This window comes from Sturnus vulgaris, chromosome 3 (assembly GCF_052056855.1).
Source record: "Sturnus vulgaris isolate bStuVul1 chromosome 3, bStuVul1.hap1, whole genome shotgun sequence".
Classification (NCBI taxonomy): domain Eukaryota; kingdom Metazoa; phylum Chordata; class Aves; order Passeriformes; family Sturnidae; genus Sturnus; species Sturnus vulgaris.
The window spans coordinates 82,107,941-82,180,029 of NC_142245.1; the positions used below are offsets into that span (position 1 = coordinate 82,107,941).

The 72,089-nt window shown below is 37.6% G+C and overlaps 1 long non-coding RNA gene across 4 annotated transcripts; it reads left to right on the forward strand.

Annotated features, from left to right (window-relative positions):
- Nucleotides 1-6,349: 6,349 nt before the first annotated feature.
- LOC148224448 (uncharacterized) lies at nucleotides 6,350-25,962 on the forward strand. Of its 4 annotated transcripts, none has more exons than XR_015802640.1 (3): nucleotides 6,350-6,506; nucleotides 16,686-16,756; nucleotides 22,911-25,962. It is a non-coding gene; the product is annotated as an uncharacterized LOC148224448 (long non-coding RNA). The 4 variants fall into 4 exon arrangements; XR_015802641.1 differs by having other exon boundaries at nucleotides 22,915-25,962; XR_015802638.1 differs by lacking the exon at nucleotides 16,686-16,756.
- Nucleotides 25,963-72,089: the final 46,127 nt, after the last annotated feature.

Below are 72,089 nucleotides of genomic sequence, written 5' to 3' on the forward strand. Positions count from 1 at the left end.
CCAAGCCAAAATGTGACTGTCAGTCTTTGCTATTACAGAGCTTCAAACCTTATTAAAATTTTAGGAAAATTCTACTGAGGTTAACTGATAGATGGGGATCTCTGTTATCAGTTTACTTCTTATTAATGAATTGTATTTAAAATTCTAAATATTATATGTTTAAAATATTATATATGTTAACAGAAATCTGTACAAAAGACAGTAGATTTTAGTTATTCTTCCAACAGAAATATCTGGACACATTCCTTAATCAAAAATTAGAGACAAAAAATTGGAGCCATTTTTTTTTCAATTTTCAAAAAAATAATATTCCTGATGATAATAAACATGTACAGGAAATGGATTCTGATTCTATATTTGAAGGCTATTTTTTTCATGACTTGGACTCATCTCTTATTTCATTTTTATTACTAGGCCTAACCATTTCTTGTAATCTGAACATGCAGTTACTTGTTAGTTCCTATTTCCACACCAGTCTACAGAATATTTATTTTGCCAAGAATGTTGCTCTGAGATGAATGACCTTATGTAATTTAAATATCAAATTGATTAACGTATTAGAATTGTCATTGGTGATACTAAACCCAAACAGATCTTTTCCATTTCTTTTTCAATTGTTTTTTTAAATATTTTTTGTTATTATTTCTGTTGTTTTGGCTTTTAGTGAGGAAAAATTAAATGAATCTTTTTTTCTCAAGTAAGAGTTTAGGGAATCCCATAGTATATTTGGCAAGATTTTAGGGGATTTGCTTTTATCCATGGATTTCTTGATCTCTTCACTTATAAACTCACCAGATTTGAAGTCTTAAAACCTTGGAAAGCAGTTTTGCCAGAAAATATCAATATTAATAAGGAGCAAAACAGGCCGTGGAGCAAATTTATGAATTCTGCTGGTACCAGCAACTAGCAACTATTATCTGTGCTGTTGGAAATGAGAACATTAGGAGCATATCCTTCCCAGAGAATTACCCTGGAAACAATGATATACTTGTCCTCTGCCAGATTGCAGTAATGCCAAATATCTGATTAGGTGAAGCCAGTTTCAGATTTTGATACCTTCCGTGGGGTTTGTTTTATCAGAGGTTAAATGCCTTGTGGTTTCTGGTGGCTTTGCACTGCAAACAAGGAGTTGTGTCCTTGTGTTTGTATAATAGCCCATTAAGGCTGGGTGTAATAGTGAATGCTAACATGGAGGTCTTTGGAGAAGGTTCAGGCTCCCTATTTAAGGTGTTGGAGGCAGATGGATGGGGAATGTGGCAGTTGAGTCTGGAGATTCACTCAGAACTGCAGTGCTCCTTGATCCTCACTAATTCTATTGACTGGAGTTCACAGGCAGGTGTCTTGCGCATTTTGCTTCTCTAGAAGTCCTCTGAGCTCCCTTGGTTAGGCAGCTCAGCCAGGACATACAACTTTTGAAAAGTTTGGTTTCCAGGATTACATATGCATTTTCCATAAGACAAGTAAAACTGAAGCCAAAAACCTTGAAAGTTTAAGGAAGCAGAGTTTGGATTTATCCTTTTCCACTGGGCATTGTAACCTCTATGAAGCAGAGCCTACCACTTGTGTTGCATTGCAGCCTTCTGGTGGAAGTCCAGGGCTGAACTCTGGCTGATTGCTTAAAAAAAGGATCAGAAAATGCATCAGCCATTAAAAGCATAGGGCCTAGGAAGGTCTGTTTAGAAATAGGTGTTATGGGCTTGAATCTCTTCAGGCTAGCAGAACTTGAAGCCAGTGTTTCCGTTCCATGCCTGGATGGAGGCTCTTACCACTTGTTTGTCATCTCTACTTCCCCTGATCATGATTTTGTATCTACTGGGATTACCCAAGTTGCAGGTGAATGAAAATTTGTGTGGACTTAATTTTGGCTCCAGAGAGTTCAGCTGCTATTGAAATATCTGCAGTTTTTCCTCCTGGATGTATAGCTAGTACTCTCCATGTCAAAGCATTTGTGAATATCCTTGAGACAGCAGAGAGATCCTGTGTGCTTTTGCACAGACTAGGGAGCATGCATTCACTGCAAAGAGCCATTTTATTTAGCTTGTCTGAATATTGCCCCTTGGGACATGTTCAGCTTTCCAAAAGTGGTCAGAGAAGATCCCTTCTGTACAAGATGACAACTTTAGTGTGACGCCTCTGGTATTCATTTCTTCCAGTAACATGGAGGTGCTGTTCCAGGCACTTCTAATTCTGTCAGTATTTGTCAGTAGTGAAAGTTGGCCTTACTAAGGCTGGGGGAAATAAAGGTAAAATATACATGTATATTTAACACCAGGAGCTTTGGTTATGTTGGAGGAGGGGTTCGTGTTTTGTTTTGTTCAAGAAATTTTTTTACCAAGCGAGATGAATTTCCATGCTCTCCAAGACTGATGTTTTGTTCAATGCTCTTCTTTACAAGCTCTTCTGGAACTCTGAGCTGAAAGGTGCTGGTAGAAAAGCTGTTGTTTATTCCTTAGGGAGACTGCAGTTTTATCTTTGTCTTTGTCTGCTGATATAATAAAAATTCTGTAAAAGTGCCCTAGGCCATGCAGGCATAATCCACGAGCCAGGACATACAAGCTGACTTGCATATTCCCTAGAATCCACACTGGTTTGTCAGCAATGTGCACAGATCACTTAATTTCTGACTAAGCTGTACCAGCATTTAAGTATGGAATATGAAAGCAGAAGCCCAGGAATGTGATGCTAGCAGTGAATCTATGGGTAAGAAAAATTAAATTAATTACTGTACTGCTTGAGTGTTCTGCTACCCAGGATACAATAAGCCTTTGTGATATTTGTGCTACCTATATAAATTCTGGCACAGTCAGGGAAAACATACAGGCAGTTTAAAAATAGAATATGTCAATTTATGGTGAGAGCATCTTTTTGTTATTTAAAAGGGTCTCGTTGTGATTAGAAAAAATATACATTCTTCAAACCTTTATGTTACTTCAGTTGTTCTGACTTACTGCTTTCTCCTTGCAATGTTTCCAGGAGTTTCAATCAATGTATTTTCACTTCTAAAGATGAAATGCAACATTGTCATGCATACACAGGTTTTACTGAGGAAAAGAAATAAAATTTTGGAATAAAAAAGTGTAACTGGATGTTGCTCCTTTGTTATAAATAACAGAAAACCAGAAATAATTGTTGCTGTGGCAGGAACATCTCTGTAGCCTCTTGGAAATACAGGGAAGCTATGACATCTTTGTGAACTCCCTTGAGAAAAGTTTTCAGGCAGAGGTTAATTCTGTGCCTTTTCCAATTCACGCCTGAATTACTCCATGCAATGGGATTGTTTTGTACACAGCTTGACAAATATGACTAATTTTTAGCCCTTTCTATGCGATCCTAACAACGTGACTTGACATCTGACAATGTCAGAATGATATGTCAATTCAGAAAAATTTAAATTACCAGCAAGTTACACACGTTGCTCTAGCAAAGAATTAGCTTTCAGAGAAGCAGAGTGACTAAGCGTAGTACTCTTTATTGTCCAGTTTTATAGTTGGGTTGTTGCTTGTTTGGTTTTTTTAAAAATATATTATGTGAATCCAAACTTTCTTATTTGATATAATTTTCCTCATTGCTTTCTCTGTCTGACAATGAACGGAGTAGTCTTGCTTCATAATGAAATTGGAGGATGGTGTCAGTAGATTCATTTACCAAGATAATTTAATAAGGGGACAATTTCCTTTCAAGAAAAGAATTTTCAAAATTACAGATAGTCAGATTAGCATATCTGCCGTCAAGCTGAGGGCATGCTCTCCTGGTAGGCTGTACTACAGGAGCATTAGTTTGCACTCAGATTCTGCTGGGGTGTGAACAGAGTGACTGCACTGATGGTAAAATGGTCTCAGGGTATAGACTGTAATAGAGCCAGAATTTTCCTATAGGATCTTTATTCCTAAGACTGCACAGTCAGAAGTAAAAATGTTCTCTTGCTGTGGTTATAGATGTTGGAAGACAGCTGTATCATTCACTATTATTTTTACTGTCCCTTTGCATAATTTCATCTTTATTTTCTTCTGTAAAGGGTGTTACAGGCTTTAGCAGTACATGCAGTTCCATGCAGTAGTTTATGAGGGCAATGGTGAAAGCAAGAGCTGAGACATATCCTTTGTTCATTAAAGATTTGAGCACAGGATAGGTAGGATAGAGCTCAAAGCAACAGGGAGAACTCAGAAGGAAGAACTGTGAGCTATGGACCACAAAACTGCAAACTACAAGTACTTCTGCAGCTGAACTCATGCTGTTAATAAGGACACCTCAGACTTTGGGTTGTGTTGTAGCTTGCTGCTATAATTTCTTTTTGCCCTTTGAGACTTTAGCATCCATTTTCCTTAGAAACAGAGTTTATGCAGCTGGGCAAGCCTAGGCTATGATGTGGTGACATATGGTTCTGAGGTCATTCCATAAGCAGGTGTGGAAAAAAAAATTAAGTTTAGGTAGTGCAGATATGAAAATCAGAGGAGTGGTTTTTTTGTTTTTTTTAACAGTTTTTGAATGCTTAGGAATGAGCAGGAGAAAGCAGAGGCAGAAAAGTTTTTTGCATCCGTCTCTCTTTCCACTGACATCAGGAAAGATCTGTCCTTGAGACGCCATCCTGTTGGGGAACAAATATCACTACTTCAGGATCAGGTTGGTGCCAACTCACTGTTCAACTTAGCTGAACAGGATACTTTTGTTTTTTAAACGTGTGTCTGCGTAGGGCATTTATCATAAAGCCTTTGTGGCTTCCTTCCTCGATACTTTTTTTAGCCCATGACTCAGGTGCTATAAACACTGGTGCTTGTTGCACAGCTCCTGCATTGTCTGCTGCACCAGCCTATATTTAAATTGTCTTAATGAATAACTTGCTGATGTTGTGGGAAACCAGTTGCCCCATCCAGTTCACAAGTGCAAAAAGCAGGGGAAACAAGCAAAAGGATGACATTTTTGCTATGCTCCTTTGACAGCATGCTGTGATTTGGGAATGGTTCTGCAGCTACCTTCCTTGAAAGAAGAGAAGTTCTTGGTTGGCCTAAAAGATGCTGTGTTTCACCCCTGTGGTAGGAAGGAGGTCTCCTGAGAGGATCCTTGCCCATCAATGGGCAAGAAAATATGTGCAAATACAAAGATCTAGGAGACCTGATGATATGTGTTTCTTCCCATTTATTTATTCTCTAGGTGATTTCTGCTCCTTATGGAGCAAAAATCTCAGAAGCCCAGGGGGACAATTGTACTGACACCACAGCTTTATCATAGACTGATGTAGAATTGGGCCTTTACAGTACCCTGCTGCTCTCTCTTCTCTGGTGCTTTCCAAAACAGTGACCTGAAGGATAAACCTTATCTGGCTGATGAGAGAAGGTGAAGTGCTTTGGTAGCATATGTACCATGCCCCTGGAGGAGAAACCATCAGAGGTCATCCACAGCACTGAGCCCCGTGTGCTGACATGGGGAGTTCCCTCATATTTAAACACTAATGTGTTTTCCCAGGAAAAATTAGGGTGTGAAGAAAGGAATTGTATTACTCTTGAAGAGCTAATGGAGCTAAACTTTATGTCCCAGGCTTTCTTCTCTTGAGACATGACAAGCAACACGTTTTACTTGTGGTTCACCTTGCAGAGATGATCAGGGGACTCAGGGTCATGGCAGCTGCAGGAGGAAGTGGGGACTGTGGTCATGTGTGACCTTTGAGTAAACTAGGTTTAGTAGCCATAGCCCAAGCATAGGAGTCATGTGTATAACAGAGTTTAGAGATGTGCTGAAGGTGGCATTTTGCCCCTGAGTATCTTACATAATGATTGGAGTGACTTCGTGCTGCCTGCTGATGTACTGCTGCTATGATATTAGCTAAGAATTTTACCTCACAGGGCTGTTGCTTGCTACAGGTGACCATTTTTCTTAATGCCTAGACTTTTAAATTATTTCTCTATTTTAAAGCTGGATGACAGCATGCACAAATTTTTTTCCTGTACATGTGTTGGTTTCTTTGCCTTTTAGCTTGGTAGTCATCTTGTTGCCAAGGGGATACCTTCAAATTATGCTGCTCTGCTAGTGCACGATTCTCTGATTGATTCTTTGGGAAACTGTAAACTCAGCTTGCCATATCATTTGCACAGCTAACAATCACAGTCTAAAAATAAGCTGGTTTCCTGATAGATTGAGGTCACCCTTTAGAGTGGTTGCCTCTTTCCACCTGGATCAAAAGTGCTGGCAGAGATGTTCCAAGTAAAAATTAACAGTAATTGAGAAACAAAATTTCCATTTCAGAACAGCAGCTAAAGTTACTAAAACAGACATACAGAACTCATTAGCAAAATAAAAGGCCTTGACATAATTTGTCACAAGACAGTGAAATTGCTCTGCATTGATCTGTGCAACGTGGGCTCTGTGGTGATGGAGTGCTGCCAGTGCATCTGAAGGCGTTTGCTTCTTTCTGATGTGCCCCTGGGAGGGTTCTTGCTCGCAGATGCTCCTGCAGAGATGTGCAGAATTTGTGCCCCCTGCAGTCCCCACCTCTTTGAATTCTCAGGCTGTGGGTAAGATATTGTTTGACCCTGTTCTCTAGCAGAGGTTCTGAAGAGAGTGGCAAAATCCAGCGGAACAATGAATGATTTTATTCGAATTAATTAATTTACAGAAATAAGAGGTTCTCCCTTTTTTTTTTTTTTTTTTTTTTTTTTTAATTCTGCATAGTGCTCTGTTAAGAGCTTTGTTAACTGACTCAGGCTTGAATAACTTTGGATAACCCCTAACTTTTGGCTGCCACTAACAAATCATGAAATATGGTGCAAGCTTATCTTAACCACCAAGAGAAAGCATTTCTCTCTTACACTGTATATTTTCCATTTACTTGGACTCCATAGTAGCAGCAACAAGCTCTTTTGCTACTCTTCTACTGTTTATTTTTCATTTCCTTGATAAGAGCAATATTGTATTATGCAATGAGCTCCTGATGGTAAGCTGAGGTGAATGTTGCCATTTCTCTTTGAATAGTGCCTTCTGTTTCACATCTAACAATTAGAAGCTATGAAAATCAGTATTATTAAATAATCTGAAAGTCAGCATAAAGAATGAAGTGCAGAGGAGACTGGCAATAAAAGCAAGGCAGAATTGCAACAACAGCAATAGCAAGGAACCTTCTATTCTGTATTGCCTGATGCCAAATGTGTCTTCTGTGCAAGCAATGATAATATCTGAGGCTTGTCAGTGTTTGCCACTCATAGTCACATCTTTCCATGAATGAGATTTCCTTGATTTAATGTATAGTACTGGAAAAAATTTTGGTTTTCTGCCTTCTTCAAAAGTTTCTGCTGCTGAGACATTTCTTTGCTGTAAGTTAGGAAGTTTCACTGATTGAATGGGTTTTGGTCATGATTTCAAATACTGAAGTTATGATTATATTGATATCAAAAATTTTAATTTGTATGTAGGGGTGGTTTAGGTCGTTATGCATGTATAAGAAATCCTATGGTTTGGGAACACAAAACTACAGTAACTCAATGCAATAGAAAATGTTTAGAGCATATTTAGAGGATGAATTATGCTTTGCATTTATGACATTCTAATAAGAATGTGCTTCCTCTGAGGTGTGTAGGGCATCAATTATACAAAAATAAATAAATCTAGGTCATCATCGCTTTTGAAAATAATTGTGCAGTAATTGCTGGCATACACAACTTAATTTTCATATCCCAGCAACATTAATTGGAAACTGAAAATTTCTACCCATTGTGGGAACTTTAAAATGTACATAGTACTCGTAAGCTATAAGCAATTTCTTAAAAAGTATAAATTATCATTTTCCAGAACTACTGTAAAATTTCTCTTAAATGCATTATAGAATTACCACACTGAGCAGAAACTGCTTATTTGACCTTGGTCAGATTTTGCTATACTGAATCTGGACTATGGTACTATTGGAATTTGACAGATGCAAAAAAAAGAACTAACAGAATACAAATGTTAATAATTTTTTAGGGTGGGTTCCCCCTTTAATTTCAAAGCAATTTCATATCTATAGTTTCTTATCATTTCATTATTATAATAACTTTGTTAATTTAGCTACTGATGGATATGTGAGATCTTCTGACTTTTGTGTCTTCAGAGGATAGATTACAATTTCTACATTATTAAGTTCTACTAAAACTTAACACTGGTAAAACTGTATTCTACGCAGACTCTTGCAAGTACATTTTTCATTTCCTCCATACTCTTGGAAAGCCACTATTCATGGTAGCTTTCAGTCCCTGTAACAGTAACATGTAATTTGAAGGAAAACTTATCTTTTTCAGACATCTACACAAGCATCTATGCACTCTCCTTGACGAATACATGCTCTTCTGTCATTTGAATTCAGTGGGCAGATGGGTTATGTAGAATTTCTCAGTTTAAAAATGCTGCATTAAATATACTGCCAGATGTTTCATTTCTGTTTCATGCAGCAAGCAGTTAATGTATAACTAACAACATCTAAGGTGGGCTGATAAAAAAGGAAGAAGATAGATTGGAAAACCTATTATCACTCTTTTCAATGATATTATATCGAGTTTTGACCTTGTTAGAGCTTTTATAACCTGTAATGTATGCGCAGGGTAGCAGAAAAAGCCAGGATTGGAACAGGCAGAACCTGTGTAGGCTTGAACTATCAAAATCCAAACTTTGTAATCACTGAGCGTAAAACCAGCTTAAATCTCCTTAGCTGAGCAAAGGTGGCAGAGAAGATCTGTGAGACCTTGAGGGGATAAAGAATAGGATTTAGGGTGTAGGAGGAAACTCAGGAAGGTGGGATTGTGGTGGGATGAAAGAGAGCCCCCTTATTAACATCACAAACTCACCATATCTCACAGCAGAGCATGGCAGTCAGGCTGATCTGGGCTCTGTGAGCCATCCTTCCCTTTAGCTGACAGCAGACCTCCCTGCTGACCATTAACAACAGAGGTTCTGCAGTTAGGATAGATTATGGGATTTAATATGGCTGAGAAAGAGGAGTAACACCCCTTGTAGTTGTCTTCTCCAAAAGCTGAGAATATCCTGAGTTTAGATCAGCACTGGGGAATATTTTCCATTTGGGGTAGAAGTGAAATGTTGGGAATCATAAAATTATTTGAATTTTCAGCTTTGAAACTTTGGATTTTCTTTCTATTAAAAAATAATGCTGAAGGGAATTGAAGGACCTGTTCCAGGAACACTTTTAGGATTTTTTCTCTCTGAGAGATACAGCCAAAGAGGTAAGTTACACTGCTTGTACACCTGAAGGAAATAAAGGCAACTAGTGATGTGGGTGAGGAAGAAGAGTGCCAGATTCTCTGCTGCAGAATGCAAGTAGCAGAAGTGTTCTGAGGAAACAGACTAATTATCATGGCAGTGATTTGTATTTAATATATTTCACTGGCTTTAACTAGGAATAAAGAAGGCTACTAGGGAACACATTCCAGGATGAGTAACTTCTCAAAAGTAGGTCAGCCAAGTTTACATTTCGTGCTTTGACTGGTGCAGAAAACAACTGGTGTGATGCTTTCTTAGTAGAGATACAAATTCCTCATTCTGGGACATAAAGCCGTATGAGTCTTCTTTTTGGGGACTTAGATAGAACTGTGGCCACTTTTTGGAAAATGCATTCTTTTTATTTATATGTAAATAATCTTTTTCACAAAAGACATTCCAGTTGAGAGCTTTTTTTAAAAAAATCAGAGCAACAAAATGTTATGGATTGCATATGGGATGAGTAGCTTATTCAGAGTTCTTCAGGCTTCCAGTCACGCAATGAGGGGGATTCTTACATCTTACATGATTGTTTTTCAGTCTCTGATTCCCACTTTGCTTGTATTCATCTCTTATTTTGATTGAGTTTTTGTTTCCAAACTATAATTTTCTTAGCATCCTGATGACTGTATTTAAATGTCATTGTCATCAAGGAAGCCAAGAAAAACTGATTTCTATTTATTCTTTCTTGAAAAATTCTCAGTGGTGCCTTGTCTCATGTTTGTCATTATATCAATCACCTACTAATTTTACATCTTTGAGATTTTACTTATAAGAAGCCATCAGCAGCAATCAAAGGTGTGAATGAGATTTAGTATCTTTTTATTGACATGGGACTGGAAATACAAAATGAAGACCAAATGAAAATGACTGCAGCATGAGAGCTGCTCATTCAGTCAAATACCCTACATGGACCAGCTGCCAACATCTTGTCACTTTTATTATATTCACACCAATTAAACTGCTCTTTTCTTACAACTCTGACTAAACTGATGAAGTCAAAAGACATTTAATTTTGGCAAAGAAAGGTCTGGGTTCAATTTATTTTGCTGAAAGCTCTCTCTTTCTGTGAGCAGGCTACTAGTAAAAGGCAAAAATGGTATTTGTAAACAGAACATTCAGATACTTGGACCTTTTTAAAGAACTTATAGCAGAAGTCATGAACATACAAAGGAGACTTGGCTAATACATCTTATGTGGTTTTCTTAATGCTGTTGACAAACTACTGAAAATCAAAGAGTCTAAGTTCTTGCAATACAAGAGGTAATGCCCTTTCAAGGATAAAAATAGGTTTGAGTAGCAGCAGACCATCAAAATTTGCTGATGACACCCAAGTATTTAGAGTCTTAAAGGCTGGGTGAAGAGAGTCACAGAAGTACTTGCTGATAGCAAAGAATAAAATAGAAGCTGAAGTTTGATCCAGTCAAATTTAAAACAAAGGGGATGAAAAAACTATCTAAATCCTGAGTGCTCTGTGCTTGCCTCTAGGCCAATCTGTTTTGGTGCCTGGGAATAGGATTTGGGCCAAAAATAGGCTACAAAAGAATTACTTCACTGCTTCTCAGGGAGGCCTGGGGAAAAGCAAACAGATGCTAGTAGACTTAAAGTGAAAGTACAAAATGTTCTATAAATCAGTGTTTCTTCTAATTAGGATGTTGTTTGTTTGTTTGTTTGTTTTTTACCATACACTCCATATTGTTTAGGCCAAAACTATTTTTTATAGCTGGAAAAGGAAAAGGGAAACAAGGGTGGCCCAGGACTGGATCCCAGGACTTCATCCTGGAAAGAAATGACAGAAGGCCATAGAGTGTAAGCACTATGAGGAGGATGGTCTGGGAACAACATTTCAGGAACTTGCTCACTAGAGGAGTTAGGGAGCATTGAATGACTGTCACAGGTGAGGTAACAATTCACCATTCAGCAATAACTCTGCCAAATTCTTTGCCATAGGACATAGTAGGCACCATTTTATGTCACAAATTTGATCAAGGTAATTTATGGAAGAAAATCCATCTTAGCACCTAAATTCAAAGAAAGCAGTACGATTTCAGGAAGCTTTTGTGCCTGAAGGTGCCAAAGACTGGAAGGTAGTTCTGGGAGTGTAATGTACTTCCTTCCCCATGAGGGTCTTCCTCAGCAATCTGCAGTTTGTCCTAGTTAATCACAGGGCCCTTGGTCCTGACCTGGTACATTTGTAAGTAAAGGTGATGAGCAACAGTTTTTTGTATTTTTTTCTTGAAGATTTGCATTTTTGTAGCTTTCATTGTAATTTTTGATATAGCAGGACAATGAGATACTTGCCAATATGTCTTACTCTTACAAACAAAAGCATAAGTATTTCTCTTGTCTGACAACTAGAATATACTTCACCAGATCCAGATGTCTCAGAAAAAGTGAAGCAGCTGAAGGTTTTTTTAGTGGTGTTTATATCTTCATAAAATAAGGTTTTCCTTTAAAAGAAAAAAAAAAAAAAAGAAAATGGAGTAAGGCAATTGTTTTCCTATTATTTTACAGATGATTCCCAGAAGATTCTCTTAAAGTACTCTGATCATTGATTCCTTTTGGGTCCGAGAAATATAATTTTGTTTTATTCTTAAGGATTTTGGGAAATGGGGAGAGAAGTTAATGTTATGAACCTGGTGTTCTGGCTCCTAAATTTCTTTTTCTGCTTCACTAGTCTGAAAAGCTATTGATATCAAAGGGAGGTCAAGGAGACTGTGGAACAGAAGGAAATGCTCTGTGAAGCAACATGAAACCTCTGTATAAAGAACAACCTCTTCGTTCTTCTGGAGATAGCTGGCATGAATAATCTGCATTAGAACTGTGACCTATTGACTGAAAAAAGTAGTGAGATTGTTTGAAAGTGCAAACATCCCAAGTAATTCTCATCAAAACAGCTGGGTTTAGGCTAATTTCACTTCCCCCACTCCTGCTCGTGTGCTGTCATATGGAAGGGGAATAACAGATGACTGTGAATGAAGTGGTGGCTTGGACCTTTCTGTGAACTGGAAAAAATGGGAATACATGTAATTTTGGGTATATAACACCAATTATCCACACATAAAGGAGCAATAAATGAATAGCCTACCCTAATAATAACTCATAGGAGTGAGTAGCTTTTCAGAGGGCATGTGTTTTTATTCCACTGAGGAAAGCCAGAAAGTCTTTATGGCTGTAAAAAAACATAAGGGAAAAATGGCTGCTCTGTTGGGCTTTTTTCTAGAATTATTGGGCTTTTTTGCCATCAGATATATCTAAAAGTGAAATTTTTAGTGTTTAAATTAGTGCAAAGTTAGTATTTCTGCAGAAAATCTATTTTCTATTATCTATTATCTTCTTATTGACACAGGTTATGCAAAAATGAAAACTACTGAAGAGGTGGCAACACCAGCTTATGTTCAAATAAGGGTCTGCCAAATTAGTTGCTCCTCACAGGATCTGCAGTCTGATATGATTTTCTGGAATGTCCTTACTATGAGAGAGAAGATAAAAGGCAAAGGGCCAGAATTTCTGATCAACATCAGCAAGCAGGGAGGTCAATGTAATAACTATTCCATGTGATCTCACAGTAAATACATAGAAAATCAAGTTCAGACTTGGGGTGAGATGATGTTAACTCCCACCAAGGTGTAATCTAGCCAATAAATCATTTGTGTGAAGACTGCTTCTGCTGGGAAACAGTGATTTTGTCTTCCAGAAACTTACATATAATGGCCAGGCTTGTGGTGAGCATTGACAATAAAACCTTCTCAATTTAACGTATACCTCCTGTTGGAATGTGTTGTACTTCTTTTACTACTCTTGAACAACCATAAAGTAGGATGTTTAAATCACTTAAGTCAGTTCAAATGAATTACTAACAAACTACCACATTTCCATGTGACACGAAGAGAAAAATGTAATTTTCATAAAACACATTCTTTAACATAAAAGCCACTATGCTAGCATGCTTGGGATACATTTGTAAGATACCTTACATGAATACAAGTTATATAAGTTTTAGAGTTTGTTAGAATAAGAATCCAGAAATGTGTTTCTGTGTTAAAACTAGATGGTGACAATTAAAAGGTGTATGTTGCCTGCACATCAGTTCACAAGCCCAAAAGTAAATCTCCCATCTAGCTGATTTTAAACCGGTCCTTTTTGCATTCCTTTGGTCTTCTACTTGGTTTTTCCCCCTGCTGCTGGCCTGCTGAAATATCTGGCTTCTGGGTTTCCAGGGATTATTGATTAGATTCATGCTGATGATTTCCAGTCATCAGAAAAAATAATGAATGTGCACCTCAGTGACAGATTTGTTAAAACAGATTTTCAGTTGATTATGAGATGTGTATCCAGATGTTCAGATAATGAGTGACTTGGGAGCACTTATCTGCAGCTTAAAATTTCACCACATTAGTCTTTGTGTGTTACCTCATGAACATTACAAATACACAGCTCATTATGTGCTGATGTGTTTTGCTCTAGAGCTCAATAATTTCAAATCCACTTCAGTTCTGAAAAAACACGGCAAACTCCGTGTTTTGTATTCAAGTAATGAAACTGGTAGACCTTTGGGATTTTTTTTTTCTGTCAAAGGTTCAGTATTGAACTGCTGTCAGGTACAAATTATGTAATAGAGGAAAATACGCCCCACCAAACTCTGGCAAAATTCATATTATATACCCAAATCCTTCTATCTAAGATGAATCCTTTCTTCTTTTCTTTTTCTTCTATTTGATAGATTTGAATGTTATTGTTAGCAGTGATGCACATCCAGTGCAATTGCCTAAGGTGTTTCTAGAAAAAAAAGTCTCCCCACATTACTCCTCAAGATGTGTGATCTAAATGAAAACACACATACAACATATATTTTAATTTCTCTATTTTAATGTAACTTTTTAAATTCTAAAATTAGAAGATGATATTTTTTAATTTGAGAACTGAATTTTAATAGTCTGGAAGGGTCTTAAAAAATTGTTTACTAAGTATTTCAAAAAGTGAAAAATATTCTCATAACTTTCTCACCCTGCCTTTTTGCACAGTAGATTTATTATCCTAATTTTTAGAATTTATATCCTGGTGAAAGTGGAATGTTAAGAGACCTGAAAAAAAACTATCTGTAAAATATTGATTTTATAACTCAGTCTTTTGACAGAAAATTAAACTATTTCTGTACTGATTCCTTGGAGTTATGGAAGTTCACCACCAAATAATCTATGTCAAGTGTCTTTCTGTCTAACAAGTCAGTATCATTACAGATTGTTATTTTGTAAGAAATATTTTTTTGATAGTTTGAAAAAGCAAAAGATATCATAAGTCCAGTTTTAAGGGAGAGGAATTAATGACTTTTGAGATACCTTAAGAAGGTTGAGCAGAGAGAAGTGCAGGCATTAGGAGCGTGCACAGCTGTCAGTAGCAGAGGCAAGAGGGAGCAAGAGCCTTTGCTCAACACAACGAGTATTTAAAATGCTTTTCATGTTATTCTGTAGCCAAAGCAATGCATGGTAGCAGCATACCTGTTGTGCTTCACTAATGCAGCTGCAAAGTGAGCTACATTTAAACTCGAGAGAAGGATGCTTGAGGGGAAGAGTGCTTTCATGTTCATGTAAGACAGGAATTATTTACAGTGAGAAGAGCCTGTGGAACAACCTCCCCAGAGATGTGGTAGAGCCCCCTTAGCCAGAGATTTTCAATATCTATGGAGCAGGTACTAGATAATTTCATCTAGGCACACTTTTACACTGAAAGTTGATGAGGTAATCTTTCAAGGTCCTTTTCAACCTGGGCTATTCTGAGGTTCTGTCATTCTCCAGCACAACTTTTTGTCTGGTAAATACAGAGGTAAGAACAGATGTTAACTTGCTGGTACTGGTGAATGTGTCAAAAGTGTGGGAAGTATTTTTGGAAAAGTCTGAGTGTTATTTGCTGTTGTTGGTTGGAGGTACTTCTGTATCTTTTTCAAAGCCTGGTTAGATCCCCCAGACTTAGTCATCTAAATAGGCAGGAAAAGGAAAGTGTAACGCTAACTAATGTTCTTCTCAAACAACAATATTTAAATTAACTTATGTAAATAACATGTGAAAATAGAGGAAATATAGATTTATCCTGACTTAACTGGTTTCCAACTGAAGAAGAATAATTAATCACATGCATGGTTTTAGCCCCTCGCAAATGGAAGTAAAAAGATTAACTTCACATTTTATTTCACTTACATTTATGATAAGTACTTGACTCATTACCATCTGTCAGTTAATGCACAATAATTTGTTAAGAGATATGTTCACATGATTAAAAATAATCATTATGACTTATTATATTGCTTTTTATCACCTTGGTGTCTCACTGTGAATGCCCTTAGTTTGCTATGGCTGTGTAATATAGCAAAAATCTCATAGTAAAGGGATTGTCTAAAGATGTTATAAACTCTCCATTCTTGGTGGTCTTTTAGAAACAGGATAGATAAACATCTGTCAGGGATGATGTGAGATGAGCTGATCCTGCCTGTGGACAGGGAATGGACTAGACCTCCTGAGACCTCTTCCAGTCCAAGAAATCTATGATTTTAGTTTAACTCAATGAAACGCCACAGAGGGATTTGTGTTAATTTAATTAAGTTGGCTTTTAAACAAGTTAACAGATGTTTACACTTATAGATGTAACCTTTTAAGATCTAGAGAGTGCATTCTATTCCATTACTTCACTGTGCTTTTAGTTAGAAAACTTTTCTCTAAATGTAACTGCAACTTATATAAATCCATGATACAATAGTGTGTTATTCATACAACTTTTATTCTGTCCATGATAAGCATATTTGTAGTAGGGTGTTTTTATTTACATGGAGTCATGTACTGTTTTTCCGCTTCGTTTATGCTCTTTGGTCTTTTCTCTATAGATTTAGCAGCCTGCATTTTGGAATCAGAGGAGTTTTACTCTTCTGAGTGTTTTCTTCTTTTTGCCCTCCAGAAACTTTCCAGTTAACTTTGGGGGTTTTTTGCGTGGATTTATTTGTTTGGTTTTTGTTTTGTTTTGGTTTTGGTTTGGTTTGGTTTTTTTAAACTGTGACTTCCCAAACTGCTTCACTTCTTTGGCTGAATCATAATCAGTACTGATAAAGAAGAAATATATTTTCATGGGCAGCATCCTTCGTGGTACATTTCAGAAATTTTAAACTGTTTTCAGATACATCTGAAGGATCTGGATGCAGGCTCCTTGCAAATAATAAAAAATTTGAAATCATACTCTTCATCTCCTCTGACTTTGTTGTAGATGAGAAGATATGTATCCTGACTTTTATTTTTTTGTTAGACCAAGGACATTGTGAAGCCTAGACTCTTGAACATGTTGGTATGCTCTTCAGGGTTGCAGGATTCTGTTTGAGATTTTTTGTTTGAATTAAAATTAAGCTTCTGCAAATTGTAAGTGGAATTTCTTGAATGTTTTGGTTTTTTGTTTTTTTTTTTCCTAAATTACAGATTAAAGCAGTGTTTCTCACTTCTCAGGAATGATTTAGATTCAGAGGGAGGATCACTGAATCTAGAAAAGGGTAAGATTGATTGAATTTCTCCCCTACCAAACATATGTCCATTTATATGGCCTTAAAATATGAATAGTCATATAGCACCAGTGGCATTAGGTGGTTGCTCTTGACCTGGAGGGAATTCTATGAACATTTAATGCAATTTTCTATAATCAACTCCACAATACATTTAAGACTATGAGTATTTAGATTTATTCATGGCCTCAGGGGAAGCATGGAAGTAGATTTTGTATTAGCTCATGTTATTTGCTGACAAACACTGACACTTGTTATCCAGTAGCCATCTACAAGGGCCATCCTTCCTGCTCTGTTTTGCTTATTCATTATATTGACTTCTGGATATTTTCTTTGTTTGCTTCATTTTCAGTCTCAGATGAGTCAGTGATATGTCTTTCTCATGTACCCAGTATTGAAAACTAACAGCTAAATTTTTTTTTCTATCAAATTGACAAGAGTTGTTGCTTGAGGTTGTTTTGCTTTATTTTGTTTTGTTTTGTTCTGGTTTGGAGCACTTTCTGGTGCTTGCAGTTACTTGGATCTCTGGTTCAGCTGGTGGTCTCCCAGCCAGCCCATCCTCTTTCTCTGGTAGAAGCAGTCTGAAAACATCAGCCTAAGTGCTGCAGCTGTAATGATGCAGCTCTAGGCACCCTCTTGATCTCTAGACATTTTCACCAAAGTAATTGCCTGCTATTGTAGGAATCTTTCCCCTTTCTGTGACATAATTGCTTTTCTTGAGGTTTCTTATTTTTGTATGTGAAAGGCTTTAAGTTTATTATAGTGTGGATGGTGTTTGTTTTTGGTGAAGCTGTGGGATGCTCTAAATTCTGCTGTATGGTTACATTCTGTGCTGGGGAAGTAGATTTGATAGCTCTGATCGGATTAGTGGGAGTCATGATCTCATTATTTTTATTTGTAGTGCTGTAGCACCTTCCCTAATGGCACTGCAAAAGAAACAAATGGTCCCAGTCATGAACTAAAGAATTATAAAACATAGAAATGAAAAGTTCATGTAATCCTGATTAAGTAGAACCAACTGTTCCCTAATTCCTCTGTGTTGTATGGTGCTAGGCAATATAGTGTTTTCCAAACACTAACAATTTAAATAAGCTATAGTGTTAATTCAATTTTAGTACTCTTCTTTTTAATCTGTTCCCTAAATACTTTGGTCTTTGATTCCTTTCTGTTGTCCTCTTTTATGAGTGAATAAAGCAAAGACTTCTGTGATTAGGCTTTTTCTTGTGAAATCTCCTCTTTTGTCAACCTCTTACTCCTGCCCTCACAGGGCAGTGTCTAAGACATCTCTGAACCCAAACAGAGCTCAACTGATTTAATGGCCAGCTGGAAACAGGGACATGCAAGAACTATATTTTGATGAAGGTTTTGATTTGACACTGCTTCTGCATTCCTGTTTATTTATTTATTTATCATAATCCTGCGCTGGCCATTCATTTCTGCCTCAGGCTTGACTGTTCTGTTGTGCTGGAATTGTTATTTAATCTCTTTCATTCCAAAGAGAATTCAGCTCATTAAAGCAGCAAGAAAGATTTTCAGCAGAGGATTACAGGCTCAGGAGCCATCTGCGGGTGTATATATACTGTGCATATGTCTGTGTCTGTTGGTGAGAAAGAAGGAAGAGGAAGTGACCAAAATAAGGAAGCTCCCTTATGTCTTCTCACACAGAAAGTGGTATGGTTTTGTGTTTTGTTTTATTGCTTTAGTTACCACTTCTCAGAGTGTCTGCCTGTCTCTCAGGGAATAGCAAACCCAGTCTTAACATTCTGACGTACAAAGTCAAAATGCTTTAAAGTTTCACTCCAATTTCAGTCACTGGTCGAACCTTTTTAAACTTCTAGTCATGGCATTAACAGTAATAAACAACTGGAAATGCTTTACAATCATAGTGACTAACCAGGTCCATGTTTTCTACTTCTTTCCACAGAATCACTGAAAGAGATCTGGAAATGGGTAGTTTCAGACACCATTGTTTATATCAGTAATTTGTTCTAGTATTTTATTTTTTAAATTCAAAAGGTTTTCCTTTTAATGAACATTGCCTCCTCCCACCACATGCCTGTTTTTATTAGCCAGTTATATTAGTTGAAGGGAAGTAGGACATAGATTAGTGTTTTCAATTATCTATAACTGATTAAGTTTGCTATAGGAGGTTTGTACTGGAGCTAAGGTTGGAATAATTTCTCCTTCTACTTCTTTCATTGCTTCCATGCAAAAATGGTATAGCTATAAATCTGAGGATGTCAAGCATCCATCTTGCCTTGCATTTGCTTGCAACACCTACTGATGGGTCCTTTTGAAAACTCAAGAAGGCAGGGATGACTTTGTATGGAATTTGAATATCCCTGTACAGAGAAGCATGGAAAATTCTGTTAGTTGAAGGAAAAGGCAAAGAATGCTGAGAAGATTTGATACAGGTCACTCTGCCTTACAGTTGTGCCTGTCCTGTAGACAGACTTGTACAACCTGTGATGTAGGCTTTGCAATATCCCTAGGCAATCCTAATCCTGGCAATGGGTTAGATATGCATAACTCATGGCTAGAGCCATTGAGTAAGTAATTTCCCAGGACATGCTGCTGCAAATGCAAAGCAGAGAGCCGAGGTTGTATACAAAACATCTACCACAATGACTGCAAAACTGGATATATGCACACACAGCAAATAAATATTTCTTTTAACTAGCATATGGAAAGAAACCTGACTGGATTTTTTTTTTTTAATTTGGTTGGCTTTTTAATTGTTACTGTCAATTTATGGGATCATCTTAAAGAATATTGTCTGAGAATGGTCCCCTTCTGAAGTAGGGATACACAGAATATAAATGTATTGCATGTGGGACACTCTCTTTGCTACAAGTTTATAGCATAGGATGGAAACATGGAAATAGCTGGTCTGGTGACATCACTTAAAATTATTCTTTTCATGGATTGTTTTACATATGGTCTGTCTTGTTGAGCAGAAAATGGGAGTCCCAAGAGGATGCATTAATAGGCTCATAAGAAGAGGGGAAAAACCTCTCTGAGGGTATAACTAGAGTGATAGACCTAAGAGAGTAAGCAAGAGCAAGGGATTGGGAAGTGGTGCTGCAAAGAGACAGGAAAAAAATACTGCAGAATCTCTGAAAGATCCCAAGGGCTCTGAAGAGAAACATGTGAGAAGGTCATGACAGTGAGGGCACCAGAGAGCAGCCCTAAATGCTCAGTCTGTGCTATCAGAGTCCATCTGGAGGTGTTCCCTCTCTCCAGAGTGTACTGGTGTGTTGGGGAGCCCTGGCTGGGCTGCCAGCCCATGTTCTCACGCTGCTTCTGCATCTGCATCTCCTTGTGGCAGCCCTTCCCCAGCTCCTTCCACAGAGGTGCTCCTTGCCATTTATTTCTGCCTTTCCATGAGAGATATGGACAGCACAGTGCCATCTGCTCTTGGAGCACAAGTCTTGTGGGGAGCAGCTGAGGGAGCTGTGTTGTTTATGCTGGAGAAAAGGAGGCTCAGGGAAGACCTTATCACTACAGCTGCCTGAAAGGAGGTGGTTGCAAGGTGGAGGTGAGTCTCTACTTCCAGGTAACAAGTGACAGAAGGAGATGAAATGACCTCAACTTGCACCAAGGGAGGCTTAGATTAGATTTTAGGAAATCTAAATCAACATCTTCACCAAAAGAATTCTAAAGCATTGGAACAGACTGCCCAGGGTAATGGTGTACTCACCATCCCTAGAAGTGTTCAAAACACATGTGGATATGGCACTTGAGAACATGTTCAGAGGTGAACACGGTGCTGGTGGTGCTGGGTTGAAAATCGGACTTGGTCATCTTAGAGGCCTTTTCCAATCTTTATGGATCTGTGGTCCAGAGCTGGGCAGAGGGCAAAAGGACTACCAGTGAGCTGTAGATTTTGAAACTAACAAATCAGGCTTACAAGGAATGGCTGCATATAGAGGAAAACACATATAGAGTGTGTGTCTCCTGGGTTTGCCTTTGACACTAGGCATTATATCTTATGTAATGAGTGAATGCAAACTTGTTCATGCAGTGATTGAAAAAGTGGCTGCAGTCAAACTAAAACATTTTAAGCAAAAATTAGCAGAAATCCCAATTTCTTTATGAAATGTTTCTGTGAGATCCAGTGAATTACTTTATTTCCTTGCAGCTTCTTTTGTTCTTCTGATGTTGTTTGCAGACACCCTTTTTCACTCAGCTCCAGTAAACGAGCATGGCATTTGTTATCCTTCTTTGGAGCAGTCATTCACACCATTGGAGCAGATGTGAGCTCTTTGCTTTGGATGCCAGTCCAGCTGGGTCCCATCAGCCTTTTCTACTCTGATGGGCATGTATTATGGCTTATGATTTAATAAAATCTTTTCTCAGTAATGCCTTGTAATTTCTAGAGTATCTATCCCAGAAAGACACATATGCTGACCTGAAATAAAATATGACTCATGGCACCATAGTTTTCTCTAAGCTGCTGGGCCAAGACAGGCTTTTGAAATGCTGTAATTAGTTGCTTGCATTGAAGGTGGTCCTACTGAAATAAAACATTTAGCTAGGTATCATCAGGCTACATGGTAGATAGCAATTTTCTCTGGAACTGGTTAGAAGGAAAAGACATGAGAGCATTTCTGAATCTTTTGAGATGTTGAGAGAGATATACGGCTGAGGTATACTCAAACTTAAAAAAAACCTAAAAGAAGATACATCAAAATCCAACAGTTGTGATTGTTCTCCTCATCCTTCAGTTAGAACTTGGATTTATTTGGAATACAAAAAGCTGGAAATTTTTCCATACAATCTTGCCATTAGTTTCATCCCACCCAAAATGGGACAATGGAATTATATATATAGTCACACAAATTTTTATCTGCAATTGACAGAAGATATTTCAGAATGACTCAAAAGGCAGATAGTATCTACTGACTAAAAGTAGAGTACTTAGTGCTTTAGGCAAGTGTCTGAAATTAGAGAAGATGAATCCAGACCCTGAAACATCAAAAGGTATTTCAGAGGAAATCTTTCAATCACTGTTTTCTACCAGAAAAAAAAAAAGTTGGTTAAAAATAATAACAACTATAATTAAAAAGTGATATATAAAGCTTTTAACCTATAACAATTCAATAAAGGCTGCAATTTGGCCTTAAGTTATCTTCAATATGAAGAGAGACTTGGAAACAAAGCCAAACCCACAGTTTCTGACATAGGTCTCTGGCTTCCAGACTCTGCTTCTTTGCTGCCATGTAGAGAAGGAAAAAAATCCTGCTCCTATGCAACTCATGTAAATGAAGGATTTCTGGTTTGTAGCTGGCAAGCAGATGCTGACTTTATTGAAACAAAATAGCATGTCTTTGTTTTTTGATTTCCATTTGCCACTTAAAGAGGGCTCTCAGCTGAAAATAAAAAACTTCTTGCAGCTTGAGGAACCCTCACCCTCAATTCAATGGGTAACATGTCTCTGAAGCATCAATGCCAGGACTTTGATTTCTTACTAGCCATCTGAATATTTGGGGTGTTTGATTTTGTGTTTGTAATAGGGTTTTTGTGCAGTTCAAAATGTGTTAATATATTTTGTATCCACTGTTAGGCTACTGAAAACATTATTCTGGAATTATTGAATAAAAAAATTAGCAATTGCTTGCTCAAAAATTTTAACCAGAAGTCTTCCTGGTATAAAAATGTTGTAATCCTCTCAGTAGGAAGTTCCTTTTTAGTGTATTGATAAAAATATTTGCTTACCCTACCTTCTTTTTAGTAATTATTTCCAAAAATAGTGTTTGATAAATACTGCAATGTTGGAATTAGTTCAGAACTAATTGAACTTGATTTTAAGTTTAATTTTTAGGTTTATTATTATACCATATAAGATATGTAATAATAACAATGTCTCTATCCAAAGTTACAGTAGTTACTCAAATTTTTAGTATGTACGCATATCCCTATAAACTTGTGCATGAATGGGTAGATATATATGCATTTTTAAAATATTAATGTATTAATATAGACGTCTTATATTAAATTTCTCCTTATGTGTTTATATAGATATTTCTGGAATTTTTTTGACTTGGGCAATGTCAAGTATCTGAATGTCTGTGGTTGGGTTCATTCAGCTGCTTTGCACTGATGGCTGTTTTCTCTTCCTGTTTTCCTTCTCTGACCATGCCAGGCAGATATGTTTCAAAGAGGAAGATCATCGTTCTCCTTCTCATCCTCCATGTTTGGAAACAAAATGAGCTTCTGAACACGGAGAGGCTCTCTATAACTTGGAGTACCAGTCCATAAACGAACATTATTTATATAGAAATTACAGGATGTCCTTCAGAGGCAGGCAGTGCTGTAAATGAGAGCAAATAATTTCATCCTGGTTTGAGAAATCCTAATTTGTGGTGAGTTTGTGCATAGCTGTCTGTTGGAGACAGCCTGAGGAGTTACTGCTTCTTTGTTTTTCTGCCCCCCTTGTCTCAGCTCTACCCTGTACAGTTCCCTTCAGTGCATGGATGTGGATGAGATCACAGCTAGTTCTGCTTTTTTGTTTCCCTTTCTCTCTTGTCTGTGTTTACAATAAAGTGTCTGTATTGAAACTGCAATGAATATGCAGAGTGAAGGAGGAACTACTTTTGGTGCAATTCTTTCTCTTGGAGAAGTTTTTCAGATAAAGTTGAGCAAGACCCTGAAGGGATTTTTTTTTTAAATTGCAATTAAGAAAGATAGAAGGAGGTTTCTCAATGTGTGTTGTCCTGGTTTCAGCTGGGTTATAATTTATTATCTTCTTCATTGGTTGAGTGCTGTGTTTTGGATTCAGTAAGATAATAATGTTAACAACATACTGATGTGGAGGACTCCCATAGAAATGAGTAAGGCCTAGGGATCACAGGGAATGACTCTGATGCAGTAAACAACTGGCTGCAAGGCTGGGGAGAGGCAAAAGGATGGGGGAAAGGTTTCCTCTTCTATAAATATTCTACAAATATCAGGGAATTTCATGGTCCAGCAAAGCTCCTCACCACTTCATAGGAGATTGCATCATCTGAGAGGGCTTGTCTTGCAGACATGCTTCTCTTCCACTGCTGAAGACTCCAGCTTTCCCTTCCTCCAAAACTTTATACTAATATGTCTTTCTGTGATGGCTGGTATATGTTGAGACAAATATTAGGAAACCTGATCTGTCTTTAATGCAATTTAGCAGCTGGAAATTAGGAGGATCAACATAACATAACATAACCAAGCAGTTATTTGTGGGTGACAGGCAAGCGCTTCACAGACCACCATGGCTGGAACTTCCTGATTAATTCCTTTACCAAAAGCTGTGCAGTCCATCCTAACTGCTCCAGGGTCTGAATGCCTACTCCAGCACATCACAGTTATTACAGGCAGCTGAAGCAGAAATAGCTCTAGATAAAATTACTTGGCAATTTCCATTATAAAATACTGTTTTCAATGACTAATAGATTCTCCAAAGTTTAATTTGTTTCTAACTTTCTACAGTAAATGCTTTATTCTTGTGGGGGGAGGTGCAGGAAGGGGCAAGAGAGGAAGGAATGATAGTGGGTAAGGAGAATAAATGGAGAGACTTAAAAACCCTGAAGGATCTTGTCTATTTTTCTCTTCTAGAAATATGTGCATTTTTTACCTGCCCATTTGGGAGCAAGGACAGTAGAGAGTGTTTGTGGCACAGAAGGTGGTTCCTATGGCTGTGTTTGCAGATGGTCAGACGTGGGACAGCTGGCTTTAATTTTTCCAATGACTATCATGGATGTGCTCCTACCCCTTGGCAGCACCCATGTCCTGTCAGCAGAGCCAGGCCCTGAACCTGCCCCTTTTTCTGGATGGCATGGGACACATTGGCCATCATCAAATCCTGGGACCTGCAACTCTGGATTCAAAAGCACAAGGAGGAAAGAGAAAATGGAATTCAGATTGGTAGGGTTGGCTCAAGCAGGAGAAAGAGAAAACCTCGGCCTAAGGCCATGGGAAAACCCTTTTAGGCATGTTAAGCAAAAGGCTCACTCCCAAGATCCCCCTGTTCAGTTATGTAAATTATTACTAGAAAGTTCTCAGTTCTCTTTGTTACTATTGGTTACTTTTTGCTGTAAAAATTATAATATTCTGGATCGCTCTTTCACATTGGATCTCTCCCTCAGACCCTGCCTTAACCCCTCCCTGCACCCAAGTGTATAAATATCCCTGCTCTAGCCCGGACCCTGCTTTCTTCCCCGTTTGTTCCTAGTGCAGTGCAGGCCTTCCTGTTTGTTGCTTTCACCTTATTAAAGTTCTATTTCAGAACAATTGGATCAAAGCTGTCTCTCTCCACAAAAGTCTCTGGAGCTGTTTCCCAGGGAAACCACCAGTCGGACTGTCCGGGCCAGGACTGGGGGGCTCATCAGAACTGCTGGCAGGAGGAGCTTTGTGCAGGTGTCAGGATGGTGCTGGCACTGGGAAGGAGGAAGGAGGCACTGGGACAGGAGGAGAAACAGGAGGCTGGAAACAAGATGGATGAAAGCCTCATGCTGAATGGTGCCATTATACAGCTTCTTATTCTGGAGTTACCATGCACTTGTGTGCGCTGTTACACAGTTCTGAACTGCAGGAGTGCTAATAGTTTCTGCCTTTTTTTCCACGGTGTCCATGCTTGGAGGGTGAATTTGGGCTGTGTCATTAAGGCTCACTGCCAAATCCCTTCCTTCTTTGTGGGCAATCCTGTTGAAGGACAGAGGATTGCTAAAGAAGAGAAGAAGGCTTTCATGATTTTGTGTCTTGGTTTTGGGTTATAACCTACACATCTATCTTGCTAATTTTCAATTTCTTCCTTTTTTATTTTTTAAAACTTATTTTACTAATAACTTTTCACCATAAAATGCATACTATGCTGATGAATTAAGACCTTATGAAACTTACTCTGCCTTCAGATCAGATTTTTGGTAACACCATGCAAATAAACCATGAGATTATATTTTTAGATGTTTAAATATTTTGATCTGTTTTCATTAAGTGCTTTTTTTTTCATTGAGAACAGTCCATCCTATGCACTAAATGGTCAGACTCTCTGGGGGGTAATAAATGCATGATATTTGAATGAAACTTTGTCTTGGCATGTAGTAGAGAGAAAAAAAATGTAAGGTTTTCTGTGCAAACTCATGTGGAAACTTCTCAGATTTTGAAAGTTTAACTGTGCTACCCTAGTACTGTATTCAATTAAATTTATTTGTTACTTCAGCTAATATGGAGTTTTTTTCTCTGACTCTTTTCACACATGTGCATGCTCAAACATATATGTGTTTATGTAAAGTGTACTTATTTAGTATGCATAGAGATGTGTGAGAGATGTATGCTGGGCCAGAACTCTCTCATTCCTTAGCTGCCCCATGAGACTTTAAAAATTATGGTTTCCTGTTTACTTGTTAATTCATCATTATAAAATCCAAATGCTATTACTATTCTCAGTGTTCCTGGTGAGTATCTGGAGTTTTAGACAAATCCTTTATTTTCATAAAATGAGGGCAAGACTTTATTTGTATCAATTTGATGTTTTTTAAACACAGAGAATGCATAATGTTTTAAAAAACGATTCTCTCATCATCTGAATGGTAATTACTGAGGACATTTCAACAACACAGCGTTTAAGCTGTTCTTGTATTCCTGCTATTTTGGAATCCTGTTTAAGAGTAGGTTCATGTGTCACTTTGGTGTTACCACTGGTTGACTGTACAAGGTGACAGGTCAGGCAGTGATCTATGCTGACCAAAGGAGAAAAGGGAGCTATGCTGACCAAAGGAGAAAAAGAAAGGGTTGCCTTGGCATAGTAAAACTTAAAAACGGTGTTATCCACTACCCAGTGCACTTTCCCAGCTGATTCTGAGTGCAGCTGTCAGATCTGCCAAGTCAGTTTTCTCCTAAGTTCACTGAGGATTTGAGACAATAATAATGATGAAATTATATGTAGGCATTTCGATTGTGTTCTCCTGAGATTTTTAGAAAAGTGCAGGTTTGGACGGCTTGACCTTGCTGTAATTCACACAGAGCTTGTTCTGGAAATTCCAGTTTTCTGCCATTGGAACACGCACAACTCCTATCCTGGAGGAGCCTTTGGCCATTCCCAGACATTGTTTATGGCCAGAGTTCAGGAGGATGTGAGCCAACTCTCTAAGCCATTTGTACCATTTATCTCCCTGTCCCTCACCCGATCTTGACTTTTTCCATGGTTATGAGGAGAAAAGATTTTATAGACATTTTTACAGCACAGTCTCTCCACTGATGTCACCAGCATAATCTTTTCAATACAATTTGATAACTGAGTCCTAAGAGGGATTTCAAGTACGTGGTGGGTGACCTGCTTGGCATGTTTCTGCTCTGCCTATTTGATTTCCTGTCTGTACTGTACTCAGACTGTAATGGTTATTCAGCTGAAGCATGTATGTTAGAGTGGGTATTGATCCCAGCTCCACTCACAGAGTTTGGCTGGCTATCCCTCCTCTGAAGTTCTCTTACCATTAAAAAGGTTGTCTTTGACTGAGGCTTAGACACTCAATCTATTATTTTGAGTTACAAAGACCTTGTCTTTTTCCAAAGCTTCCCATGTAGAGGATGGTTATTCTGCAAAATGCTTTTTTACTTTTGGGCAGCTGAAGACTTGCCATTTTAACTGCATTTTGCATTTTGGAAAATTTTTAACTGATTGGTCAGTGATATCTGTAAACATTTGACTACAATTTTCCCCCACCTACACACTTGTTAATTGTCATGAATCTTTACCATTCCCTTTACCTTCAGGTTTTATGCCCCCAATTTAGTATTTAGAGATGTTTCTGGGCAGCAAGGTATTGCTGTTCACCAAATGCTCTTCATGTATTTATTGCAAGAGGAAGTTGGATCTCTGCTAATCCCTTTGAATGCTTCTTTTGACATTAACCACACTGTGGAAGAATTTCAGGGATCCAGATGGAAATCCTCTTTTCTCCTTTGGTCAATGCCAAGTTCACAGCTGCACGTCATGTTCCCGTGTATGAGCTGAAAGATAAGAAGTAACTTTGTAAAATTGAATCTCTCCTATTGTGGTACCTGGAGGCCAATTATTGCTTCAGGTGGTAATCCAATCTACCATTTACACAATGTGTATTCCTGTCTTTGGCTGACACTGCTGCTTTTGTGGTGGTTGTCCAAATTGGAACAGGCATGAAGTATCTCGAAGCATTCCTTCTTAGGAATCATGCCACAATTTGTACTAATGCTTTTCCTGTGGGCCAGTTGCCCATAGACAGATAATGGATACATTTGTAAAGTTTTGTTAATATTGTGATAAAATCCTTTTCATTGCGGGAAACATTATTCAAAGAACAACTTCTTGAAAAATTTTTAAAAATTCCTAACTCTATGGAATGTTTTAAATTTATGCATAGATCAAAGACAGAAAATAGCATGAAGAGTTTGAGTAGGCTGATGAGAAATACCAGGCTAATAACAACATAGTAAATAAAATAATTAAAAATAAATCCCTGAAACTGTTTTAAAAATACCCCACAAAACAATAAATCTCTAAATCAAGAAAAGAACATACCCTTTATACTTTTATAAGAAATTGAAATCCAGAGATTATGATGCTTAATCAGTGAGAATCCTTTTATACTGTGTACCAAAGTTTTGTATTGAGAAGACAAATAGAAATAGTTTTTAGGTCAGAGCACATGCAGTAACCAGAAAGGTTTGAGTCTGTTCCTCATCTTGGATCCCAGAACTAATAGTATTTCAGTTTAAATAGCTCTGCATCCTGTTTAACAGGACTATTTTTAAAGCATTAGATGTATTTAAGCATGAAGACTGAACAAAGCTAAGTGATGGTTTATTTTTCTTAAGCCCCAACGCATGTTTTTAAAGTACATTTTGTCCATTTAATCAGCCAACTGTTACCATCGCTTATCTTCAGAGAACTTTTTTTTCATTTCACTTTTCTGAAATGCTGTTTATTTTCTCATGTTTTTAACAAAATTGTGTAGGTTAATGATGTTAAACTCGTCTGGAAACATGGGAAGATTCTGATGCTTCAAAGCCTATCCATGTGAAGTCAGTGGGTATTTTATACAAGAGCATTCACTGACAATAGGAATGTTTATATTGCATTTTGCCAGAAGGCATGTCCTTAGCTATTTAAAACTCCAAAATAAACCTCAAGCCCACAGTTTTAAGAGAGTTTAAGGCCGTTTAATTAGAAATTTGAAGGATGCCAGTGCTCTTTCTTGCTTGAGAATTTGGAGAAAGCAAAGAGTACGAGTAGCTAGACTGAGCAGCATTGGTAAAACAAAGTTTCAAGTTTTAAATATATGGTGAATGTTTATATTTAGAAGACTTTCTCAAGATATTCTTAGACCAACAAAGAACAAAATAATCTCTCAAAAAAGTAACTATGTGTTTTTTTCTTTTCCTTTTGTGCTAAGAAAATGAAGACTGGCTTACGCAAATACAGAAAATATTCTGCACATACTAGTTTACTACGATCCTTATTTTTAAGTAATAACTTCACAAATACATAAATATGGAATATTTTGCCTGAAATAGCAAGTTTTGGGTCCTAATCAAGTCTATTTGTTCAATCTGCATATCCTAACTTCTGGGAGATTTTTTGGGGGTTTTTGTGCTTAAATCAAAGGAACTCTGTTTAGTGCAGAAAACAATGAGGTTTCCTCTGAAATTTTGTAAACTGAATTAATATGTACTCAACAGAGTTTAGAAAATAGTCCCTCACCTTTTTGTGTTTCTAAAGAGAGAACAATTTCCCCTTGCCTCCTTGCTTAATTTGAATCCATGCTTCCTACAAACAGATGACAGAAAACATAAGCTATAGAAAGAATTTGCAGGTAACTAGAAGAAGAAAGAAAGAGCTGAAGCAAGAAAGGGCAAGATAAATTTGGTAAATAGGATTTGTGGTTTTTGTTGTATAAGGTAAAAAACCTTTTCTACACCAGATTCAAAGCCAAGTGTGAATTTAACAAACTGCGCATGTGTTTTGAGTTAATTAACTTATTTTTCTCTGTATATTTTCACAGAGAGCATTTGTCAATAATCTATGCAAATCTACTGTAATGCTTACTCAGATTGCCTGCAAGTATCTGACATTAAAAAAAATCATATATCACCCAGGCTTGTAATGGAGTACTCTATCTGTCTTATTACAAACTTCATAAAAGATTTGTCTATAAATAGACTTTATGAAAACAATTGAAGTATCAACTCAATATAGCGTAGGTGGGACATGCTGCAGTGTTATCAAGCCTGTATGAGGGAAATGACTGAGGCTCTGTGTGCAAAGGGGAATAAATTAGGAAGACAAATATATTTGTGTGGCAAAAGCAAAACAAAGCAAACCCACATAATTGTTATTTCCACAGCAGTATATTTGAAATGATTGATGAATGATGAAGGTGTTATGGCTGCTTGTCAGGAAACAGACGACAATGCCCCAGAAGAATGCGTGGGAGCAAATCCCTTACTGAGCTCTGGTCTCAGATCCTGAGAATAGAAAACTTTGGCTGTGGTGGTGTTAGCAATGCTACCTGAAATTTGAAATCATGGATGTCTAACAGTGCAAATGTTTATTTAGAAACATATTTAAAATTACCTTAAAAATAATTCAAAAGTGCAACCAAAGCAAATGCCAAAGCCAGTTTCATCAGGTTAGAGTGCTCTTGGGCATAGGGAGGAGAAGGCATGAAAGGAAATTTCATACATAGGATGTGGTCACTGTCCAGTCCCTGAATGCAATTACTGGGGTTTGAGCTAAAATGTACCAGTTTAAGCAGGCTCTGGGGCTACTTTATATCTTACTGCAAGAACTTCAGGTGGAAGAGAGAAGAGATTGTAGGAAATCACAGGCTTCTTTAAAATGAAGCTTCTTTTAAATGTGAGCTGTGAAATAGTGAGAGAAGGGTAATGGCTTCACAGTGGTTGCTTCCTGTAATGAGGAGCAATTTCAGCCCATTATTGTATGTATTTCATTATTATTATGAAAGTATATATTAAGGAGTATTCAGAAACCAGATATTGCATGGCAGAAGATGACATATGGAAACACAAGCACATTTAAATATAGAAAAAATTTTCATGGATAGAAAATGTAGAGATTCTTGGACAGTGGAGAGTGACATTTAGTAGAAGACAAGGACAGGAAATCCAGATCTTTATTTTACCCTAAATTGAAAAATTTAGATAATTTCTGCAGTCATGTGAATTTTAATGAAGGAAGAATGTTTTTCTGTCTTCTGCGGAATGTTCATTGTCCCATTGGGTTCTTGGTGCTCTGGTCCTCATGTCAAGTCTGACTACCCTTATTCTACTTTCAAGATATTTACAGACACCATTTCTCTAAGTTATTAAAGATTTATACATATTTGCTGTTTTTCTTCCCATCTTTTTTGGTTCCCCCCCCTCCCCTTTGATTATGTTCACTATTCTTTGGTCTAGAGATGTTAGAAGAAAATTTTTGACACCTTTTTAAATTTTTCTGTAAACAATTTTTTGGTTTTGGATTTTCCATATAACTTGGCAATATGTTTGATAAGGCACTGAAATAATATATTAAGAAAACTACTGTGAAGTATTTTGCTGATAAAATACTTTTCCTTACTTAATTAAGAAAATCACATGATTCTCTGTTTTGTGTCATAGTCAGAATCCAGAACTTCCTTTACCAATATGGTTATTTAGGGAGGATCCCTACACACTGGGTATTTCATTGTGCACTGGGTGCCACAGGTACCTGAGATATCTGCATAGGGATAGCAAGGAAGAGAGAGGAACTTGCAGGAGACTGGGTAACTTCTTGATTGTCAGCTGCCATCTGGGAGTCAGGGGATCCTTTAGGCACTGGACATCTGTGTTTTGCTGACAGAATCCAGTGACACATTTCACTTACCCAAACTTTGCTCTAATGTATTCATGGCTGTGTTAAATCTGCTAGAAGGCTTGTCATCCACAGCAGTGTTATCCATGCACCACTCATGGTATTGAAAGTTTTGGTTTGTTTCTAATTTACTGCATATTTAAGTCACAAGAAGCAAATAAATATTTTGTAGTGGAGCGATGCTGATTTTCCCCACATAGATTTGTGGTTGCTATATTAGCTAAAGCCAGGTAAAAAATACACCAGGAAAATGAATCCTGAGAGTTGCACTTACTGACTCTTTATACAGAAGTCCATTCCTATCAATTCTTGTTCCATTAGGGAATTGATTCTCAATTGTGTCATCTTTCTAGTTAAGTATTCTAGTCAAACTGTCATTGTATTTTCTTGTTCCTTCGACTGAGCTCTCTGGGGTAAAAACAAGGGTTTAATTTGAGGGCAATCAGATGCTAATTTTTAAGACACTTCTTGTTTATCTATGGTAATTTACTGCAAGGGAAATTTCAGTGGTACAAGGCAAGCAGGAAAACAAAGCAGTTTGGCTCGAGTTTCACTCACACTCTCTGAATGGGGACTGCTGCATATGTAAATCAGATCTGTGGTCTAAAAGAAGCTTCAGGGCTTTAAAAGGCTCTAAATGTATGGGTGTCTTACTGACCCTGCATCATTCCCACAGCCCCTGACTAACAGGACGCAACCTGGCCCTTACCACTGTTCTCTATCGGCAGTCTTGCTCTATTTCTTTGTGTATGTGAGGGGACAGAGACATGCCTGTCCTTCTGTTCAAGGCTTCCCCCTTTATCCCTGTCTGGCAGCTGTGCCAAGCAAGAACAGGGCCATTTGAGACTTACGATTCAAAACCTAACCTGGCATTGGGGTGACAGTGGGCATAGCTACTCTTCAGAAAAACAAGGAGTTCTTTGAAAAGCAAAGTAACAGAAACTGTGTTTCTTCAGCTTTGCATGTTTTGATTTAACCTGTGACTTCAACTCCTACTTCGCCTGCCCTTTCTATATCACTCTTTCTACCCCTCTCTCCAGGGATCACATTAAAACAATGCTCCCCACTTTTTGTCCCCTGTTTGGCATGCTATCCAGAAACCACATAAGCACTGTCTAGCCAGCTGAGCACAGTCTGGTATAAGGAAAAAGTATTTTTGGCTATCTACCACTCTGTCAGTGTTTCTTTTACAGATGGTTTCTGGGGAGCTTGCATCAGTCTCCTTTGAGATCTCATTAGCACCTTAAAAATCCAAGGTCACTTGAAAAGAGCAGGAAAAACCTGAAACGTTAAACTTCTCTACATATTTTTATTCTGACTTGGATTGATATTTTCCAAGATTGTTTTACTGGTAATTAGTTACTAGTAATTGTTGTCCTGGGAAAAATCTCAAGTGCTATCAAAGAGTTAAGGCAGCAGAGGGTTATTACTCCACAGAAACCTGCTTAGTTATCTATTGCTAACAAAGCAACTAATTATGGGGTTTTTTGAAAACTCAGAGTGGGATTTGTTGTTATAATTAATTAATTAATTAATGTTTTAAGAGCTTTCTGTATGTGTGGGTGGGTATCTCAGTATCTCCTTGACCACTGGGATATATTGATACCCAGTCCTAACCCTTATTACATAAACAAGTAAGTGATTTTCTAAATTATTTTTACTTCCCTAATGCAACAAAGCACCTTTTCTACAGCTGCACATTGACATGAAAGCATAAGTTCTTTTTTTAAAAAACCGTGTATTACATTAAACTCTTCAGTGTTTTGGTCAGAGTGCTAGTGCCTTACCATGTGAAAATTGAGCTTTCATTTTATTATGGGGAAGAGATCCTCTCTTTTACATTTCATTTGGCTTTCTGTTCTGTAGATCAGATATTCTGAAAGAAGTATCAGAAGATATACACTTGATATTTTGGTATAGATTTACTGGCTGTGTTATGTTTAACATTCTCAGAATAATTTTAGTACCACCATAAAATTCAAGATTCATAGAGAAAAAGAGCAAAAGGAGCCATTCTGTCATCTTCCCTGATCTGTGGATGCCTTATATTTAACCCAGTTACTAATATCTTGAGCTGAGTGATGTGGACTCGATTAATTAATATAATGCAGTAGGTCTTTTTACACCTTTCACAGAGATTTAGAGAAATTAATCACCCAACTCTCCCTTCCTAAAATCCATGGGTACTGTCTTTACAGAGCATAGAACTCTCTACATCATCTTTGAAATGAACTAAACAGTAAAACTGACTGAAAGGTATTTTCTCCCTTTCCCAGTCATTTTTATTGCTCTCTATTCCATTATGCCGTATTCAAAAATCCCCATTAGAGCAGCAGTGTCAGAAACACCTAGCATAATACAGCATACTTTAAAAAAAAATTCCATATTAGTATCATATTTTATTTCTTCCTCCTCAGTGCTGTCTTTCTAGCTTTAGCAAGAGAAATCAGGCTTTATTATTTACCACAAGTGAGTTTGCCTCCGTGACTGCAAGGTGCTTTCCAGTTATCTATAAAATATAATGCAACCAGGGGAAATTTTTGATCATTGGGAAAAAAATGAAATATAAGAATGTGTGTCCTCCTGGAATTAATTCCCAAGCATACAAAGGATAAAAAGACAGTCAGAAATTATAAATCTTTTTACATTTTACCAAGGAAAAAACATGCTTGACCGGCATGGCTGTCTTGTATGATTAAATGATTTTCAATGTGGATGACCAGTGAGCAATAGATGAAACTCAACTTCAGTAAAGCTTTTGATACCACCTCCCTCAACATCCTCATTTAGAAGGTTACTTATAAACAATATGATTGGACTCTTTAAGGTGTGTGATGACTTGACGCCTAGTAATGAGTGCATAAATACTGTGTATCGAGCATAAATAGACAAGACTCTATTGTTGAGTAACTCTGTCAACAGTCTGGAGGATAAAACTCCTTAGAAATATAAAGAGAACATGAAAATTTAAACACAGCATTAAATGTGGAAGGTTGACTAATGAGTGGCAAAACTTTGGTCAAGAAAATCATAAGGACTGTGTCAACAGGAAGGTTACAAATTTCAATGAAAAGCCCACGTTTCCATACTGGAGGCAAAATAATTAGAAGGTTTACTCTGGGCAGGGACACCTGTGTTTCACAGTGTTCTCATGGCCCTAGTGAGTACAAGTAAAGCCAATTGATTGAGACAAGTCATCTTTTTCCTCTGCTCAGCACCAGTTGTACTGGAAGTTTGCTTGCAGTTTTTGGTTTCATGTTCAAAAAAACTGTTCAGAGATTGGCTAACATCAGCAGAAGTCTACCAGAAGTCTACCTGGGGCATCAGGCATGGGATCTGCCTGGAGAAACTGATGGAGGTGGGAATCCTTAACCCAGCAGGAGGAACCTAGGGTGAGGTCTAACAACAGACTGGGGATAATTGCTGGCAGCTACAAAGATGGTGGAGCCAAGTTATTTTCATTGATGGCAGAAGGTATAAAGAGGCCAAAAACTGCATTTTGGGATGTTTGCTAGTTATGACATTAGGAAGGAGACTTTCCTTTGGAGGATTATGCAATACTGGAACAGGTTCTGTCCTTGGAGGAGATGAACAGCAAAACTACCACAAAACTACAGCTACCTGACCTCAAGCAAAGAGATTGCTGTGCTTTGGATAGAAAGCTGGAGTAGAAAACCTCCAGACATGCCTCCAATCAGAGTTCAATGGTTCTGTGATACATAGATGTGTTTCTCTGGATCAAAATCCAAATATTATATATGGCCATTTAGACCTTGGTGTCATTTAATATTTTCTCAGTCATTCCATTGGTATATTTCATGAACAGTATCTAGTTTGTAGTATCAAATCATTGTTGATAATGTTGAATCCTAGACCTCCTGAGAAACGCCACTATGTTTCATTTTCTAATAAATAATGATTTTTCAAATGAATATTTAACTTATTTGTTAATCTATATCCCTGGTGAGGTATTTCTATTTAGTAAGGCAAATGGTTTATATTTCCAAAAGTCTGAACATAAAAAGTACAGATGCCTTTATTAACCAAGCATGTAATTTTCACTCAAAAAGCGAAATCCAGTTTGCTTTTAGTGTGATCATTTTTCCATTAAATTATAGTGATTGGTACTGATTCTCTTTCAAATCTGCTAGTTTTGCTTTGTTCATTATTAATAAAATCTTATATCATCTGTTCCACCACCATGCCTGGGGCCAGTGCCATGTGACCTTTTTGAAAAATGTATGATTTTCATTCTTCCTGAATTTTTACTTTGTTCCAGACTTGTTACACTGGAATATCAGTAACTCTGAAATAATTTGTCCAGCAGTTTAATGAATCTTAGATTTCCACTAGCGGACCCATCTCATCTAAAAATCATTTAGCCAGTGTCTGCTTTGTGGAACCAGCCCCATTTGAGGCACTGGCATGTGTGCACTCATCAAGGTGGGTCTCACCTTTGCTTACTCCTGCTCCAGTCTAGTAAATGGTTTATTTATGTTGATTGTAAAGAGACCTGAAACACCTGCCTAGTTTTCACTCTGAGGTGCATTTTCAGGTCAGATTGTTCTCCACCATGCCTTTGAAAATGTCCAAACACTTTTTATTTCTGTATCTGTCTTGTAATGACTATTTTTCCAATACAAACTTTAGCTTGAGGGGCAATTTATTCTCTTGCTTACTTTGACCAATAGCCTTGTATCATTAGCCTATTTTGATGAGCAGCATTTTCTTTGTACAGGGATATGTATTTTTCTGAATTCCTTCAGATTTGAGGTATGTTATGTTTATTCATAAGTGTTTATTCATATGTTTATTCATTGGCATGCATGTATATATTTATATACATATGTTTATATATATTTATATATATATTTATATATATATTTATATATATGTATTTGTTTGTCCATTCCATCTTTCTAAAATAAACCATAGCCAGAAATATTTAAAGATGAGATTTTTGGCAGAGTTGCTTCCAAAGTTTAGAAAACAGCAAGTGGTGTTTCTCCAATGAGATGAAATACATAGCTTAAGCAAAATTATTCACTTTATTGCCATTAGCACAGGATGTCAGTATCATTTATACTTAATGTTTCCTACTTGAACCTCTTAGTGACCCTCTTTGCATGAAAGTAAACTTTGCTTAGTTTTCTTACATGATAAAATTAACCTCTTGCCTTTTTCAGCATCCAGGTAACCAGAGTTGTTCAGGAGGAGGGACATGCTTGCCTACACTCTTATGCTTCTCTTTTCTGTCTAGGAATCAGATTGCATGAGAGAAATTATTCACCTTGCCTTTTCTTTGTGTTTCACACCATGTCCTCTTCCCTCAACACCAATTCTGCCCTTGGGACTTGGATAAAAGCAAACCATATCCCCCTGCCCTCTGCCCTGCGCTTGGTGCTGCCATCAAGTTTTTTGAAGGTGGAGCTCACTTTCCCCTTGATAAATATTTTAAAATATGTAAATATAGTTGCCTTTATAAGTTTGTCTTGTGCAAAAAATTGCCATATGGAAGGAAAATACAGAGAAAGACAAATGGAACAGAATTAGCTGTAAATTGAGAGTTAGATGTTCTAAAAAAAGATTTCTTTGCTCCTAATTGTGTAGGTAGAAACCTGGAATGGGAAAAGTTTTCTTCTTTTTTTTTTTGTCCAAGTTTCGACTTGATCCTGCTTAGTAGAGTGCTTAGAAGGGTGAATAATATCATTGCAATGAAATATGGAGAGTTAGCTCTATGTTTACTTTGGTCTTAAAGTGGGAATTACTCATTGAATAAAGCAATGAAGGTTGTTGATAAAAGCTGCAGAATTATCTGTCAGGACCAAGTTAGGTAGAAAATTCTTACAGGAACAAGGTCAATCACTACTGTTCGGAACAACCATTTCTGTGTTTTCTGGGAACACTCACCACTCAACAAGTTTTTTTCCTTTTTTTCTTCTTTCTTAGAAGTCAAATCATATCTGCCCTAAATAGAGGATATTCAGCTCCTTTGATGAATTTGACAAGGATAAGTGAATCCATCATTTCATTGACACTTTTTCAACTAATCACCCTCCTTGCTGACCTGATGGATTTTGAAGTTTCTGCCTAGATAGCTAACAGAAAATATTTTGAAGTGCTTTTCTTCTTTTCCTCTCTTTTTTTCTCCCCCACATATTTTATGATCCTGAGAAATAGGCCAAAGGTAAGCAAATGGCATGACCAATGGCAAGTAAATCTCTGAAAATTGTTGAAAATTTAGGTGCTTCTAAAGCTGATGGATAACAAACTCAGCTGGCTTGCTTTGTGGCTGCAGCCTGCAGTTCTTCCAGCCAGTGAGTTCACTCATCTGGAGCTGGCTTGGACAGTTTCTTGTGCCACCTCACAGAGAGAGCCTAGAATTTAGCTCTGATTAGAAGATGCCTTTGGTTGACTTAGCAGAAAGTTCCATATGGCAGCAGCCTTGAGAGCTTTTAGAACATACTTTTGCTTGTCACTTGTGTTCCAGTAAATGTCAGCATAATTGAAATCCCCTTGATCAATGTGTGTGCTTTTTTACAACTCTCCTTTTTTCATGCATAAATGTTTCCTGTTCTGCCTTCTAATCCTGCCCTGGAGATGCATAACAGTTCCTTATGACTATTGTTTTTCACTATTTTCACTCATCTCAGTCCAAACTCTTTGGGCTGTGGTGAGCAGACTATATTTGTAAACTTTTCCCTCTGAGATAATGTCCTTCCTCACACATGTTTGCATGTAAAAGTAGTGCATCCTGCTACTTGAATGCTAACACTGCCAGTTCCCTGGTTTGGTGATGCTGAAATGGGGTAATCATGATCCACTTTTATTATTTATGTAAATATGTAAGGATAAAGAGGGAAAAATATCCTGGATCTCCCTGTGACTTTTATGATTCTGTTTTGAGTGAGCTAATAAAAGAACTCTCTTATTTACACACAAATATTACTTAGCAGATCTATGACATAAGACATAGCAACTTCAGTGACTTCTGGTCCAGTCTCATTTTAAAATTGACCTTTTTGCTGACCTTAGGATGTTTTTTGCAAGATTGATGATTCTGCATTTTTGATATAATATGATTCTTTCTCAAATATCACTTTTTGTTATTCTTTTGGATATTCTTTCCTATTCCTCTCACCATTTCTATGGACTGTTCTCTCCTAATTCTTCCAGAGCTTCATGTATCATCTTCTACTGATGGCAGCCATATCTTCTGTTAGATTCAACAGACTGCCCATGTGAATTAATGGTGCATATAAAATAAAGGAATTTTATAACCTATTCTACTTCTGTTCCTCCATCAGAGGCAGATACCAGGTTATTCAGAGGCACAGACACTGAGTCACCATGAACCCAACCATTTTCTTTCTTTTTTTTTAACTCTACAATTTCTGCTAAAACTTTTCCCCTCTTTCTTTTCACTTTGAGGAAAAAAATGCCAAAGCTTAAAACCCTCATGTACACAAGGCTAAACATCAACTTCTCTCTTTCTTTAAAATGCTAGTTGATGTTGTGGTCACATCCCACATGTTTCCTGGAGCCTTTAACTCTGACACCACTCTTCTTCAAGTGGCTCAAAGCAGGAACACGAGAGTAGTCAGCCTAACAACCTCAAGCTTGGGTTTGGTTAAGCCCTACATACCCTTTGTATTAAGCTTCAGCTGCCTCTTGCCATCTTCATGATCCCATGTAGATTTCACTCACCCTCTCAAATGTAATTTCTTAGGGCAGCTGTTTCACTTCTTTCACAGCACTTGTGGTCCTTTTGATGAGAAATCTCTGTCTGATGCTTTTCTTTTTTGTGGTAATAAAGCCACCAGCACCTTCATGGCTGAGCAGGTAACTGCTCTCTGGCTACAAGAATCTTTCTGGAATCCCTGTTGTCGTGGAGTAGATATAAACAGTAGCTCATATGCTTCCACCAGGGTGGTACATAGGGGAGGAAAAGGCCAGATGAACTGTGCTCTAGGCCAAGAACTTAGCTAATAACTTTCCCAAATGGAGTCTAGTAGTGGTGGGGAATGTGTTTACTGTTCAAGTATGGATACAGTTGGGTATTCTTTTATTGACTAAAGTTTGACCATGGGGGGTGGGTTGCTTTCTTTTCTTCCCTCAGGAATTATGGGATGACAGACGTAAAAATGAAAGGAACACAATAGGTGGAATGAGTTTATAGAAAATAGGCTGTGATGCAGACCATTATCTGAGCCTGAGAACATTTTAACTGCTCCATGACCATTTATTGATGTTAGTCTGCCCACACCTCAGCTCATATCTGGGCAACACTAATAAGCCTTATTAAAGTAATTAAGATTCTTCTGCCTCTCTTAAGTAAAATATAGAACTTCAGATACTTCCTTCAGCGTAATACTTGAACATGTTATATAAACCATGAGAAAATCATATACTCAATTTGATTTAATCCTGATAGTGTCTATAGTAAATAATGTAAGATATTTACTTGTTTAAATACAGTTCTAGCACTCCTAGAGGAAAACTTGAATGAACTTAAGTTTTAGTGTGAAGGGGAAATATAGAAAACAGAATTCCCCGGATAAATGAAGAAGCAGTAGAAAGTAATACTCTAAGTATGACTTTGCAGTGTAGTACAGCTCCCAAGGAGCCTTGATGATACTGGCCTGCCCATACTCTTTTACTCAAGTAGGAAGTGGTGACCCTGATGTGCTGACTTTGATTTCTTGTGTCCTGGAGATGAGGAACTGCATCACTGAACAAGAGAAGTGGCTTGGAGTGGGTGTGTTAAGAGGCACTTTTAAAGAAAGTTTGAAGATAGCAAAATATGTAAAGATTGGCACGTTTGACCCCAGGAAATAAAGTAAGAGATGTTGAAATGCTGAAAAGGCCAATAGAGTAGGTATATCTTTGCCCTTAACATACCTAAGAGCATCAGGATATGGATTAAGAGAGGGTTATTTAGCTGAACAATTAGGAGAAAAGCTTGGGTTGCTTCCTTCTGCATTCTAAAAGGCTGAAACAATTTGCCAAGTCAGGTGTGCAAGCCTTCATCCATTCAGACACACAGTGGAAAGTATCCTTTAAGAAGCAAATATCTGACATGTTCTCTGCCTGTATTTCTTGTTATTCTGCTTTTCTTGGGCTTATATTTCACACCCCAAGACATGAGTTATCATTATGATTCATAATTTGATTTCTGCCTGTGTAAGTCCCATATACAGTACTCCTGTTCCACTCAGGCTCATAATGCTACTCCTGAGCAGAAGACAGAATTAGATACAGGACATTTAGGACTTTCCAGGAGTAAAGGAAGAGAGCTTGGCATAGAAATTCTTCTCTCCATCTCCTAGCATAATGCAGACCTTCTTGGATATCCCATGCAAAAGCTAATCTTTCTCTACTAAATTCTTATTGTAAAGGGTGTGGGTTTTAGCTCCTAGGCAAGTGATGTGAGGTGTTGGAATAAAGTTTGACATATTTTTGGAATGGATAATATTGGAGATTTTGCAAGAGTCATTCTGACATTGAAATTTTTCCCTTCACCTCACTTGGACTGAGTTCTTCTCCTACATCCTGTGATAAAAACAAAAGAGAAGGAATTATCTAGAACAGAAGAACAATATTTTTCTATTGAAGGGTAGAAAACAAGCATATGAAAGCAAATTAAATTATAGTTCCATAAACAGCCGAGTTGAGGAGGGTGTGTTCAGTTAAATCCCAAAAGATGTGAAAAATGTGAGCAAGGAGTGATCAGTCATTGTTTTTGGGGACAGAAAAGCTAGTGGGCCTCAGTGAAGTTTTCCTGCAGCAAGTTTAAAGGAAACAAAAGGAAATCTTTATGATGCATATTAAATTCTAAGAATCCTCGTGTGACATTTTGGAGGCCAAAAACATAGAGAAAGCTGGAAAGGATCTCGATAGATTAGTGAAGATTAAGTCCATTTGTGACTATTCCATGCAGCCATTAGATGCAAGCTTCGTGTCAGACACTCCCACTGATAGCTGGAAACAGTGGATTACAGCACAGGAAGAACCCTTTAATGTGGACTCTGTTCTTGTTCTGTTCTGTACACATCTGCTGCCAGCAGCTCTTGGAGAAAGAATACTGAATATATGGACCTTCAGTGTTGGACACAGCAGAGCACTTTGTAGGAAACAGCTGGTAGCTTTCTGGATCCCAGAGGAATGAAACACATCTTCACTTGGCTATGTTTCAAGCAAACGTTTAATGTGAAATCTGTAGTGAACTTTATAGCTGACAAATGCAAGGCCATTTGGTTATAATGCTATTGTAACTGTGTTCCCTGAGTTAACTGCAGTGTACCAGGTGATCTTTCCACTTTCTAGTGATTATATTAATTTAATTAAAAAATAATAGTATTAGTTATGTATTAATATCAGCTGGATCGTTTGTCTCTCATGCACAGCATAAATAAAAAAAAAGTAGAGCTACCTATGGGTTTAGACATCCATCACAAAAGTTGTGAAAGATTGAGGAAATTGGAAAATATGATGAATTAATATTTTTCAGGTGCTATTATACAGAAATCTAACATCGGGTTTCATATCAGAAACCGTAAAATGCCCTATTTCAGTGTTATTTTCTTAATTCTCCTGAAATAGAAATATAAATACATATTTTCACAGTATGAGGAATTTGATTTCTTGTCTACTCATTGGTGAAACGAACTAAACCAGCATTAAAAATGGAAGGCGATGGATGACATGTCAGGCTGGCTAAGGGTAAATTAAAGAGTGTGCATTGCACCTGCTTACAACACCTACTCACACACAGAAGACCCTCTAGGACATATTTGGGAATCCTAGACAGCCCAGACAATGATGAGTCCTGTAGTGTACTCTGAGGAGGACAGCTCTTATTTGGAAGCTTTTTTGCAGAGAGAAAGGCAGAAAGGCACAGTTGAAGGCTTCCCACTGCAAATGCTTTTCCCCAGTCCTTGCCAGGTCTGCCCTGGGGACTGGCTGCCAAAATAGCTGTGCCATCTGCACCTGCTAAACAGGGGTGTGGAGAGGGGTCTCCTCTCTCTGTAGGAGAGCACACCTGAATTGAGGCTGTGTATGGGAACAAAAATATTCTTCCCAAACCAAAGAAGCAGTGGTGTGGCAAGGACAGGGTACCAAGCAGGAGCACCTCTCCAAATACATGAAGGATGTGCAGCCAGATGTGCAAGGCAAAGAGAATGACTCCGTATCAGATCATTAAAGGAAAATATTTGCAGGAAACACTATGTGAATATCTCTTCATGGTATGAAATGTATTCACTTTAGCAGTGTTTGTGCCACTCTTTATTTGTTTTAGAGCATTTACTAAAAATAAAATTAACTGGCAAGAATTTTTACAGATCTAGCAAAGGTTAAGCAACTATCACAAGCTTAGAAAGCAAAAGTTGTATTTATGATGGTTGAGGGCTCATGTTGAAAAGGGCACAGGCTTCAGGTATGTGACTCATGCAGTACCATATGACCTCCTTTTTCAATGGAAAAAGGTCACATTTCAGAGTGTAAATATTTTCAGAAGCAAGAAAAAAATTAGTTTGAAAATAATTTTTGCATACGGTTTTGAAGGTGGTGAATTCTTTTAGAGAGAATAACTAACAAATAAATATTTTTAAGAAGAATCACTATCTTGTTACGAGCTGTCTATTGAACTCTGTCTAATATTTAAAAAATTGATATTTCAGTTGTGCTACTGTGAGCACTTTCTGAGACAATCAGTAAGATAAAAAGGTGAAAGATTTTCTCTTGTGGTATCAGAACACATGAAGTTGAGCTTCTTGAGCTTCTTGAGATCATTTCCCTGGAGATCTTGAAAAGGTAAGTTGTAAAGTAGAATAATTTGCCTGTATATTGTAGCGAGCACACTGACATTTGGCCTTTTTCCATGTGGAATTTAAGAATTCCAAGAGGATTAACTTTTTGAAGAGGTGAATATTTGATAGTCCTGTGCTTGGATGAAATTCATACAGTGACAGAAAAATTCAGCAAGGAAATTTCTGTTTGTTTTAAGTGTAATGTTTGAAATAAGCAAAGAAAAGAAAGCTTATATTCCCTAAATAAAACATATTGTTGTCTCCCTTACTCAGAATGTCTGATTATATAGTAAATCCCTTAAGCTAATCAGCTTTTATTATTTGTTCTCTATGGTTGTGTACTACGAAGAAATGAAAACCCAAAATAACCAAGAAAAAATAAAATAACAAAAAGACCTTGTGAAAAATTACACTCCCCCAAGAAACCATCATGCACTCATTTGCTTTTTTAAAATTGCTTTTTAATTCGAAAGCATATTAAGGAAGGTCCCTCCTTAAAGATGGCTTGGAATGATTAAATTTAAAATTGATAAACTTTTCTCTATGAGTATGAGACAATGAGGAAAGTTCACATACCAGCCAAAAGAATTGGAAATAAAATTCAGGTACACAAAAAACTCTATTAAATCCTATCTTTTACATTCATTCCAGAGTCTTTATGGGTAAACCAGGAAGATCATCCCTTAAGCTGCTAGTGGTTTCACCTAAGTGGTGGCATTTGTTTACTTATGTGAGGGACAGGAGTAGCCATTCCCAAATGAAAAGCAGAACTTAAAATAAAAATCATGAAGGAACTGCATTCAGCTGCACACTGTTTGGCACTCCGTGTTCTGTGTCTTGGCCTTGTTCTGCTTTGTGGTCTCAGGGCTAGAAAATATATTTTGTTCCAGCAGTTAAAGTTTTATTTTACATTTCTCAGGACTAACATTTCTGGCTGAGATATTGCCAACAATAGAAAGCTAAAAAGTTAATCCAAGGCAAGGGTGGGGCACAGCGTTGAAAAAATTGTACATGTTCTCTCAGAGGTTTTTTTCTTTGCTCCATCCTATATCCAACACTGAAATAATAACATTTTTAACTAGGTTAAATTTGCAATTTTGTTCATTTCTTGGAAGCACATGACTGCAATGTGACAAGCCTCACATTTGGTCCTCTACTGGCTTTCAATTTGCTTTACAGACAGTGTCAGCATTTTTATGGGCTCAGTTATTATGAACTTTGAAAAAAAGAAAATGTACCTCCATCAGTCATTGAGCAATTCAAGTTCAGAACAGAAATATTGTAACCAATGGGCCTGCTTGTCAACATTATGAAAGTTAGACCAAATATGTGTTTCCTGCAGTCCCATTGTTTTTCATCCTGCGGTTATAAAAGCCATGCTTAAGCCATGTTATCTGATCAGGTCCTTGTAAACCATATAATTCAATGAATCACTATTAACTAAACAAAGAAAAAAAGGTTTTCACTTTTCTTTATCTTGTTTAATGTCAAACGTGCAGTTTGTTTTCCTTATGTTTATTATATTTCCGTTGTCACGTTCACATCCACATTACCTGTTCTACCTTGTCTCATCCTCTTTAAAAGGACAACTCTGATTTTTGGCGTTCTCAAGTCCTCAGATCATGGCATCGTGGGGCTCATGATCTAACTCATAGATAATCTATGAAGACTTGGTGGCTCTGAGTACAGATCTGAAAGATGCTCTTGAACCTTGCAGAAAGGTTGACATTTTCAGATTATGATCTACAGAAAGTACTATGATGAGCAGTTTAGAGTAGTTTTCTAGAAATGTCAAGGAGAAATTTGAACAGGTTGTATCAAATCTTGGAACATACATTTTGGGGCAATGCCCAGGTTATATTTGCTTTGAAATAGATGATTGATGATCTGGCAACTTGAGATCTACTGTGAATTACACATATCTGCAATCCAGATACTGTGTTAGACTCTTGAAGGACTCATTTATGCACCTTTCTTACAAACTGTAGAAAGCAAAGGGAGGACCTGTCTTGGTCTGCAACACAACATGGTTGTTTTCAAGCTGCAAAGTTCCTGAAGAGGGAATCAAAGAGTGTTTGATGACAGTCTTGTATTTCTTGATCACCATTTTCAGAGCCTTTAAAAGTAGCCTGCAGATAACCAGCAGTCCAAAGTCTAAAGGGTGAACAGTTCTGGGTCAGTGGCAAAAGCAGTCTTCTGTCATATGGCCTCAAACATAGATGAGTGGTCTTCACTCTAAGTACCTACATTTTCCCCTAAAAGACATTATGAGATGACACTTTTCTTAGGTCTATTTGTTGCAGTTCTTTTTGTCCTGATTTTTTTTCCCACTAAGACAGAAAAACAATGAAGACTCTAATACGTTGGCTAAGGAGCTTATTCAAAATAAATGTAGGGGATGATCCACCTAATTTCAGACTCAGCATTGCTGGACTCCCTTTATGTATCTATATCTGTATCAATCTAAGATGGGGAAACAGGACAGTATGCAACCTAGTGTTTTTATTATTTTTTAGTTTTTATTATTTTTATTAGTTTTTTCTGCCAAGATTAGTTATGATACATTGTACTGACTACAGAAATGTTTTGTTGCTTACAAGAATAAAGAAGAGATACACGTACTAAGTCCACCTCCCTATTACAGGACTTGGCTGAAAAGCTGTTTGTAAGTCCAAACAGATGTTTAGAACAATGAAAAGTTTATGGAGTGTATGTTTATCTTTAAAGAGAGAATGTTTCAGAGTTCATTCAGGCTCAAGATCTAGTCTTTCCTGGAGGAGCTTGACTTGCCTAGCTAGATTAGGAAAAAACTCAATGATCACAGAAAGATATTTTTCAAATACCATAGAAAAGCTTCCTTTTAATTGGAAAGTAAAGACTATAGCATTGCTCACTGTGGTTTATTTGAAGATCAAAGCTGATAAAAAGTTTTTAAGCTTTGTGCAGTTCTATGGTTCAGGCAAAAAATAAAACTACCTTTTTATCCAAATATTATGTATTATCCAAATGTAATCTGAAATAATATATTTCTCTGTATATAATCTCTTATTCATATATATCTATAAAGTTTCCATGTGTCAGTATTGATTTCTTCTTTTCCCACATATTTTCCCTTTATATGCGATCTTCTAGTTCTAGTGATCCTGCCTAGTGAACATTTCATTCCCCTTTCAAACTGTTTAAATGTTAAGAAAATATTCCATCTATAGATAAGCATTCCTTTGAATTACAATGACATTAAATAAAGAGTCCTTCTGGCATGACAACCAGAGTACTGATAAAACTGTAGAATCAGTAGATCCATCAAATCCTCTCCTCCAAAACAATAATTTATCAGAGATTGTAGCAGCACCTACTGCCTGCATAGTCTTATATTGGAAAATACAGTTTTCAGAATGAAATTATTCCTTAATAAAAATGTTATTATCTTGGCAAATAAAAATCTGTGTTTCATTGCAGTGTGAAGCAGTTGGACTCTGTGCTTTGTCTTCTGTGAAGAGGAAGCATTAACATGTGACAATATTATAACTTCTTGAAATGATCTCTTCATTATGGTGCAAAAAAAGTATATGTGATGATACAAAGAATACTTTATCCCCAGAGAGTGGGCCCGTCTCCGGTGTCAGGGCTGACTGTCATGTGCTAGCCATAACCATGCTCCAAGATGGGAAGGTGTAAGCCAGTTTTTAATTCAGAACTGCATAGCCATCTCACTGGTTCATCTAGAAGGCAGAATTTATTAGCAAGTAGAATGATTACTAGCCTGCAGGAGTTGCAGACCCGCTCTGTTTAATAGCCTAAAATTATGGATAGAGTGTGACACTTGATGTGTTTGATTATTTGGATTCTTAAATACTTGAGACAGGCATTGTTGAAGTGGGTGGGAAAAGTAGACATATGATTCATTGCAACAGGCAAAGACCTGGAAATGCTTGCTGGCTTATACATTTCAGAGAGCAGTGTAATTTCTGTGCCACCCTCCCCAGATCCAATGAACTGCATCAGCAGCTTCCTCTTAGCCTGACATGGCATAAAAATGGATGTGTTGGATTTGTATTGCAGGGTAGGGCTTGATGTATACTGACCTCAGACTGCTTCTGGATGAGGTTATGTTCATAGAAGAGAAAGGATAAAACATCAGGGGGTGTTGCTGCCTCCTTATGCAGGCAGTGAATGTTACATTTCTATATGCATGGCACGTAGGTGACTCTGTCCAAGTACTTTGCCCACAGAAATCCTCAGCCATGAGATGAACACTCTCAAGGACTCTGCCTTCAGTGATTTCAATACATAGAGAAAGCAAATCACTCAGTAGAGGCTAAGCTCTTATCATTCCAAAACTGGTAGTAATCCAAAGCATTCTTGGGCAAGGTGCTTAATGGGAGTAACAAAAAAGCAGCTGAATAGAAGCCAGTAATCCGGGCTCTGGCATCTGTGAAGGGAAAATAATAATAGTATATTTCCTTCTCCAAACTCTTGATGACTGCCAGCAAGAATACACTATGTAGGACAGTAATTTAATACAGTGTCATCTTTTCCCTGGATATGTTTTGTGCAGAATTAACTCATGAAATAACTATGAAAATTAACAATGTCATACTGTCCACTTGAACCAAATTCAGCCATGAAGTCTATGGTTTTTACACAGGTTTACAGGACCCTGGGAAAGCTTAGGCTTTTAATTTGACTCGCAGATATATGTGAAGCTTACAAATTCTTGCTTTTTTTTGGTGAGATTTTCAGTTAGTTATTTAAACTAGATATTTTTCCCCCCTTCTTTTAATGAAAGAATGAGGACTCGGAATATGTATTGTAGAGGACTTAGGGAAAAGATTCACAAGAGCTCATTTATCTGTGCAACTGATTTATTTCCTCTGAGGTGGCCCTTGCCCGGCCCACCAACATATTCTCAGCAACTCAATCTCATTGCTCAACTGAAGATTGCAAACAAACTCAAACTAAGAGGAAGATATAACTTAAATAAACACTCCTCTTTCAAGGTTCACCCATGTGACATATATTATATGTGCCTGGCACAGTGGGAATGAAAGAGAATTCAATTTATGATGGGAACACTGCTTTTAATTCAATAGCCTGGCACATTAATAAAGAATGATTAAATGTCAGTATTTGGAGAAGCCCATGTTATTCTAGAAATGTAACATTCTGGTTGACAGAGTCTTGAACTCCTGTGAAGAGTAGCCCTTTAAATCTTGAAGTCTGACTGCTGTTTGCCTGGTGGGCTGTCTTATCTGATGGAACCACAGCCAACTAAGGGTCTCCTTATTTGACCTCAACTTTCCTGTTAACCACCTACAGCTTTAACTCAAGATGCCAAGAATTTTCTTGGCATCCTTCCACAGAGTGCTGGGCCAGATTCTGTTTCTAGTTACAGCAGCGTAAACTCTGGAACTGATCTCTCCTCAGCTTCTTCAACCTTGTCCTGAATCTCAGAGCAGCTTCTGCCTCCCTATAGATCTGACACCTCTTAATTCCTTGCCTAGAATGGCTTACAGCAATCCCTTTTTTTTTGGTCATGTCTTGTGTGTCTGTTTGAAAATTTTGCAGTGATCCATGTATTCATGCTGATTTTATGTAGTGGATATCCAGTCTGACAGAACTGAGTTTGGTGTGTTTATATAGTGAATATTTCTTACATTCATAAAGTTTTAACAGCAGTACTTTTTCTACTTCTTTGCTGTCTATCCAGTTAAGCCTGGATAAATTGATAAAAAATATTCAAATAATATTTCTATAGTAGTTTCCTTCAACTGTCTCTTTGTCTTTAATGTCCACAAATATTTGGTATGCTAAGTAAATGGACTAATAATCTAATTTGTTTGGAAGAGACTGTAGTCTTATCCAGCCAGGTGAAGGAAAACATGCTACATGACTTATTGTTATTTTAGTTAATCTTAAGAACTAGACTACCAAATATTGAACACCCAATGGACTCACCGTTTCCAATTAAATGTTAAGCATTTACACACACATGCACAGAAAAGATTTAAAAATCTAGAATGAAGTAGGTTAGTTTATGGACTAATATTCCTAAGGCTGTTCCATGGGCAGAAAGGAAAAGCAATTTAATAGTTCATTATAATATACTTGTTCAACTCTGTTTGGTTTAAACTTGAGAATTTCTGTAATTCATTGCTCTGGACTTGCTGTTAAAAGTTTTGTCAGATAATCTGCAAAAACTCCACCTCCACACTGGCTTCTACAGACTTGGAAATTAGTCTTCTATCAAAAAAGATATCTACTTTGCTATCCAGTGGGGTTATGAGATTCAAACTTGTGTGTAAATGGATTCAACCTGCATGTCAAATGAAGTTATGCTCTATTGCCAGCCATGGTTACTTCCTGAGGGCATATCCCAACACCTCTGCACTGCAGTTCTGGCTCAAGGACAGTCTTTCTTCCATTTCACTTGGAGAAATTTTTTCGTTGGAGTAAGGTTATCATATCTTCACAAACTATTTGAGACAGAATTTTATGGCGGAAAAGTTAAAATATACAGTTTCTGTTTCACAGCAGATTTCTGTGGACAGGAATGCCTCTTACTGCCCTGCTTCATTGTAACAGCAGAGAGCCTGGGAATCTTATTTTTCACTGTTGTTATTCCAACATAAATTATTTGGTGTAAAACATCACATTCGAGTGAAACCTGAACTTGGAAACTCAGAATTCAGGAAGATTACAATACCCAGGTTTGTTTTTTTTTTCTTGGCGATATGTTTGTTGGTTTCATAATTTTTCCTGTTGTGCAAAACAACTTTTTATATTTCTCAGGCATATATAATAATTTATGAGTAATTAATTCAAACTCTACCTCACTAGAGCTACACTTTATCAACTCAAACAGAATTGCTTCTGTGGAGCTGTTGAAAATGCCATAAAAGTTTGATTTTTTGTCAATCTATAACTATGAATAAGTTTTGAAAAATTTTGGGATGTTTTTCTATTACTGCCTAGGAATCTCTTCCCATCCTCTTGCAAACAGGAAATGCATGAAGCAGGATTAGAGCTCATTTTAAGGAACAGGAGAGATAAATGTGTTTTTATTGATCCCTCGGTACTCTGAGTCACAATGCTTAAAAGGACTGCTGCCAAAAATTTAAATAAAAAATCTCTTTCCCTTCAATGCTTTCTAGTTTTATTGAAGACCAGTCCAACTAGAAATTGTTTGCCTTTTGAAGCCATAATAATGGCAAATGCTGGGCCATATTTATACATCAATGTCAGGCTACAGATGAGGGGTGAACAATCAGGTTTATGTCAAAGGAAGGTACTTTCTAGTGTAAAAGAATTTCATTTCAAAATTCTAATTTTTAATTGTTGAATCTACCAAGTGTAGTATATTCATTCTCTCTTAACTCTCTTAAAAGAAAACATCTATTTATTTTTACTCCAAAATAGTACAATATACCTATGTGCCACATGATAATTTTAACATATCACATCAAGAAAGGGGGTGGCCATTTTAGGAAGGGTGAAAGCCAAATCTTCTGAGGCAGCCAAAGACGGATACTTCACAGTAAGGATGATCTGGTAGTAATGAATAGTCCTTGATTTGCAGGAATACAGTCTCTGTGACATACTAAATCCCTATACATTTTGTAGGGTTTTTTATTATGTTTTTCTGCAGTCTTGGCATGTTGTCAGTGAGTTGGTGTGTGATTACTTGTTCTTTGGACTGTTCTTAGCATGTTTTATTTTGCATCTGTAGAATAATTATTTGAGTACATCAGCCAAAGTTTTTCAAGGGAAGTGCTTAAACTTGACTTCGAAATATATTCTGAAGTATTGATATAAGTGTCTCAAGCTTTAAGGTGGGCACAGGATTCATAAAGCATCTAAAATCTCTGAGGACCGAGAGAGTTCATCAACTTTTAAGAACTGAATTAATTCTAAATAGGAAAGATGCTTTCAAAGGACCCTAAATCAATGAGCCTTAGATCCCTCAGTCACATGAACATTTTTGAAAATGTTGTCCCGGATGCCTTTTGGACATGTGACAAAACAACAGCAAAGAATGACTTTTGTAATTGATTATTTTGAGTCTGTACAGGGGTTTAGTTTGGGGTTCTTTTCCCCCAGTTTCATGTTTATTTTTAAATTTCTTTAGAAATGAATATAAGTATATTGTAGTAAATTAAAAATGGTGTGGGTGCAAGGCTGTGGAAACTTTGGTCCAGGATGACCCAATGAACTGAAATTAAATAGACTGTCTGGGGCAAAAAATAGATCTACTTTTTGTCTACTGTATCGTGAAAGGAAAATAACAATTCATAGATCACTTAAAATAATAATAACTTGATGTGCCATAATGGAGTTAGAATACTGTTATTGTAATTTTAACTGTTCTTTTTCTAATTAGGAGGTGAATAAGGAGCCATTTTTAAAATTTTTATCTCTCTACTTAAAGCAGGGGAAGCTATCATGCAATCATATCCCAGCAAGGCTTTTGTATTTCTGTATAATTTTTGATGCATGCAAAATATGCTTATCCTCCAACTTGCCACCAAACTAAATATTGGGAAAAAGAATCTTTCCATCCTTCATCATATTCTGCTTGCCCAGGGCTTTGTATAGGATTTCTAACAGCTAGTGGCTTCTGCTGTGGCTACTTGCTGTGCCCACCAGTTTTAAACTGCTGCAGAAGAAAAGCAGAACAAGCAGTTTTTCAGAACTTCCCGGAGCCTGTTGTAATTCTACATTGCTGTTAGATCTTCTGCTAAAAAACATTCCCAAGAGTTGTCCTGGCTGGACTTGAAGGCTTTCTGCAGCTTCAGATTCTTCATGTGCTAAAGCAAGCTTGCAAATGGTCTGGGGGCACTTGGAGAATATGTACAGCTGGTACTTTTGTGCAGCCTCACTGGGGAAAAAGACAAGGTCCACAAGTGTGCACTGCTCATTAAACTTCCTATCACATCCAATTAAATACTTTCTCAAATAGTTCAAAGTGCCCACTGTGTTTCCTTGGCATTTCTGACCAAACATTTCTGCTGATAACTAGTTGAAATTTGTTAGTTAAATATACAAGGAGTTGGTCCTGGTCATGGGTTCAGATTGAGAAGATCACACTCCTAGATAGAAATACTTGTGCAAAGAAGCAACCAGCAACACTTTCAAGTGTAGAACAGATTTTACACTTATATTTCGCAGTAGAGTTCAGATGTGTGTACTTCCCATACCAGGAATGTTAACTTCAGCATACAGTCAGCTGCAGAATTTGTATGAGGATTCATAAAATCCTCATACATCTTTTTTCCCCCCTTCCTTCCTACTCATTCTTTTTCTACATACCCAAATATGGGAGCTAGATTAAAGCATTATGTTACCACTCTTTTTGACAATAGCCTGCAATATGGTAAAGGAAAAATTTTAGAACTCTCTGGCCACAATTTCAATACTCTCCCCAGGTGATTTAAACCTTTATCATAGTAAAAAAGGCAGACTAATAAAATACTGTATGATTTATGTTACTCTTCTGTTGACAGCTGTTCTTCCTCTCAAAGGCAAGGGTTGAAAGGGCTTATTTTAAGTCATCAAGTAGTTTAAATGTCTCCTGGGTGCTTTCATTAACATTGGTTGTTCTTTGAATTTTTTTTCCTGAGTCCTTACATGCTATAAGCCAAGTTTGATGCAAGAAGGAAACAAGGAACTCAGGAGCAATAAAACTTAAAAACAATAAGAGGTAAACATTTACAAAGCAAGCTAAAGGACTGAAATACAGTCTTTTTTTTGTGTCTGACTTCTTCAGCATTGATAGCTGATGGCACTTACGTATTTTTCCATTACTTCATCTGGATGGTGAAACTATAGTGCTGGCCATGATCAGCAAATGTAACTTTGTTTTTATGCAGAACTAAAGGTTTTATAAATTTTCTAATGTGTCCTCGGTGTCACACTAATTCTACAGAATGGACACTGAACAATCAAGAAGCCATGGGGAAACCTGGTCTGCCTGGAAAAAAAAATTCATGAAATTAGTGCACGCTGATTAACTGTGCAGCCATGTTTAACCTTCAAATCATTGGCAGTAAAGGTGGGGAATATATCATGTATTTTCCTCATGTGTGAAGGCTTAGAATTAAGGACAGAGATGGTTTTCTCTCACGTGCCTTTCTGATTTTGGGCAAAAAAAGACCAAAGTGACTCTGATTTTGTCAGCAGACTTGCATGGAAAAAAGGTTTTGATATTGTCTGAAGGCAGGCTGGGGGTAGGGGGCAGACTGTCTGCCCTGCTGATATACAGGCAGTCACAGAGGTTGTCTTAAACTGATGTCACTTCAACAAACACCTTACATTTGGTAAGCTAAGAAGTAGTACCTTCCAGAAAAAGAAAGTATAGTTATTGTTAATTAAAATTATTATTAATAATAATAATAATAATAGTAATAAATGTTTTCACTACTAGAAATAGTTCATACCCATGGTTCAAATAAAAGGTCTATCTTTTCATTATGTTTTCTTACACCTATTTCACACTTCAGCATGCATCGCACCTGAAACCAGTTTATATTACAAATTAAAGTTCTTTACAGATGTTTATACTCAGAAACAATTGTAAGTTTATCACACATACAAATGCAATAATCACAATATGTCACTGATTAGGTTCAACAATATTCTTTCTATCAGTTGCTCACTCAGTCCTCCCTAGTCTCAGTTATTTATTCTTGATGTATGATCAGTCACCTGAATCATAGGGCATTGAATAATCAGCCTGCTGATTAGATGATTGAAGTATATTTAGAAGTATTTTAGTAATGAAAGGCAAATATTTGGTGACAAGCAGATATTTAGATTATTGGCTCTAGAAACTGTTTGGGTAAGATGGCAGATAATATTTCAAGCTATATCTAGTCCTATATGATCAAGCAGTGCTAAAGTCTTACCCCTCCCAAGGAAGAAGAAGAAGAACAGCAAAGTCCCCAACAGATACCTAACAGGTTTTCTATATAAAACCATTTCTAGAAAATTATAGAATATGAGCATAAACTGCTTATGATTATGAGATTGTGGTTTGTATTGGTATTTGAGATTAGACATTCTTTGTGTTATGGCTTCCCAATGTAAAGAAAAAAATTGTTCTGTGGGTAGCCTTCTGAGGGCTAATAGGAAAGACTGAGCACATTCAGGTGTCTCTTGAAAACTGTTTCATATCTACATTTTGCCATCAAAGGACATTTGTGCATCATGCAGTAAAATTAATTTTGCTTGTCAGTTTATTAGATTGACTGCAGTGGGAGTATTAAGGGTCTAATTTCCATTTATCTGACTAATTTTTATGATTTTTTACATTTTCATTATACTTAGAAGCAAGTACAAAGGCATATTAGAAGGGAAGCTCTTGCTAGCATGAGTTATTGTCAGGATTTGCACTGCAGAATGATTCTGCAGATGAGGTGGAAGCTGGGCTGTTCTCTGCCTGAAGAAAATTTTTCTCAAATGGCAACACACACCGTGATTTTTAACATCTATGATATTTGAGCCTCATATATCAAAGTGCATTCACAAGTACTCAGATCTGACTATTTGAAATGAAATAATAACAATCCTGGCTCTGAATAACATGATGTGTAATGAGAAAGGGAAAAAAAAACACTGTGGAGTGCAGATGAGTCAAGAACCTCCTTCAATTCAGGGAAATTTATTTTGTGTGTACAGGGTTGGAGGAAATGCCATGAAAATTTCAGTCTCATTTGGTGTGTATAAATTATATTAGCATTTGAGGGTATTAAATTTAAAACTGAATTTAATTCTGTGGATCTATAGAGATCACGAGCAGTACTTTCATAGTGCTGCTAAATCAGCAGACTGAGCATTGTGTGTAGCAGTTGCAGAATGATGCAGGAAATACAGTCCTGTAACTTCTTTCTAATTGAAGAGATATCACTGCACTAGTTTGCAAGATTAATTGAAATTTTTCCAAACAAAATATTTGTACTAGAACACTGTGAAATTTGAATCCATAATTATATTCATGCACAAATGTTTCCTGTCTAATAAAATTGGCTTGTGAGGCATTGAATTCCTTCTATGAACTTTTTATTGGTTTACATTTGGTACAGGGCACAGTGAAGTCTGAAGTGAGAATCTGAAACAGGGTCTAAACTAGGAGGCAAGGCAGCTAAAATGAAAAACAATTCTTTTCAGCTCTAAGAGAAAAGAGAGGTCCCAAAAAATGATCTGTGGAAAAGTCTTCATGGGCCAGATGCTTCAGCATGAAGAGAGCAGGTTCACAGAAAATTTTCCATCCAACCATCTGAAAACTACAGCTTATTCTGGGAGCAAATCCATCAGAAAAGCTGCACTTGCAGAGAGTTAGGATGCCTGAGCTTTCCAGGAAAAATTCCTGGAAAATACAAGCAAATTCACGTGAACCAAGATACTCAAGGAAAATCTAAGTGTGTGTTTTCCTGAGCGTAACCAATGATTCAGTTCCTCTCACCCAAGAATATGTACAACATCACTGAGAATCTTCATATTGCAGCCCCAAAGAGAAGCCCCAAGAAGTAATAAAGGTTCAGGGTTTAGCTTTTGATAATCACCTGTGCATCCCCTGCAGCCAACACTTTGTTTACAGAAACATTGCTGCAGTTGATTCAGAAATGTCTGGATGAGCTCAGTCAAAAAAGAACATCATATGATTTTCCAGAATGGCACAGTTGATGAGAAATGGCTTATCTTTAACTTGTACTATGAACGAGTTCAGTTGCAATGCTTTGTATCAAAACATGTCTTTCTTGCACCTCGGGAAAAACATGTTTGAGCAGTGTATAATTTCACACATAAGAATGTATGTAAGGTGTCCCAATTAGGTATGTTGTAGAAGAAGTACAAGATGAAAATCTTAATTTGTAGCTTTTTTTAAATTTATGGCTCACTCTTTTTACTTTTTTATGAATAATGTAGTGCATTAGTGAGTACTTTTCTACCAGGAATGAATTTTACCTCCATAGGTCCATGGGTTTCTGCATCCTCCTATTCTCAAATGTGAGGAAAGATACAGTCCCCATCCGCCAGTATCAGAGACCATTTCAGCACTCACTTCAAGAGGAAGCAGGTTGAATTTGGAGGACCGACTGCAAAAAGCCATGTATACCAGATGAATAAGCTGAGGTGAGGCCAGAGGCACACGAAACGTCTTGTATGCTTATATCTTATCCCTAGTTGAAAGTAGTTTCTATACAAGGATTTTTTTTTCTAATGATAAATAAGCTTACTCTTTTTTTGGTTTAGGTTTTTTTTGTTGTTGTTTGGGGGTTTTGGGGGGGGGGGGTTGTTTGTTTTTTTTTTTTTTTTAACTGAAGATTTGGAAATTTGAAAATACTTCCACTCTTTGCATTAGAGAGACCCAAGCAGCCAGTGGATGAGAAGGATTTGTCAGCTGCATGTCCACAGGGTGCTGTTCTGGGAAATTGCTGCTGGGGTCCATTCCCCTTTCCAGCAGGACAGCCACATGATGACCTCAGAGGGACCACGAGGCTGACAGACCTCTGGAGTATGTTACATGCTGCCCAGGATCCTGAGCAGCTGCATGTGGCTTCTTACAATAGGCACTCATGTAAAACACTGTTATAAGTGAACTGCTGTTGATCTGACCTCTTTTACTGGTGGTGAAATTTTCTTTTATTCACTGTTCCATCAGGACCTGACTGAACACTGAAAGAGGCCCTGATATGGATATATTTGAATTATGAAGACCATGTGTTTTCCATTTCAAGGAATGTCAGTCTAAGCATTTAATTAAGAAGTAGGTACATCTGCTGCTTTAACTAAATATAATGTAGTTGTTGTCAGCCTTTTCAAGCAAAAATTTTATTTTCTAAATGGCCACAAATTACAAGCACAAACCTTGCCCATAGTGTCTCATAGTTGTTTTAATTCTGAATCAGAAACCATACCATTAGTTTGAGGTTTTTTTCCTGCAGTCTATATTTCTAAAAAGAAAAGAAGAAACAAGCAACAGCACCAGAAGCATACTAAACGTTCTTGCATTTTGCTTTCTACAAGAAAGGATTTTGACTGTTTGAGATCAAAAAAAGCTCAGAGCACATCTGTAAATAATAGTGCAGCTGTCCTGAGGAAAATTTGTTCATTGGTCTTATTACCTCAACTCTGTGTGCCTGCCTGTAGGCTAAACGAACAGATAGTTTGCCAAAGTGAAGCATTAACATCTGGAATACAGAGTTTTACTTGGGGTGCTGTAGATTTTACTCCCAAATTAAGATGGTCTGGTAACCAAGGCTGATAGGACATCTTCCAGGATAAAACAGAGTAAAAACTAAACTGCATAGCCCCTGAAGCTAAACAGACAGACCAGGGGTCTGTCTTCTGCCAATTGTTACTAAAAATAAAGTAAAAGTAAAATTTAAATAGGGAATAAAAAAAATTTTAAAACCTAAGCAGTAATTTTTCATGGCATATCTCTTTATGTCAGTATTCTCCATCTCCACCATTAAAATTAGAACAAAGTCTGTTAGCTAGAAGACATAATCTACTTCATTTCATCCAGAATCATAATAATTATATGAGATCCATAATATACATCTATTACCTGGAAGAGAATAGGTCAAAGAGTAAGTCATGGCTTTGCTCAGAGCAGAAACTTTGACAAAGATGCCCGACTCTCCACAAGAGATAAAGCTGTTCCCAATGTGGCAACTTCCTATCCTGCTTCCTAAAATATATATATCATTTCACCTGAAATCTTGGTTAATAAACAAATCACAAAATTTCACACAATAGATGGAGGTAATGTATAATCTGAAGAAAAGCAAGGTCCCTTTTTTTTATAACTAACAGATGAATTTGGAAGAAAATGTAGTTCAGCTCAGCATATATCTTCTAATATTAGATAATCACTTGTAGCATTAAGATGAACTGGAAAGCAAGTATCCTAGAGACACAAATTTGGTTCCTGTGCCTATGAAAAGGGTGTTCAGGGGGTTTCCAGACAGGAAATGATTCTTACTAAAACTGAAGTGACTATCTGACTTGAAACTATGTACTATATACATTAATTCCTAAAATTAAACTAGTTACTGTTGTGTCCTGAGCTCCTATACAATTTAATGCAGTTATCTTACATTACCAATCTATAGTTTTAAGATACAAAAAATTCAAAAGAAGAGAGGCTACCATAATCAAATGATAGTGAATAAAAATTCAGTCTGTAAAATGAAACAATCCTTAACAGCTTAATTGAAACGTGACCAGTATGTTGATTTAATGAACTCAGTAAGCTCACATAATGAAGTTATTATGGAGTTACTGCTATGAAAATTGCTGTGTCATGAATACCTCTCTGTCAGTCCAGGCTGGGTTGATGAAACCTGCTTGGCAAGGTGGTAATTAAATCCTAACAGGCAACAACTGACCAGAAATCGCTTTGGGGCAATGGGCTGGCTGAGGCCTCAGCAATTAGGGGGTTGCAGTACTGGAGTAGTGGGCTGATGGCTGACGTGGGAGTATTAATAGAAGAGGATATAAACAAAGTGAAGCCCCACAGGGATGGTAAGTGTCTTTATTGAAGGGGAAGAGAACATGAGTGAGGTTTGGATTCAGGGGAAAAGTGTGTGGAGGGTGATGTTTCAGGTGCATAAAGAAGTCACCTACTGGATCTATGAGCATCCCAGACGGGAGCTGGTAGGATGGAGTGAGTCCCATGCTCTGGAAATGTTCTTTGGAATTCTAGGTGCATTCTTCCATCTGGAGAGAGTGTCACAAAGTGTCTCTGAGATACTGAATCGCGAGTGTTCTCATGTTGTGGATACACAGTCACGAGTCCATAATATGGACAGTGAATCTTCTCCAACCAGTCTTCACACCTCTAAGATGGAAAACCTTGAACTGAGAAGTGTAGGATAAAAAAGAATTGTGACTAAATGCAGAACTTGAGGACAGTCCATTGGCAAAAATCTGCTTAATCCTTCCAGAACCCCTGAAGGAAGGTAAAAGAGAGCTGTGAAGGAAGGTAAGGAGGGCATCATATAATAACAGAATCATAGAATGGCTTGGGTTGAAGAGGACCTTGAAAATCATCTAGTTCAAATCTCTTGCCATGGGCATGACACCCTCCACTAGATCAGGTTGTTCAAAATCTCATCCAGACTGGCCTTGAACATTTCCAGGGTAGGGGCATCCACAACTTCTCTGGACAACCTGTGCCACTGTCCCACCACTGTCAGAGTAAAGAATTTTGTTTCCTAATTTCTAATATAAACCTACTGTCAGTTTGAAGTCATTCTCCCTTGTATTATCACTACATGTCATCATAAAAAGTCCCTCTCTAGCTTTCTTGTAGGCTTCCTTCAGGTACTGGAAGGCTTCACTGGGTCTCACCAGACCCCTCACTTCTCTAAACTGAGCAACTGCAGCTCTTCACAGGAGAGCTGCTCCAGCCCTCTGATTATCTTTGTGGCCCTTCTCCAGGGAAAATGATAACTCTAGTGTGAAGTTTAGGCTTTCCTGCCTGTGCTGCTGACCTATTTGGATTTGCTTTGTTTTTCTCACCCACAGTAAATAACACAAGACTTAGAGCTCTGTCAGCAGTCACTGGCCAGTCTTGCATGCCAGGAGGAGAGACCCTCCCATGCGTTTTGACCTCTGGGTTTGATTATTATCTGCAGGAATGAGATGACTAAGCTAAAAATTTCTTAGCTGGTTCGTAATTCAGCAGCTGGAGCAGACAGGCTGCTGAGAAGATGGGACCCATGACACCCTGCTCTCTGAAGATGGGTCCCTGTCAAAGACTGCTCTGGACCAAAACTCTCAGTACCATCAAAGCCCAATTGACACTTACCATTAGCTTTTCTTCCACACTGGAGAGTATTTCCCCTGAAAAGAAGAGTGTTTAGTCCAGTGTGATTTCTGTTGCTGTGAAGGGCAGGGATTCTTCCTCAGTTGGTCTGTGTTTCTGGGTGTTCATCTGTAAACAGCTAAAATTACTGTATGCCTCAGTGTTTTTATAGCAAAGCACAGTTTATATTCCTTTGTCGAGCTACTCTGACTGCAATATCAGACAAAATCTCAGAAGCATTTCAAACCTGGAGAATGTGAAGAAAAAAGAGTTTTTATTTTCTTGATGGTGCTCAAAAAAAATTTGGTCCTACTGAAGATGAGGCTGGGTGCATGTGTACCCACATTAGCAATTAGCTATTTTCTGCTGTGTGCTGGTCTGAGCCAGCAATTCCCTTCTAAAAAGAAGACCTAGAAACAATTTGACATAATTTGTTCCAGGGTCTGTTCCTGGATTCAGCCCATGTCAAGACTGACTCCTTCCATCTAGGACATTCCTCCCACATTATCCCATGTGGTAATGCAGCACATATCCTTGGTGTCATGCTATGAAAAACACAGCTGTGCCAGACTGCATTCAGCACAACCCTCTCATTATTCTAGGCATTGTGAACTGGAATATGATGATGAAAAGTATATTCTTGACACAAAGGAATCCCCATAGGAGGGGATGCTTTTACTTTATAGCTGCAGCCATTATATCCTGGAAAGAATGGTAAGTTCAGTGCTAAATGTCCTGTGGGGCCAGTAAATACTGGATTTCTTAATCATTAACATGGAAGAGATGGTTGTGAGACCACTTGTGAGATCCCCTTGTCAGGAGAAAAGTATCTTCATCTCTTGGTAAGACCATTGGTTTAGTACAAAGAGACCTCTTCAGGTTCATACCTGGTGAAAAGTAACTAGAGAATAAAAAAGCATCAGTCAGAAATATCTAATGACACCGCTTTGTAGAATTAATCAGAGAAAAATTGTTTTCCATAAAAGTTTCCCCATGGATTCTTTCACTAATTTGGTGGGAAAGAGACATATAATGTCTCTTTTCTTTGTCTATTTTCAGTAACCCAACTTCTTTTATAAATCAGGCCGAACATACTAACATACTGCCTCCTCATCATTATCCAGCTAAGGATCACATGTACCTACTTTTACGAAATGTAAAATGACCTCAATAAACTTTTTTTTTTTTTTTTCCCCCTGAAAACAATGGCCACTGTTCCAAGGCAAGTTTTGGGAAAACTGGTGGGTGTTTACAGCAGTAAAATAATTTCTTGCAATTAAATTTCAAAATCTCCTCCCCAGGAGATACAAACTCCATATCTATGTGCATATGTATGCACATATTTAGGGATTGCTTTACTCATCAGAGAAAGAGCCAGTGTTGGGAGGCTGGAACATGGCAGCTGCTCAGTAGCTGATGCCCTCACATTTTACAAGAGGGTTGAAAAAGAATGACACCCTCAAGAAGCATTAGAATTCTATATCAGAAGTCTTTGTCAAGCATAGAAGCTTACTTGCATCCTGTCAGGGGCTACTGGTAGGTCACCTGCCATACAGAATTGTAGAAAGTGGGTAAGAATTGGTCGTTATCAACATCATTTTCCATTTCTTTTTGTTGTGTTCTCTCTCTCCAAAATATATATGTGCCCTTTTTGCTTACAGGTAGGACAGTCAGTTTCACACATATTATTCTCTGGATTTCTGTAGATGTTCTTATACTGGTTTTATATGAAATCCAATATACAATCTATTCTTTGACCCTAGAGTTTATTTTCTTGACAATATTCTTCCTGGCAATAAAATTGCATCCAGTACAGTTTATAATGATTATTCTAATGCTTTTCCAGCTGGCATCAGTCTGGACTGTGCCTCTGTAACCACACTGAGGTTGGCCTATTTGTGTAATTATGCTCAGGGAATGCAAGACCGTCCACACTTCATTGAAAACATTGTAAACATTTTTTTTCTTATTTAATGTCAGAATTGTATGTTTTAGATTATATATTAAAATTCGCGTTGTTACTAGACTCTTATGGCACAAAGCACAGACCAGGCACAGTTTGCAAATTTCATTAACGTGTTTTGTATTTAGGTTTTGGATGTTCTAGTGGTTTTTATTGTTTTAAAACATTGGCAAAAGTACAGGCAACTGTATCAAAGCCCTAAAGGTTAGAAAATGCAGCCAAATTCATAAAGGACTCTTACCCAACCAACAAGACACTTAGGGAATATATTGGCTAACAGAGAAGATGAGCAAAGCTTTTTGTATTTTCCCACAAGCTGAACTGATTTTCATTGCAGTCCTTGTGGTAATCACTTACTCTCAGACACAAAAACTGAGCTACACCCCTGCATATGGAAATAAAGAAAGATTTTTAATTTAGAAGGTAAGGGTCAAAGTGCCAAGAAACTACAAAGTAAGATATATATATAAGCGTCTTAATGCTAATCTTTAAAAGTTGCATACTGTCATTTTTGTCCACTGCTCCAGAGATGAGAAGTAAGGAAACTTGCACATGCAGCTGCATTCAGAGCACTGAGGAAGGAAGCTGGGTAGATTTCTAGGAATGTTGGAACAGAGGACTTAACTAAATATGTTTCCTAAAGATAGACTTTATTTTGATTTTGGAAACTAAACCAAATACCTCTTAAACAGATTTTTTTTTAAATTTAATTTTTTTGAGGTATTTTTGGGGGGGGGTTCTTTTTTCTTTTTTTTTTTTTTGTTGAAGAGAAAGCTCTAATGTCAAGAAGATAGGATAATATGAAAAAAAATCTTAATGTAGCAGGTGTATAATTTAATATACGGCTGATTAAAATTTCCTACATTTTATTTTCACATGGTGTGAGCACTCTGGTGTGTAGCCATTAGCTGAGTATTCTCTTTGCTTCCCCTTCTTTGTAGTATTCTGCAAGAAGATTTATGACAAGTCACACTATGGGGATGACTGACTAAGGCATCAAAAGCAATCTTGCCTGAAGCTCATTTCTATAAGATTGCATAAGATTTGAATCATACCAAATGTTTACCCTTATAATGCAGTCCTTGTTCTTTTTAAGCTGCCATTGACTGGTGCTGTGAATGACCAATTTGGGACCATACTCGCCTTCATTCATGTCAAGAGCAAGCTTGGAATCAAAGAAAGTTGATTCAGATCCTCTGATAAAAGATATTATGTTGCATATGCAAGCATTTCCCTTGGTTTAAGGTTAGACTTTATAAAAATTGTGTTTGGATGCAAAGGCTTTGGAAACAAACTCAAAAGTGAATAAAATTGTTTGGCTGCCACTGATCAGCATAAAATGCTGCTTCTGTGAGAATATCCTTAATATTATGATGCTGCTGATACAAATATGGCAGTAATACTGTCTGGGGGGTGTCTGAGAAAAAAGAAAAATAATTTAATTGTTTACTTATAAAAGACTTCAAAATGAGCAAGCAAAGGACTGGTTTGATTATCTTATTGCTGAAATTTTGCTTTAGAGGACTTTGTATTAGTTGTTCTGTCAATAATGTCTTAGTCTGAACGGCAAAATCAGGAATATGTTTTTTTAAAAAAGTTACTTTATGTTTAAACGCACTAGGTTTAGCCTTATAGATACTTTTCCTTGGCTTGGGGGGGAAAGGAGGTTCTTTGCAAGTTAGTCACCTGATCTGGATACTTGCAGCACATTTGTTTCTTTCTTCATTATGAACTTTGAAGTTTTGTCTAGAAAGTCTGTGGACTACAGGAAATCTATTAAGGGAGCGTGGTAATTATATGATATGAAGCCACAGGTTTTGATGCCTTTGCTGCTTTTGAGTTGTGAAAAGTTTTCATGAAGAATGTTTATTGCAATGTTACATTATGAGTTTCTGTGGCGATGCTATGAACAGTAATTTCATGCATTTTAAATATATTATTTCTGATTCTTTACATGCTGTTACATGTTTTTTTTCTTTACTCCTCTCTCTTTATGAAAATTTGTGAATAAATATACATTTTGAATTTATGGAACTGGTGAGTTTCTATAAATATGCAGAACTCCCTTATATAAGTGAGAAGAATAAAGGAAAAAAACATAGAAAATAGAGTTGGCAGAGGTTTGTGGAGGTTATGTAGTCTATACTCAGCCTCAAGAATTCAGTTCTGCCTTTGCCACCTCGGCAAACATTTGTCTAATTCCTCCTTAGAAGCTCCCAGTGACAGAGATTTCACAATCACCCAAGGCAATCTGTTCCCACGCCTGCCTAGTGATTCTTGCAGATAAAGGGGTTTTTCTGATATCCAACCTGAATTTCTGTAGCTGTAATTTGAGTGTATTTCTTCTTGTCCTCGTTCCAAGGACATGAAGAAGAGATTATTCCTTTGCTCTTTGCAGCAGCTTTTTCTGTACTTATGGACTGTTATCAGGCCTTCCTTCGGGCTTCTCTTCTGTAGACTAAACAAACCAAATTCGTTTCCAATTACAGTTTAATGTTACTTAGCCGTCTGTGAGATGTAATGTGAAAGAAGTGTTTGCAAAATACACAGCATTAGGACAGTTAAAGTTTCAGAAGACACACATAAAGTGTGCTTAGCTCTGCATTTAATGTGTTTCTGTCCGCTTTATTTCCTAAATTTAAATTTAGAGCTTTGTCTCACACTTGTTTACAAGAATCCAGACTCCAGTCCAGAGCTGAGTTCAGGTTCCAACAACCCACATAACCAACAGAGTACCTTATTCAAGAGTTTTAACTGAGGTCAGCATTTACCTAAGGTCAGTTAAAACTGACATTTAGAACTATCAGAAAGGAAATAACAGTGTCTTAACATTGATCTATGGCTGCAAAGGAAGATTCTGTAGTTCAACTTCATAGGAAGTTGTTCTCAGAAAAAATAAGATAATTATTTCTATTGACATATTATTTACCCAGTTTTGTTTTTTGGGTTTTTTTTTCATTTTTCCTGAAAGGAATGAGGGGATTCATAACAAAACTGATATATACATTTAATTTGAGACGAATAAAAGAATAAATGAGTAATCTTGTTAACCATTTCTACATTCTTTCATATCCACGAAGATCTCAGAAATTACTACAAAACTTTCTGATATTTCTCATAGAACCATAAAAACATAGAATATGCTGAGTTGAAAGAACCCATCAGGATCATCAAGTCCACCTCCTGGCCCCACACAGGACACTTCACGAATCACACCATGTGCCTGAGGGTGTTGTCCTAACTCTTGAACTCTGTCAGGCTTGGTGCTGCGACCACTTCCCTGGGGAGCCTGTTCAGTGCCCAAACACCCTCTGGGTGAAAATCCTTTTCCTAAACCTCCCCTGACACAGCTCAGGCCATTCCCTTGGGTGCTGTCACTGTCCCACAGAGCAGAGATCAGTGCCTGCCCCTCCTCTTCCCCTCCTGAGGAAGTTGTACCTGCACTGAGCTCTCCCCTCAGTCTCCTCCAGGCTGAACAGACCAAGTGCCCTCAGCTGCTCCTCACACGGCTTCCCCTCAAGGCCCTTCCCCATCTTTGTGCCCTCCTTTGGACACTCTCTAATAGTTTAATGTCTTTCTCACATTGTGGTGCCCAGAACTGTCCCCAGCACTGGAGGTGAGGCTGCCCCAGCTCAGGGCAGAGCAGGACAATCCCTCCCTTGCCCGGCTGTGATGCTGTGCCTGATGTCCCCAGGACAGGGTTGGCCCTCCTGGCTCCAGGTCAACTTGCCATTAACCAGGACCCCCAGGTCCCTTTCCACAGTGCTTCTCTGCAGCCTCCCATTCCCTAGTCTCGTGATTTTCAGCATTTAAGATTATCTGGGTTTTGTATGAAAGAAAAGATTAGCTAGTCACTTCCTCACTAAAGTCCAACTGCTGTTCTTTCAACTGCTTTTCTTTCTTTTTCAACATGTACAATGAAGGGCTTATGCAGTTCTCTTTGTTAAAGGACAAAACATTTTTGTCATGATCTGTTCATTTGGTTATGGTTAGCATAAAAAGGACTGACAAAGTGATAAATTTATATGGCTTCGGGTAAAATAATCTGGAAAATTAATTAACCTTGACTTGCACAAAATATTATTTGAAAATGTTTTATCTAAGACCATGTCATCTAATCTCTACAGACAAATAGGGAACTAGTTTGACAGCCAGTAATAGATTCAGGGGTGAGAAAAGACAATTCATAAAGTGATATGACTTTTGCACCTTGATGGTTCAAAATACCCCCCAAAAAACAGGAGAGTGTAGAGTGAGAAAATGCTTTTACTTTTGTGCTTTGCATCAGTTAGAAAGAGGCTGGAATTTTACCTTCAGATTTGGTACTGGATTTGGAAGAAGAGTGTAAAAAATGGAAGCAAGATTGGAAAAATTACAGCATAAAATAAGTTTTATAGGTGACTTGACTGGTGCATAGGCATGTTCAGAAAACATCAGATATTTAAAGGCTCTCTAGAAGAAAAAATGATAATGCTTTCAAGTCAAAGGCAAATTCAATACAAATTCAAACAGGAAATGAGGCACATATCTTTTGAAATGGAGTAAAAACAATTGAGATCAGGTACAAGAGAAGTGATAGGCTTTCCATCTCATCATGCCAACAGATGACAACCTGCTGTCCTGTGAGAGGTGTTTCAGCAAAGCACAGGTAATTAGGCTCTGCTGGGGGACAGCAGGGTGACATGGATGGGCTTCCAGCATGCAGACAGTGAGAGCAGGTCACAGATTCCTGTGGCTTCTCTTTCTCAGAGTCATAGTACTTGGTGCTGAGCTTTAAACTCTGAGTTATGAAGGATATGACTAGTAAGTTTTCTGCTCAAATACATCAGCTTCTAATTCCCTTCTGCAAAGGTGGCAAGTAGATGTTTATCTCTATGCTGGTTGCTCAGTGCCAACTGCTTGTCTTTCACCTTATTTACACAAATGGAATTCTTCCAATTTTTTGTGAACAGCCTTGCTGAGTACTGGCAAAAATGTTTTGGACAGAGAAAATTCGGGGGGAGAAGTGCTGTTTCTCCAAGTTCCGATGTCAGGCTCACAGGAATTTGCTGTGTACTTCTGTGCACTTGAAGCATGGTTGGTCAGCTGGTGTCACCCACCAAATTCCTCTACAGACAGAATTCCAGTGTAAGGAATGAAGAACCACTTCAAAGTTCCCACTGTTTTTTATAAGGAGGTCTTTTTCCCACTGATGTGTCCAGTCCTCCAGGCTAAATTCTGTGCAGCTCCTCTTCTAGAAACAAAAAACAAGTGACGGAGATCAAGAAAATGACTTCATCACCACTCTGGGCAGATGCTTTAGAAAATTAACTTGGAAGCCATCAAGGATGTAAATGTTTTTGACACTAAAACAGAAAGTACAGGGAATACGAATCTGCCTTGCATTCTCTGTGTTATGACCATTTGTATAATTTCCTTGCTAAGTTTTTTTTTTTTCTCCTAAACTGTTTTGGTTTTTTTTCTTAGCAAAATACCATAACTTGGGTCTTTGCTAGCACAGATTCTGTGTGCTGAATCCTCCTCTTTTAATCTCAGCCATTCCCTGATGCCTAACACCTGGATGCCAGTTCACATCTCTGTTCCTGAGTGTCCTAGGGTGAAGTTATGGTGTTTGTATCTCCAATCGTGTGTTCTGTTTATGCTTGTATTATGTCCTGTGCTCTCAGGACTGACTCTGAAAGTGAAGGTTTGTTTTGTCTTGTTATCAGCCAGCTCACCTCCCCCATGGTCTGTGTTTAGGAGAGGCTTTGCTTAACTTTGCTTGCTGCTCGCTTTGCTTTGCTTTGCTTGAAACTGAATACCATCTGAACCTGTTCTGGACGGGGACCTGGGAAACACCAAGGAACACCGGGACTCTGCATTCTGTCACCTGCAGCAGCCATTCCCCAGCGCCAGAGACTGATAACTGGGCGACCACTCGCCAGAGAGACTCTGAGTTTGTCATCTATTTAGAACGGTGAAAGAGTTTTGTGGGTTTTTTTTGTGCTGGGGAGTGGTTTTGCTTATTAAATAAGCAGTTTTTTTTCCACTCCTCTCTGAGAAAATTCTTCCCAAACCTGGTGGTGGGGGGAGGAGTCGTGGGGGTTTGCTTTCTGGGGGCTCCTTCTGGAGGTTTTCTCCCAAAATTTGCCCTAAACCAGGACACTGAGTAGCCCTGCTAGAGAAAGGAACCATAACATGATGCCCACTTCTCTTGCTGAACTGGTTCTTCAAGAGCTTGGCTCATCCATGGTGATCACAGACATTTTTCCTGTGTGTTAAGTAAGTCTAGAAGATTTGTTTGAGAAAAGAAGTAAGCACTCGCTGCAGTCTTCTTTTACCTTTGCTGAAAGAACTGCTCTCTGCTGTCAGGTAACTCCAGCCAGGCAAATGCATGAGTGTCCCTTGGGCTAACAAGGTGCCAATCCTCTACCTGGCTGCTCCTCAAGGCTATGAGGATGTTGTGGTGTGTGCTCAGGCCACACAGATGGCTGACGAGCTCTTTCATTGCTCAGTGCTCTCATATCTCTGTTCCACAACTCTATATTGCACAACACAGGTTCAGTTCAGGCCACCCTCACCCTGGACACAGAGACCTAACACATGTGAATCCTTCCTTCTGGGGAATGCTGAGCCCCACATCCAAGGAGGTGCTGTGGTGGAGATGGAGCAGCCAGGTCCACAGACACCCCTTCCCTCTTCTTCTCTGGCCAGGGAAAATCAACCAGAGGAGACATCCTGGGTAGGGACAACAGCTCCTCACAAAAATGGTACCTGTACCGACCATTTCTTCAAGGGATGTAAAGCACCCGTTTTACCAGCTTTTATTCATCTTGTGAAGTCTGTCTATTGTTGCCATTTCTCTTTCTCAGTTCCACCTAAACTCTATTTCAGATCTTTGTTGTAGTTTTTTCTAAAGAATACTTTAAAAAAATTATTAGTGGTGTCTTCTCCAGTTTCTGTTTTGCCTGCCTTCCCCCTTTCTCACCAGCTCTATTTTCTGTTTTTAATTGTGTTTTGCTTTGCAGGAGAAATGAAAGACTGTTTACTGATCCTGTCCCCACCCTTTCCTTTCCTGCCACAGCTGGTCCTGGAAATTCGATGGAATAATAGCGCTGCATGTTTTGTTCCCTGTCCCCTCCCCCCATCTCTTATAAATGAATTTTGGTATTGTTGAAAGATTCCAGATGAAACTGCCAATTCAGAATGTCTTAAACATACCCTATTGAAAGAAAACTATTTCAATAACTTATAAAAATATAATTGCTACTTAATTCTCTGCTTTAATGGTGAACAAGAGGTGAAGGATGATTTGGATCATCTTGGATGGACCCAGAAATGCTTTCTTCTGTTTAGCAGGCTGATATTTTGATGGACTACGTTGCATAAATTCCAATTTTCATCTGTCTGGAATATTCACGCAAATAGGAACAGACACCTAAGAGAGGAAGCCTTTTGTACTGGGGAGGAGGGATTCCATTATTTCTCTTTTACTCTGGACATTAAAGGTGGAAGCTGGAGAATAAGGCCCTGAGGGAGTGGGAGGAATAGAGCTTTGTTAGCAGATAAAGATGCTTTATTTTCAAGTTAAACACAAAGTTCAGGACATAGCGACAGAGCTATAAAACAGATGAGATGGGGTTTTTACAATTGTCTTGAATATTATACTTTTTCCATGTGCAATGTTTGCTGAATGGAATTTTAAAAAAATGGAAGCAGCTAAACAAACATATTTTTGGCACCATTTATCCAAAAAAAAAAAAGGCTGGAGATTAATAAAACAAAAAAGAAAATTACAACTCCACCCATTCATATTGGTCAGAATTCAAGTGGCAAGCTGGTTAACAGTTAACCTAGTAATGGCTATAAATGGTTTATAAATTGATCAAAGGCATACACGATCCCAGTTCTTATTGGAACAGTTGTCTGAGCAACAGCTAGAGACCATGTCCTGGTCTTGCAAAGGGAGGTGCCCCTCCTTTCGGGAAGGCCATCCAAGTTGTTACACGGTTACACAGCTTTGGTATTTTACCTGAAAAAATTCTGCAAACGTTATGACTGTCCAGTAGGAGTGTGTCCAAAATCTGCCTTCTATGTATGTGAGCTTAATCTGATGTCATTTTGGGGAGGAAAATACAATCTTGCCCTGCAATAAGGACATAATTATCAGGACAGCCTTGTCTCATGGTTAAATGCAAATTTAAAAAATCAAATCATGTTTTTTGGATGTTTTAATTGTAATTCAAAACATTTAAATCTTTTTGGCATTATGAATCCAAACATTGCTTCCAGTTGTACAATAACAAGTGAAAAGCTGAACTTGAGAACATTCACTACCGATCTCATCAACTCATCTAGGATTTTTATTGTGTATAAGCACAGGCTATTGTGATTTCAAACTCCTTTGTCTCCTAATAAATTCAAGCTTACTTCATCAAATTCATACGCATTGCAAATTTTCATGTGCAACACAGAGAAAATAAAAAGTTCTTATTTGTAAACCCGCATAATTCTGCGACTTCCCAGAAATGCTTTTCTGCAAACTGAATTAATTCAAAAGGAGAGGTTCTGTGGGAAGCTCAAGGTAGCAGAGGATGGGAAAACTTGTCCACTTTCTTCTTAACATACCAGTCCTCCTTAGCACATGGTGGACTAATCTGCTTCATTTATGTCTGACTTTGGCTTTTGCAGTCAGAGTTTACTTCCACACATCTTGTAGCATTCCTTAGAATATTTGGCAGGAGCTACCTAGATTAAACCAGCCTTCATTAATGAAATTGTGATGAAAGTATGCTTGTGGCTTGACTGAGGAATTATTTCATCTCCCAGTCACTGTTTGTGTTTACAAATACAAATAGGCATAACATAGTCTTGTGCAAATACATAGCAAGGTTCTGTCATTGCTAGAGTGATTTTTGTAGCAAGAATGATGGCAAAATATAACAAATTCAGTGCTGTCAAAGCTCATTAATTAGCTAGTATTATCGAAATGAATAGGAAGTAGTTTAGCTGGATGGAATCCATATCTTAAGTCAATTTATTAGATTAATCTCAGACGAAGAGTTATCACTTACTATATCTATAGCAAAATGATCTTTAGAAGTTCAGATTAAGTTCAAGTAGTTCAAGACAATGTTCCAAGACAAGTTAATGCTTAAGATACCAAACTTTTTATGCTATATTATATGCTTTATTTATAAGCTAAAAGTTGACTGGATAAATAAGTTTTTAGTTTGACTTCATTGTTATTTGCTTTTTAACATTAGTTCCCACTGAGTGTTTATTAAGGAGTTCAAGCATTTCATAGGGAAGCTGAAAGGGAAATGTTAAAGTATTACTGTGGAAAATAACATTAGGGTTAAATCAGGCCAAGGGAAGCACGTGTGATTGCTTCCCTTATGAGGGGAGCAACACTGAGTGATGTAGACTTTATCAAGTATCACAATGTTTCTTCATTCTCTGCTGAATTGTTTTATTACTCTGGCACAGATCCAATACTTGTCTTTAGCTATCTGTTTGAACTTCATGGATAAGGAAATAATGCCAATAGAAATCCAGCTCTAGACTACTGCTGTTGGTGGCTTTGTGTCTACATGAAACACTGATCAAGTTAATTTCCAAGGTTTGTTGAATTTTTTTGTACCAAGATGGTTTTCTAGGTGATTTAAACACAAGAGAGCTTTGTCTTCATGTGTGAGGACACTTCCAAATATCCCCTGTTTATCACTAAAGAAACCAAGACTAATCTAGTTAACGTATTAAAAGAAGGGAAAATATGTCACATTGTATAAGCTGGACCTTTCTGAAGCTAGTGATTTATTATTATAATATTAAATTTGTTATGCTAACAAAATTTTTCTGAGGGTCCACACTGTCTCACAGATGTTCACACA